At 30.8% G+C, this 72,089-nt stretch overlaps 2 protein-coding genes across 4 annotated transcripts in view; one reads left to right on the top strand and one right to left on the bottom strand.

Annotated features, from left to right (window-relative positions):
- Positions 1-2,313: 2,313 nt before the first annotated feature.
- LOC111037496 lies at positions 2,314-46,810 on the bottom strand. 3 transcript variants are annotated; one of them, XM_022320114.1, is made up of 7 exons: positions 46,418-46,810; positions 38,125-38,255; positions 18,135-18,425; positions 15,510-15,708; positions 12,058-12,207; positions 7,859-7,993; positions 2,314-3,325 (listed from the first exon to the last, which is right to left on the bottom strand). In XM_022320114.1, exons 3-7 carry the CDS (start codon positions 18,421-18,423, stop codon positions 3,136-3,138), a joined length of 963 nt encoding a protein of 320 aa, XP_022175806.1. In that variant the 5' UTR covers positions 18,424-18,425; positions 38,125-38,255; positions 46,418-46,810; the 3' UTR covers positions 2,314-3,135. The 3 variants fall into 3 exon arrangements, with proteins under 3 accessions (XP_022175806.1, XP_022175809.1, XP_022175807.1); XM_022320117.1 differs by lacking the exon at positions 46,418-46,810 and adding an exon at positions 38,816-38,833; XM_022320115.1 differs by lacking the exon at positions 46,418-46,810 and adding an exon at positions 38,616-38,786.
- Positions 46,811-64,162: 17,352 nt separating this feature from the next.
- LOC111037500 (atrial natriuretic peptide receptor 1) overlaps positions 64,163-72,089 on the top strand; it is a 68,988-nt gene continuing 61,061 nt past the window's right edge. The window contains exon 1 of the mRNA XM_022320121.1: positions 64,163-64,404. Within this exon, the coding sequence (XP_022175813.1) occupies positions 64,163-64,404 (242 nt within the window). The remainder of the gene's footprint in view (positions 64,405-72,089) is intronic.

Below are 72,089 nucleotides of genomic sequence, written 5' to 3' on the forward strand. Positions count from 1 at the left end.
TCTCCGATGAGATTATCTATATTTAAAAAAATGTCTAGTGGCATGCTTCCAGATATTTTTTCTCTGCAAGGAAATTTGAGGAATTATAGATACGAGATATTGGCCTAATATGACATACTAGGCCAATATGACACTGATTGTTTGATAAGAAATACTGATATTTTAGATCCAAGAACTCTTCAATCACATGACTTATACTACCGTAGTACCGTATATGATCTAAGATTCCATACCACGAACATATATTTTAGTTCGTGTTCCATGCTAATACCAAAAACCAAAATACATTACTTTTTTTTATTAATTTGAATATTTAATTTTTAGATATTAGATTTCGTAGTACTTAAGATTGAATATTTTAATTTTATACTAGTATTTTTGCTTTAAGAAACTTAAATAAAACTTGAAAATTACCTCGGGAAAATGACATAGGTATAGTGATAGTTTACTTTTATTAAGCTCTGTTATTAACTGTTAAATGTTATTAAACTATGTGACTATATTGGTGTTGAATTGTTATGAATAAAATATTACATAGATGAAATTATATAATGCATTAAAAAAAAAATATTTTTTTCTATATGGTTAGGCTTCTACAAACTCGTGTATGTTATTTTACCTGATCACCCGGGTAAAATGACATATTTCATATTTTTTTATAATATACCTACGTTAATTAATACAATTTTTTATATATGCCCATTTAAAAAAAATGGTGTGTCGTATTAAGGCAGTCTCCCCTATACCTATGTTTTTTTATTATTATTTTTTATTTACGTTTATATATAACAATTAATTTTACGTAAAATCAATTAAAAAAATAAAGTTGTATCAAGCCCGAAAATGTATCTATTTTAAAATAATCAAGAGTAAAATATACAAATAATCATTGTAATTTTCGTGTTACATAATTAGATTTTGTCTAAACAATGTATATATATAAGTTATAGGTATACCAAATAAATTTATAATTCCCAAACTAAAATATGAAGGATAGTTATGGCATAACCATCAGTTATCACATATAAAATGGTGTATAATATTATGCAATTATACTAATACTGAATTTCACCAAGCGAATGGGTACATTATAAATTATTATGAAACCTGCAGATGGTCCTGCATGGCGTAGCCCGTGACAAATAAAATGATAGGCATTTACTCTGTCTTCAATTCCGCGGTTGAATGTAAACTTTACAGTATAGTTTAAACAAATTCGTGAAATACATACTTGGCTGGTTTTGGCCGAGTATTAATTACAGGTGTAATTTATATCCAGTTGGTGATACGAACTATTTTATTTTTTGTAACCATATGGCCACCTTATGAGCCAAACAATTCTTGTGAGAGCCACTCTTTAAAATGAATGCAACATTTACAAATTTGCTCATCATCTGGTTTAGGATTCCCGCTGTGTATCACTTACACACAACACACACACACACACCAACATTTCCTTTTATAAATTATAACCCCACAACAGAAAAACAATATATATTATATAGGGATGTATATATTTACGTCAGACAAGATATATTATAAATTATAATCGCCATCATACGATATTAACACCTCACATGAGTGTAATGTCATAAATAACAGTACAATTTTATGATAATAATAATAATAATAATAATAATATAATTCGCGTAGGTTCATCATAATAATAAAAAGTCTACTTATCTACAACGGTTGGGTTAATATATAATATATAATATTATATAGGTAGGTAATATAATGATAGAATACAACGCAATATATGTATGTATAAATAAATAAATAAATAAATAAATATTAATAATAATCATAATAGGTTGATTATGAAATTAAACTAAATGGACGATGGCACAACCTATAAGCTACATATTTTGAGAATATAACATTAATACAATACTATAATGTATAATACTATGACATGTACGAGACCTACCTACACGTATACCCATGTTATACGCGTCTACTAAAATCACTATAAATTACTAGGTAGGTACGACTATACAATATATTATATAACTATGCTATTACGAATACTGATATTACTGCTATTACATTTTTCTAAGGCTACAACTATACATTTGTTTGTGTTTACGTATTTAAATACATATATATATATAAATAATATAATGATATATTATGTAGTATACTAGTATGTATATAATATATGATCCGAAACGAAACAAAAAGAGAAAAAATACATTTGAAACAGTCCTCTTTTTGTTACGTTTCGGTGCGAATAACGTATACGATAACTGTGTGTAAATATTAATAATAATAATAATTATGATATTTGAATGTTTATATAATAATAATGTAAATAAAATATAATGATACGCACTGGGCAGCGGCTTATCATCGGAAAAGACGCCTCCGACGTGAATTTCGAATGTCCCTACAGTGTATTGCGTATAATAATAATATTATGCGTGTTCCGGTGTAATATAAACAATGATGCGTTTTTAATAAATAATAGAAATACCTAATAAAAATAAATAAGCGGTTGTTGGACTTGGGGATCTGAATTTCCGGGCATCATTTTTTATCGTGATTATTTTGTGGCACTGTATTATATTGTACAGCCTTTCTTCGGGTGGTCGATTTTTTAACGGTATTTGCACGCCAGTCGAATAAAACGCCAAGTGTGCCAGTCGACGAGGGGATTGCGTTGCAGAAAACTCCTCGTAAATTGTACAGAGAACTCGCATCACGACGAGTCCGATGATAAAATAATATGATAATATAACAGACCGTATATTGGTACTCGATTGCACGGAACCCGCGCGGTCTTGAAGAAGAGACGTCTGTATATAAAATGTAAGTCCCTCTGGACTATTTACAATATACGGAGCTGTGGGGAGGAGTGGTGGTGAGACGGGGGTGGGGGGGTGCTGGGGGTTGTTTGTGAGACGGAGCGGGGTGGGCGTGGATGGGAAGCGGAGGAAAAAGAAAACGCGTGAGTAGATTTAACCCGACAGCGGGAAAGTGTCCGGACACGTACACACACGCACAGACACGCACAGACACGCACACACTTAAAATAATATATACAAACGAAATTCGTCCGGGAGACGATTATTCAACGATCATTGCACGCGGCGGAGAGTGATAAATTCACCCGGGTGATTGCGTTCAACCGGGTCACATGGCCAACGGTGCCGGATTCACCGTCACTTTTGATCCGCCGCTCGCCGACGATGACTTCCTACGGTCGTCGTCGACCTCGTTGCCGTCCCTGTAGTTATCGCCACCGCCTCCACCGTCTTCGTCGTCGTCGGCCGACACCGATTCGCCATCTTCGTCCTCGTCGTCGGGTGACAGATCGTTTTTCCTGGAAACCACAGCAAACCAAGCGTTAAAGTCCATGTGATTATATGATGGTATAATACTTAATATAATACATATATTATTATACAGGGATCAACGGTTAATGTTTTCGAAGGGTTATACCCTGGGAATTCGGCTCCAGTTTACGGGACCCATCAAAGCTGTATGTACATGGTGGCGACGCAGGAATCAAAAAATGCGATTAGAATTAATGAAAACTTCATATACCACCTAATGTATATAAAAAAATTAAATTAAAAAAAATGTCCTGTCTACGGGCCAGGTAAATTATAGTCCACGACAATAATGGCTTGTGGGAAGCTATTTGATGAGTTCTATAGAGTTATGTGGATAGAGCAATATTCTATTGAGCACATGTGGTTTAATATGCACTAGGGCTATCGAATTTTGTTTTTTTTTTAACGTTTTTTAAATTTGTTTTTCGAATTCAAAATAACCCTATCCCCGTTCTAGGGTCTAATCCACATATCAACCCTTTTAGGCTTACAACACAAACTATCCATGGAGCTCGTTTGGTTTCAGCATGTTATTATAATATTATGCCATACATTTTTGTTTTCTTTAAGATTTTACAACGACCACCAACCACTTAAAATCAAAGAACGGGTGGACTGACAGCGGTGCGGAATGATCGTCATCGGTTTTACCTCATTGTTGTACATTTATACGATGCATTATAAATTATTAAATTACATTATGTCTATTGTTCGTTTTCGGGCACACGTGTTAATAACCATCAGAACAGTAGTCCTATGAAAATTAGATACTTCTTTACAAACACGAGTGAAAGACACGATATTATATAGACACCGAACTAAACCTTTAATAGATGAGATAACGTCGATTACTCGATTACGCATTTATTATTATTATATTGACGATATGCTAGCTAGGTATCATTAGTGCGCGATGAAATCGTTTTGAAAGTGAACACGAAAAGTTATAGTTATTGTTATTTTTATGGATACAAAATAATCATAGCACGACAGTATTTTATTACCCGTACATAATTTATTAAATACATTTAACGACATTTTATCCTGGTTATATCTAATATAATAAGTACCTACGTTTGATTGTCTTAATGGAGTATATACAATTACAAGAATTTACAAAAACAATTAATTAATTGTGTTTTTTATTCATTAATTTTGATATTGTGTGCATGGTAGATAAATATGTTATCCGATTAAGCTATAAACCTATACCCATGATATCTATGGTAGGTATACAGTATCATCTATCATATAATCTCCCTTGACAACGAAGACTGATACATTATTTCCATATTTTATGGATTAAATAGTCATCTGTACGTTTTTGAACAGTTGCAAACTATTTTATTTTTCAATTAGATAATGTATCAAGTAAAGCAGACTGACTATTGAGTATTGACAATCGACTAAATAGCATAATAAATTAACAACGATATAATATTTTTTAATTTATAAAATACGAAACTTTAATTAATTTACAGTAAATATATTTAATAACTGAATAAATACTATTATGTTGCCAGTATGGTTTAAAACTGTTTCATGCAATCACGTGATTTGCAGACGTTGAGAATGAATATAATATAATATCAATATCACAAATAACTCATTTCAAAAAAAAAACTTTTCAATTAAATATTTGTATTTTTTTTATCGAATCAAAAGTTTTTAAAATATGCCATACTTTATACCATAATTATTTGTATTTTTTTTCAAATCAACAAAATAAATAAATACAATAACACACAATTAACTCGATTGTTTGATATTATTCTCACAATTTTTAATATATTATATATCCATTCAAAATGTAGAACATAAAAGAAATTATTCAATTGAAACGACGAAAAGCAAAATTATATCAATTGATTGATTTATTTAAGGATGGCAAGAAATAGCTGGTAAGAAGGCTATAACACCGATCATTATTTTAGTATTTTTTACAGATAAAATTACATCATTTAATATTATAGGTAGTAAATTCGATCTAGTTAAAATTGGTAATATATTACAGATAATGTGTAATATTGTGTACAAAATTGAATCGTATTATAACATTTATTTAACTCCCAAATTTAGGATTCAATTTTTTAAACGATGATTTGGTATTGTGTTAATAAACCTAATATTAACGATTTTTCACAAATTTCAATAAAATAAAAACGATAATATTCCTATAGTGGATAGTGAGAATCGCCTCCACTTGGTGTATTCTGGGTAATGCTAAAATTTATTCTCAAAATTGAATAATAAATTCATCCCTATGTATAATTTTCAATATAGGTCATGGCTGATCATGTCTATGAGCTTTTGTATTTTCATAATGTACTCGTACTTACGCTCTACTTTTTCAAAATTCTATACGGACAATTTATAGTGGGTACACATATAATACGAATACCATATCTATGTATGATATTGTATAGTGTATCTGCGTATATTGCAGCCAATATAATAGGTACCTCACACAAAACTCAATCAAATCTTTTGAACAATTTGCTGTTTGTAATTTTTTGTTTTAAAATGTGTCATTAGAATATAATGTTAATTAATTTTTATCGTTGAATAAGTCGAGCAACACAACTATTATGTGCAGCCATTTTATAACGTGCTGTTTTTCAGTGTAGTTTATTATACAAATAAAACCTCGTGTTACATAAATATAATATCGCTGAATAAAAAAAATATATAATTAAATTTATTTCCCGTGGTAATATTGTTGTCATTATAATTATTTATATTATACTCTACTGCACAGCCACTCGGCCTTTAACGGCGAGAAATTGGGTTACGATAATTTTTCGGAGCGCATTTTTATATTATAAGCACGCTGTTCAGTATTCGTCGATGAATTCGCTCGCTTTCCGATGTTAATATAATAATAATAATATAAATTGGTATACATTCCGATAAAAACGCGACCGAAGGACACACGTTATTATTATTATATTAAAGATAGGTAGTTGTCACTTTCTCGCGCATCATGTGTTGTCGGCCGGTGTGATTTTCATAGAAATGCCGCCTATGTGTGAAATTAGTGTATTTTTTTAATTTCGCCATTCAATAGGTGTCCCATTAAACGTGACTGTCAATACTGATTGATAAATGAGGAGACCTTGTTTTATTTTTTCATTTCGGGAATACGTTTTTTCGCTCTTTTGTTTGCCAATAACGCCCGCCCACGCTTCGTTGGAAACATATTGAACTTTCGATCCCTCCGTACAGTACGACATATAAAATATCCCAGAAACGAGTTAATGCAAGATCATAATATATTATTATTACTGGAAGGGTATACACAAGTGGCTAACCTAAGGTTTGATGCATTTTTTTACGTTTTTTTTTATCAAAAAAGGTATACAAAATAATTTACCGATTATTTAACTGTACAACCTCTTAAATGTTATATATTCTAATTTATTTTTTTGAAATTTGTTTTTAATTTTAAATAGTTAATGATCAGTATGAAAAAAAATTACAAATGGTGGCCAATTTATACACACTGGTCGGGTGAACTGCATGTCAGTCCTTATTAAGATATTATTTGGCCTAAAGTAGGTATTTGACTCGTATTACAATATGTAAAAATGTCATAATATACCCATTTGATTTGAAAAAATGGTTCAAATAACATTTTATTACTTACAGTGAAACGATCTTGATAATTATTTGCATACCTATATAATCAAAAGTAGGCGAATTCGCTTCCCTAAAACCAAAGAGGTGAAAAATCGAAAAAATAAAACTCTAACACATGTAACTAGTCAAAAATAATGCAACTGATAATAGTGATGAAATCTCAATTTCAATAATTAGAATTTAACTGATAAATTGACCGAGCTCATATCAGCAATATAGCGCATAATAGAAAGTGAATATTAATAATAACGTGACTCTTAATAATATGGATGATAATTGGACAATACATTTTAATATTCCTGATTATTTTTTACATATTTTGTTATAGTTTAACTGAAATATTTCTTTTTTATTTACAATGTATGATAAACTTATATACAATATTATTAGTATAGTATATATTATCAGCATACATCTTTTAATCTATTTTGTTAAATATTTAAATATTTTTCTTGAAACGCATCTACTAAGACTTAATAGATGAATAAAATATAAAATGATAAAACACATATGAATAAGTTGTTTCAAAAAAAAATTATTATAAATTATTTTAAAGTTGCATAAATTATAATTTTGATTAGGTGAAAAATGGCACAAATTAATATTTTGTGGGTACAAGGTTGCGTAGATTACACGATGCCCTTTTATCACGTTTTATGAGGCACAAATTAGTAATTAGCATACTTTATTTTTAAATCTGGCCCCAATTACATTTTTTCGGAGGTTTTTGGGACAAATTGCATAAGCAATTTCAGCGTTATGTTGTGAAGAAAACCCAAATGGCCATTTTATCCTTCTTACCAAAATTATTAAGTATTATTATAAATAAATATTGTTAAATCTTATATGTATAATATTTCTTCTACTGTAACAAAACTTACGAATAGTTGTGATTGTTGGTGAACAACGACTTTGGACATTCCTTAAAGTAAGGGTAACATTCTTTGCTGTGTTTGCCAACGGTTTCGGCAGTCACGTAGTCTTTCATTAAATCAGCGTACGTAGATCTACTAGCCCTGCAAAATAATTACAGAAATATTCATCGTTAATATTATTATTATGATTATAAGACATAATTATCTGCAGCATCAAAACTAAAACATCGTTCAGTTTTACTTGTTGTGCATTCCTATACTATATACACGGGGGACGACCTAGATTTTTAATAATTTGAACAGGCAAAAAAATTATTATAATAATATTATACACTCGGGATCATCTAAATGTTACGTTACGAAATAGGCGAAGACCACAGACGCGCATGTAATCGATCATAGCCCCCCCCCCCCCCGGACATATAAGTGCTTACCACTGGATACACCCATTGATTATAAATACTGTATTTATAATAATAATATATAACACTAAACAGTGAAATCACTAAACACCGGGCACTCACTGTCAATGAAATTTTGTCCGGTATTCCGAGGGTTCAGATATGCACAAAGTCTGTAGTTGAAGTTCAAAAAAACGTCTGCTGTTGCTAGGTATCCGTTAAGAGAGGTTAGATACAGTGGTACCTATATTGTATATTTTGCGTTGTTATAAAATTGTGCCCCCCCCCCTCGGACCTATGCTCTGGATCCATGACTGATCGTAACAGTATTTTATATATTATTTTATAGGTAAGCAACGCGTAATAGAAACAATAATAATTTTGATTGGATTTCGTCGAAAAGTACATACTATTATATACGTACAGTTGTTACAGCACGCGATTGCGCAATACTCGAAACCGCTTGCAGTATAAAACAATAATATAATAATAATTATACTGTAACCGGTCGGAAAAGCGATAAATGAAGATGAGGACCGTTGTACAGTTCACGACGGATGGTTTGACCGGGTCGAAACGCTATTAAGACGGTGTGCTCTGTGAATTCCGTCGACTAAATCGACGTCATTGATTTACATGCCTATGTGCTTAATACACACACATATTGATATAATATATACGTATTATATTATATTCGTGAATTAATCATTCTACCGCGATTAAAATTACTGCAATATAATAACGTTAAAGTTCTCTGCGGCGAAACCACCCTCAGTATACTTGAGGTCGTCGATCGGTTTGTGCGCATATTATACACATGAATGATATCAGAAATTTAATTTCGATATTATACCTTGGTACATAGCATTATTATTATAATACCTTGCTTGTCTCAAGGATATGGTCTGCGTACGATTTTCGTAGAAAAATATTAGTTTATAGCGTGTACAGCACACAAACACCATGACGGCAGCGAAGTAGTTATATAATATCATTAATATTATAAGACTTATCGTTAATATAATAATATTATGTGCTAATAAACACTCTGCAATTTTCCCAAGGAGGAAGGATCGCAGGATATTGAACTAATTTTACTATAAATATTAAGACTACAGAGTACCTGATTATTTTATATTATTATCTATCTGAAAAAAAGCTTTGGTCTACCTGTCCGAACTGTGGGAGGATCGACCCATTATCCCACAAATCACTTTTGGTGTGTACCTATGTCCCTGGATGGGTGCGTATTGGATATAGAACTATAATAAATATTAAATTATATACTTGTTATATACGGGGTGATCCATTTAACTTAAGAAAACAATAAAGTTTTTGAAAATATTTCTTTTACCTAATTTTAAAACGTTATTAAAGAACATTTTTGGGAGAAAATTATAATTTTATAATTTTTTATTGTTTTTATTTTAAAGTTTTTTTCTGTTTTGAATTATAACATATTATTATACTGGTGCACAGTTCCATTATTATGTATGGAAAATTCCAAAACTATTCTACTTTAGAATACGGAATGAAAAATGAGTATTTTCATTAACAAAGTTTAAAAAACTCAAAAAATAATGAGAAAAAATAATAAAAATACTTTATTTCAGAAATGATGTTATTTTTTAATAAATTAAAATTAAGTAAAAAACATTCTTAAATATTTTTATTAAAATGAGTGTCTTTTTTTTTTAAATGGTTTGCCTGGTATATGTATTATTTATTTAATAATATATTATATTGGTAGTTATGTCACAGACGTCTGTGGACCACTTGTATCGATTGGGTGTTTTTGAGATAAATATCTGGTTTTTTTTTCTAACTAGAGACGTTCATTGGGATGGCAATAAATTGTTTGGTTTTTAAATGTAGGTAAGTATCATCTTATTATTTCGAAAGAGCCTAACGCGGCAGGTGAACATATCTATCAACAAAACTTTTCTTTTTTTATTCCAACCGATTATACTGTTAAGTTGATATTTTGTTAATGATACGTGTCAAAAATATACTAACAAGAAATACCACATGACTTAGTGATTTCTAATCGTAGAAGAAAAACTGTTCGTTTCTACTATTTAAATTGTTTTTTATAATATATTTTAATACGCCTAGATGGTTTTTAATAAATTATGTTAATTTTTTAGGTCGATATTGACATGGGCGCCCCGTAAACCGATTTCAACATATCGAACCAAGAGTGCAACAGGATCGGACAAATCAAGTATAGTTATTCATAATGTATTTTATACTTACATTCCTATCTTAAAATATTTTCGATTTAAATATTCCACCGGACAAACATACGGTATTTTATATAATGTTTTATTTTTTAATATTAAAACATTGTGAGAATTAATAACATATATGCTATAATAGTATTGGCCTTTTGCTAGAAGTTAATAAAAATAGACACTAATTTGTATAATATAATATTTATTATATTATATTATGATTTTGTCCGGAGTGTCGTCAGTGGGCGGCTTCTCCACTCAAGTTCCTCTGTTGTATTTTGTCTTCTTTCTAACCATCTATCATGTTTTTTATACAAAATTAATATTGTATAGATTGAATTAGTCAAATAAAAAAAAAAAAATTATGATTTTGTATTTTTGTCTGGTCTATATATTGTTTTTTTTTACAAACGACATAAATCATTAAATTTCTCCAAATAAGAATTACCTATATTATTTTGATTATTATAAAATTATTATCATTATTTTAATGTTATTTTTTTTTATCCTACACACCTAGTAAATTTCAGTGGTTTGTTAGTATTTAAAATCTTTTTTTCTGTACATTATTTAAACACCATAGTTTTTTATATTTAAATTGTATGTTGCTTCACACATATAGCTTATATATAAATATATAATATATAATATATATGTACATCAAACAGCACTCTTAATGCATTATTATCGGCTACATATGTCGAATATCCTCGACTGTTTGATATATTAGGGATTTGGTATACTAATAGTTTTCTGTAATTTATTTGACATACTTCCACTACGGTAAGTTCATATTTATAAGTTATGTTTGTGATAAGCGACCTACCAATGTATTTATATTATTTTACCGGTAGTTTATTCCGCATGCCACGTGTGCATGGCATTTCCGGTTTGGCACATGGCGCTGAGTTTATATAGCGATTGCAAAAATGATTATTAAAAAAAAAAAATCCGGCTTACATTTTATGCAATGACCCGTTGCCTTCATTTATACAAAGTCGTATCTCCTGCAAGTCATTTAATAGCCGGTGTCATTTTTCTACTTTTCGTTGGAAAGTTGTTTTGCTCTAACCGCGACAACACCTTTGGTCATTGGAGTTTTTATACTTGCATGTATATGTTTTGGACGCGTGTTATAATATTATGAAATAAACGGTAAATAATTATGAATTTATGATACAGTATCATATATTTTATGGGATGGTAAATGTATTGTATGAAAATATGTGAGTTTCATTGTTTAATCTTGCATTTAATGGGCGAAAAATTGTGTTATTCATAAACATGACCGGAGAGAGCAAACCGTAAATAATATTCTATACATCTCTACATGGTGGTTTTCGTGTTCCTACGTATACATTTCTTAAACTATAATAGTTTTACCCTCAAGTGTCCGCCCTCAAATACGACCGAGTATAAATATATTATCGTCGCAAAGACTCGCAGAATTAATCGTATAGTTGTCTGTTTATAATATTACAAATGTCACTGTGCATAAATATATACATATCGTGAAATTATATTCAATTTTGTTAGCGTTCATATATCATTTCATATTTGATGCACTTACGTGAGGAACAGCTGAAGAAATTCACCGATGAAACCAAATTTGTGTATGGACTGGTGCCCGTGAACTTCGCATATGGCTCGGAGCAGACACGCTTTGCCGTCCATTCCGAAGTTTGTCAACAGGTCCTCGACGACGGTAAACAGCAGAGCTCTGCAAAGACATAATATATTTATAGTATTTTCAAAAATAATTGTCTTATGCCGGGTTGCATGAAAAAATTATTAATTTAATGGCCCAATAAAATTTAATGGACCAATCATGGGCCGCTAAACCATGTTTAAGGGATCATTGGATCACTATTGATTCGTTAAATGTTTAGTGATTGTTCATGCAACCCGTCATTAATCTGTTAACGTCAAGTTGATGTGTACTTATTAATATAAAACATGTGTGTGCGTTGTGGTAATAGTGATAATTATATAATACTTATTCGAATTAAACGAAATTCTCAAAGAAATCTCCAATACTTACATTCAGTTATTCGCTAAGAAAAGTTCTATTTTATAACTTGGACAAATTAGAATTGCTATAGCTATAACTGCGCAGCTTCTCTGTTAGTTGTTACACACACACACACACACACACACACACACACACATAAACCTACTTTGTTACGCACGTATGTGTGTGCGTGTGTGTGTGTCACTATATCATCGTAATAATAATATAATTTATCGCATACGGTCTGATGTATTATTATTTATTTTCGCCGAAGCGCCGAGGCTCATAGAGGTTTGGGTTATTCCATTTTCAATCGGCCGCTCCTCATTACCTGGCGTCGTCACGGGACTTTCCCAACGCCCTTTACCCATTTTAATTGGTCAACGGTCAGCTGTAAACGGGTCTTGTTGTTTTACTTTTAAAACGCAGTCATTGTTGCAGCAGGCTGCCAAAACCTGTCTGCTCGCGGTGCCCGTGAACTTGGACCAAGCTGGTTACTCCGCGTAACCGCCATCCACCACGGCGGCGGTTTCTGGTCGGAATATTAATACGGCAATTATTCATTATAACAGATACGATCTATAAATTATGTATACCTACATAGATATATAATAATAATTTATACATGCATATGATGCGTGTAATGTCGGTCAAATAAAACGTATTTAGCCGCGTAACATACGATCGTGAGAAATGCGGATGAGGTGCAGTGTGCATAATGTGTAGGTATACCGTATCTACCACATATTATCAGCTGTTATCGAAAAAATTACGTTTCATTAAGCGTATCATACAATGTAATGTTACATTAAAATGGTGCATATTTAAGTACCTACTCTTGTCCATTATAATAATATACGATGCGTCTTGACGTGTAGGTGTTGTGTACATATAAGGTGAAATGGGTTTTCGCACAATATGTGTGCGTATGGTGTACTTACATTGAAAACTGATATTGCTGTGAACAGAATAGGCATCATACCTACGATTGTCGTGGAAAACGATTATGGCTTTTTGCAATTTTTCTTAACGTTTGAAATAAAAATATAAAACACATTTTTCGAATTTCAACTATATACTTTGTGAGAGTAAATGCCACGGGAATACGCTGCGTGTCGCAACAAGAATCCTACGTTGAAATTTATAACACGGCAAATGGCACCTGTTCGTGATTTATGAAGAAAAAATACGAATAAAGCGTTCCACAGCAAAAAAAGTAAAAATTGTATTTCGAGTCATAGCAGTAATACTGGTAAAGATATATAATACAAAATCTCAGTATAGTGAAGTTTGAAACTTCCATTTTTCCAGATGTCAAAACTAGAAAAACCCCATCATTATTATTATTCACTTATGTAACAGTAGAAATTATAATAGTTTGATATCTTTATATAGTATCTTGTAACGTTAATACTCAAAACAGTTCTTACATTATTTATTCATGACGTTATTCAATTTAATCATCCTTTTAAAAGTTTGAGGTGTTTAATTTATTGTTTATTTAGAAGCGTTCAGTTATATCAGTTGTATGCATTTTTAATACATATGATATTTAATAAATGTACATAATTCAATAATTGTATCTTTCAATTATTTATGAAAAAGTTTCTATGTTTATTTAGGTTTTACTTTTAGTAAATACATTTTTATTTATTGATGCGCGAATGGAAAAAATTAATGTTACACTTAAAACTCATAAATAACTCGGTCGTATTTCTTTTTATAACTATGTAAGTTTCTCAATTTTAGTGGTTGCTACGCATATTCCTTGGCGATTAACTGATGCTATATTTGAATGTAAATTACAACAATTGATAAGACATTGTGTACTGGTGCAGATATCGCTGTTAACAGCTCTAACATATATCTATAAATCTTGTGTTTCAGGGTATAGTTGATAGTTGTGTTTGCAAGATACGATCAAGTTCCCGTTGTATATTCGCTACTTTTCGAGTTAAATTTACAAACCGTGCTTTAAGTTGAGATAACAACAAATATATCATGTGTAAAATTAAAATTTAGAATATTTGTTTGGTTTCAAGTTTAAATAAGCAAAACATATTTAAATTTATTGAAATCTACTACAGCGTATACTCGAAGTTACTCATAAACAGTAGGTAGAAAAAAAATAGTATAGACCTGACGATTTTTACTGTAGTATTGGAGAAAGAATATTAATTTTAACTCATTCATTTAAAATATGCCTATGAACTGTTTTAATTTTAATTTTTTGAATACAAAACCATAAGAGTATATTAAACTATACACTATATGATTTATATACTATTTACAATTAATTCGTGTGTATATGCTGTATGTACTAAAAGGATGCTTCAGCAAGCATGCTCACCACCTCCTTTTTTCTTCAATAATGCAGTTATTCAAAATCTGATTTTTTAAATTTTTAAGTATACTACAAGACTTAAAATTTTTGAGATGTTTTGTACTACGAAGTGTCCTGTGTAGACTATTATAATAATATAAATATTTTAAATACAGTTTTGTATATTTAATTTATTCGAAATTATAAAATAGCCATATATATTTAGTCATATTATAGAATATAAAAAGAACATGTGATATAAACGTTTTTAAAAATATTGCTCATTTTATTTGTTTTTTATTATTTTTATTATTTTTAATACATAATATTGTTTTAAAACTATTCTTGTCAACAGATATTTTTAGATTGATCAAAAGCAACATAATATAATATTGATGCGTGCTAAAATAATTCATATTATTATTCATAACTCGTTAAGAACGTTCTTTTCGCATTTAATATTGCTCGTAACCAATGGTTATATTTACTGAATATAGTTGGAGAATAATTTTAAAATCGTAATAATTTACGATTTATGAACACGCGATTAAAACAACAACATAAATGTGTCAACCTATTTTGATTAGTATTAGTATTTTATTTAGTATTTTTATTAGTATTCTATCGTGTGTTTTTCTGAATTATTCAAAGATTATTTACATGTTATTTTATGCATTTTATGGTTTACCTTTCACCTCCTTGGAAGTACGAGTGTATTGGTTTGGGTAACGTTGGAACAGATCTAGTCGATCTCCGGCCGTCCATGAGTTGAGACACATAGTCGGCGAGTACCGATCCCATCTGCCTGCCCATGCTTCTGGCCAATATCGGTGGGAAGGCGCCGAACGGATTCTGATTATCGGTCAGGCCCAAGCCATCGAAGTCGACTATATAAGTAACATTTAAAAACAAAACAATATAAATATAGAAAAATATTTTGCAAAGACATAAATCCGGTTTTGTACCTAAGGAATTCAAATATTTGTTATTTATTTTATTTTATGATAGGGCACTGCAAGGTGGCTTATAAAAAATACATTTAAATTTTTATGGATCGTAAATTTCACCACTCTAAATATATTATTACGATTGTTCCGATTTAGGAATTTTTACTAACTTTTAGAAGTGTATAACGTCTAAAACTGCAGCTGATGTCATAACCCATCTATGCAGTTGTAGGTTTATTATATTATATAGTTATTACGTGTATAGATTTAGACGACGACAACTCAATAAAAATACAATAAACAATATTGACCTACAAAATATAGCATATGATGTGCACTAAAGTATGCGTAAAAAGATTTTATTAGTCTTCTAATGTACCTATTTACTGCAGTAGGTATGTGATAGTTTCACCGGTCGGCCGAATCATGCAGCCGAAAAGTTAAGTATTAACTCGGAAGTTATTATTTTACTCGTTTAATTGCCATTACTTTTGTAGGCGATGATAAATCGAGACCTTAAAAAGTATAAAATCAATTTTTGATGTAAACGCGCACTAAACTTGTCCCAGATTCTTATCGTTTGTCTAAAAACGTATAAATTGTAAACTCGGTTCGGCTTAATAATTGGGCAGACCACATATTGAGTGAATATCGAATACCTATCATCAGTTGTGAGGTATAATGCAGTACAATAATAACTAACTGTAGGAGTGGTCACATGATATATATATATATATATAATGTTACATGTGTGGTGGGACAGTTCTGAGCCTAACAAGATTTTTATTTTTATTTTTATTTTTTTTTCAGTGTAGTTTTTTTTTTTTTGGATTGATTCAAAATATTTTAAGTGTAAATCTTAGTAATGTATATAACATAGGAGTGGCCACATGATATATGTATTATATGTAGAGAGCAGCACTGAACCTAACATAATTTTGATTTTATTTTTTTAATTTTTTTTCAGTGAAGTGGTTTTTTTTTTTGAATAATTCAAAATTTTTTAAATATAAATAACGAATTGATGTATATTATATATATATGTGTATGGTGTAATCAATATAAGTAACCTGATAGTTAGTTGAAGTGTATATCTTATAAAAAAAATCACACGACTATTCGACTGACTAACGTTCAAGCGAGCTCGTCATAATATTAATATATATATCATTTAAATAATACATTTCATATACTATTATATTTATATTTATATGACATTAGATCGATCTCGTGTTTTGTAAACAAATAAACGCTAAGTTTTCAAATTGTACTTGCCAAATGTTTTTAAAGAAATGTTGTAATCATCTCCTCAGAAGTTGTAATAATTACTATAGGATTAAATTATATATACTATCACTTATTAGTTATTTGTATGCGTCCAATTTTATCATAAAAACACACGAAATTCATATTAGGTACGTGCACTCATCTGTAGACAGTTTTCTAGTACGCCTATTATAATATTGTACATATTCATATCATTAGGCATAAATAATATTAGGTTATGAACATCGAATACACCGCGAGCTGTATATTTTGGTAGCATCGGTAGTCATTACAGCTATAACAACTATAATACATAGATATAGGTAAAAATCGAACTCAGTCGGACAAAAGTGATGAATTTCTGTTTTTTATTCCGCTGAAAAACGACTTATTTATTAGAATATTAGAATATTCTTTAAGTAGTTATGTATAACACCAACTCACGGTGGTCTTTGCAGTGGCATGTGGGAATGGTAAAGAAATTCTAGAAAACAAATGAATGATGGAATTGAAGAATAAAATTACTACTGATACAAAGAAAATATTGAAAACATTATCTGGGAAAAATGTTCATTAATTTCCGCACGCAAAAAGCGTAAAAATTCTACACACCATTAAATTGTTTACACATTTTTAAATACCTTTGTTTTTAATTGGACATTGTGCGTACTATAAACATGACTAACGATTTTTTTCTAGTTGTATCTAATGATTTATAATAATATATGCTCTTTATAATGAGAAAATAGAGTTATGACGTACGTTAGTAAAACCAAGTACCACCTATATGGACTGTACATTACAAATAATAATAATTCGTAAGTGCACATTTTTTTTAGACACACTAAGTTCATTGTAATTCACTGAAAAATTTAAAGTTATGTGAAAAAATAGCCAGACTTGGGAACATTATGCAAATTAAGCTCACCAATACTAAGGTTTTCAGTTCATTGATTTAATTGTGTAGACAATTATAAGGCGATATCGTCGGAGATGCAATGTACCAGTGAGACGTCTTAAAGTCTGAATTTTAACTCAAGTCATGGGGGGGGACTAATATATAGATAAATAAATAAATTGATAAAAATCATCACACTGACTCGTGAATGGCAAGCTGATGCTCATGTTGGACAGGAACCCGTCTGGTGGGTACCTGACAAATGGCAGGGACAGCGATGGCGTTATCGTTAGCCTGGTGCCGGGTGGCAGGGCCAGGCGGCCGTCCGTGGTGATCCACAGCAGACGTTTCTGCCTCGAGTGAGCTGTGTTTTTCTCCTCATGCACGCCATTATTATTGTTGTAGTTGTCGTCTGCGCCGGTGACATTGTTCTCGAACCACAACCACAGTAACAACGCGGTCCACAGAGACGATTTCCCAAAGTATATCATTCCTAAAACGAAAACAAAAAAAATATATAGTTACACTGCTGATAAAAATAATATATTTTAAAAGGAAAAATAAAATATTTTTCTAATACCTAATATAGACACACAAACGCAATAACATAATATATAAAATTGATAATATACCATTCCACCAATAACCTCATCTCAACAGTAGCGCAGTTGATTATTATTGGTCATATTTATTATGTTTATTGATATTTTGTTCACTAAAAATAATATATAAATTAAAGAATACTGACATCTTCTCCTACAAACGTTTTAATGGCCACCGGTAATGTGAGGCTTATATATTGATTTGGTTCAATGTGGTAATATTGATAGGTAAGTATTCAAATCAAGTTTAAATATAAAAAATAAATATTCAAAATGTATAATTTAAAATTGTATTTATAATTTTTATGTAACATAATATGTAAAATACTCTATAATTGTATTGCATATGTTATTTATAAATAGACTTTTTATACCGTAATAAAGATTATTATTATTATTGTAGCATTAATATTGTTGAGGAAAATAGTATTCTATTTAATATATTAAATTATTTAGTGATGTCGGAACAAAGTCGAAACATACAAAACATGTCGTACATTACACGACTAGCTATTACACGGATATTGATATACATTAAATCCAACTAGCATTATTATGACTGTTTCTATTATTGAACGTATCTTTTGCGATACTCCGGGGACTTCTTTTATGTGTGGCTATATAGACATGCAGGGCATATTATATTATTTATTATGGATATTGCTGGTCCATCCGAGACGGTCTAGACCGGGGGTCTTTACAGTCTAACGGCGTCGAGGCCCTCGAACAAATTTTAAGAATATAGCATGTACCTTTATTTGAAATCATTTTTTTCAATCATTATTAATACATCCATGTCTTTATTACAAACGTGGCCACGGGATTAAAAAATAATAAAAGGCGACCAGCATCTGCCTGAAAAGGTTGAAGACCCTTGCAAGTCTATAGACTACGCAATATTGATGTAAAAACAAATACGCATTACATACATTCGTATTTAACCAGCTTAAATGTATTTAAATGCACGGTTAATCGTGAAGTAATTAATTTCGAGATTCAGCCGTTGTGAATAATTGACAAAGATAAATTGGATCGGTGGGCGAGCCCGAGAAATCTAATAAGTTGAGAGTATAATATGTGCTGCTGCAGTAGTGAACGTCAATGACACACGCCCGTGATAAATAATTATATTATAATATAATAATAATAATATGTATATAATATTATGACTGGCACATGTAATCCCTGCGACACGTATAACGCAACGACGTGAAAACGAAAAACACAAATCTTTGTGACTCAGAATAATTCAAAATCTTAATCTATAATCGACCCCGGTCGTATACACCTACGCTGGTGGGTATTGTTCTATGTTTGCATTACCAGCCATCACCGAAGAGATTTTCATTATAATATTATGCCAAGTTTGGGTTATTCAAAATGATTCATCCGATGCTTCAAATACCTACTAATATATTTGTAGATTTTAGCTTCAGAGTAATATACTAATATTACAGTTTACAAATATGATATACATTAAATGAAATAATAATATACTTGAAATTTGTTGAAAGGTACCTATAACATAATATATTATATAACATATATGTTTTATGTGGCTTTCTTTGCAGATCAAGTGCGATCGACTCCTCTAATTTTTTTAGCTCATCTGCAGTGGTCGACGATAATCATGGTGCAGGTACGTGCACAGTATATTCAAAATATATCCCTAAAAAAGTAGTCACTTGGCGCAAGATCTGGTGACCTAGGAAGCCAGGTGCAAGGCGCAATCGGATGATTCATTTTAAATAACTCTGGGTACATTGTACGAGTTACGTGTAAGTGTATGTAGTACGCTATAATTCACCTAGTTCACTAAACGACTGTAATCCGCAGCACTGTTAGTCGTATATGGTTTCAAATATCATGAAAGTATTGAAATTTCAAAAAATTTAGGTCCGATTCGGATGATTTCACATGCTTTTAATTGGGTAACTGCTATTGTGTTATTACTCAACGGTTTATTGAGCATGGTGCACATACTATGTCGGTACTACAGCTAATATAGGCAATAGCTTTTTATTGTTTTGTTAAATAGGTATCGCGATTCAGTAATAAATAATATAATGATGGTGTTTGAACTGACTGCTGCTGAAGTGTTGTAGTTTGACTGATGTTTCCGTTTACGATTCATCTCAAACTTTTGGCAGTATACTTCGCGGAACACTTGATCGTGACGAATCACTAATTAATGCGATGCTGTGCTCTGACGTATAAAAAATATTTTTAACGGTAAATTCAAAAAATTGTATTCAATACATTATTATTATATTTGCTAATAATAAATTTAAATGTTATGATATTCATCCCTAGAATACTTGTGATTCACAGTTATTAATTAAAATAAATTACGTTTCATATATAATATTTAATTTGAGAAGAACATTGTGTTCTGTAGTTTTAAAATACCTCTGTAAAATTCATGGTTTTCTAAATAATTACCACGTATATTATGAAAACTATGTGTAGGTACTTACTTAAAATTTAATGACCAGCTGAATATCCATTAGTAGGTTAAATAAAATACTAATGACATATGGTTTGAAATTATTTTGTATATTCATTTAATTATATCGAGAGTTATATCTTATAAGATCGTAATAACTATTATGAGTATATATTATGAGTATTATGTTGTATAGGTAGATATACTAAGTCTGCATTTGCATATTTGTACATGCCACGCTTCGTTAACTGGTTTTGAAATAGTTCTAGTGATTTTCAAGAAATGCATTTTATATCCCTAATAAATAAGTTATGTATTTTAAATGTAATATGTTTTCATAATAAACATGCCTTCCAAAATAAATTTAAGCTGTATTACCGTTACAGCAGCCATATACTATATTAAACTCATCTCCGAAATACTCAAAAATCAAAATGGAGTTATACAACGTTGACATTTTTATAGATACAATATCTAGTTTATTATCCAGATCAGATTTTGTGTATTTTCTACGGTGACTTTATAACCGGGATTTGAAAAAAAAAAAATTACTTTAGGCGTAGGCTCTATATATTATATTGTACGATGCAGACATGTAGTATAACGTAAGTATGAGTATTTTTTTTATACCATAGTAAACTCAAAACTGGAAAAACATAAATCGTCTACTATTCTAATTTTCGTGTGTGATGTTTTTTTTTGGTTCTGCACTCGGAGAGAAAGTTAATAAATTAAAAATCTCGATCTACTCGAGTGGAAAAAAAACTACATTCTTTTGAAGATTTCATCGTGGAAACTAAACATTTTGTAAATTAAGCTGCGATGATGATATATAAATCTCCGTCGGCGACCGACGGCTATACGGTGAGGTGGTAGTCCTCCCGCAATGGGTCAAAAATTAAAATGTTAAACGTTAATTACGGGCCCGGGTTTAGGGTGTACGACGTATATGGGCGAGACACGCGTTTGTGATGTAAATCAAAATGTTTTTTTTTACTTGGATACAACACATTTGGGAACAATATAATACCCACGAATATAGGTACAAGCGTACCTCTATACAGACATCACGTTTGGCCGTTCGGGAGTCGCCGCGGTCACCACGTATAGAGGCTATCTGTGCACGGTAACCGTGGTTACGAACACATAATATTATAATACGTGACTATTTAATTGTATATTATTACCTATACCCACACGTGTGTAAACCATTATACACACGGTTTGGGTACAAGCATATTATAATAGGACCGACCTCCAAAGACATTACGCACCCCGTTTGTAATATATATTGTATGCACGAATAATCGTGAACACATCCCTCTTGGTTTAATGCGAGTATTTCGGTTATAAAACATCACGAGTTGCAGCGGAGTAGGTAGTCGTTTGGAATAATATATTGAGCGTAATGTGGCAATAATTTTTATTCTTCACAGTAATACAGACTACAGAGGAACAAAGAATAAAAACATTGAAACAATAAATTAAGATCGAAAAATGTGTGACGGTGATCGGTTTGTTATTGGATAGGTACCTATATGTCTTAGTACTCAGTACTTGGTATATGGTTTGATAATATCGCGGCGTGGAGTATATAACAGTCGTCTAGATAAAATCAAAATCGAGTGTACCGGTAAAACAGTCGTATTATAGTTAGGTATATACATAATTCCGTACACGAAAAACACATAATGTTTTTTTTATCTCGGCCAATTATCGGGGCTTATAGTTATATAGATATGTGAATTCGGGTGCGCCTTTATCGAGGAACGTTATAGCAAGGTTAAATAATAATAATATATTATTATTATTATTATCGTTTTTCAAATGGAATAGTTAAAAAAAAATTATATGTGTCACTTAAAAAACGACAAACGACGTAATACTATTGATAAGTACATATAATTAGGTATTACCTATACAGTGCTTGAATATTAAGGGATGACGCGGTAGGAGGACTAAGTCCCTCTAATTTAAAAGCAAATTATTTAAGAGTACCCATTTTAGTTATACTATCCTAAACAATAAGACATTTAAATATTGAGGTAAGCACGTCATTATTTTTTTACACTTTTAGATCCGCTTACTAATTTTGTTTTTCAAATTCAAGGGCTGATATTAACTATAGACTAGTTTCAAAGAGTTTCATAAACCGTATTAAATCAATTCCAGAAGAAAACAACCCTAAACTGAATAATATATACTCTCAAGCGAATCGCCGAGCAATGAGATTATCTAGTCGGCCTATCCGCCGGTACCACCAGGCTGTAATCTGTACGCATCACGACGGCTAACAGTTGTACACGCAGCACGGATATATTATATGGGACGAATTTCTGCGAAGGGAAAAGGTAAAGTTTTTTTTAAATTCTTGTCGTCGTCGGATTTTTTTTCCGAAATGTTTCTTGCAATGTACACATTATGTATATAACGACGTTATACGTAGGTACCTACTCGGGTATAATATCGTGTCTACATCGATTTTCAAGCACTGCGCGTCGTGACGCGTCTTTCATTCCCGAGGGACGCGATGATCGCTGTCGTACCGCCGTCGGTGTGTATAATATGTATAATAATAATAATAATAATAATATTGTGTATAGACGTCTGTGACTTCGACAGCATTTCGGCTCGACACTGAAATTAGCAGACCGTACACATTAAGGGCTGGTGCGCAGACGGGAAGGTTGAATATATAGTTTAGGTATATAGGAAATCGGAGCGAACGATTTTTTCCTAATGCTTTCGGACACTTATGTCTTTTCCAGTCAGTGAGCAGTTGAGCTCTTCGATCCCTAAACCTAACCGTTCCTCGGAAATATCATGATTGAGATTTTATATTATATTTATTGCATTATGCACGTTAATCTCGTAATTATACGTCGATGCCTTATTGTGAATATATAAAATAATATAATTTAACACTTTAATCACATTATTATTTCAATAGTACCTATGATGATAATAATAATAATATCGTTAAATCCGTGACAAACCGGTCGTGTAACCATTGTAAGCGCGTGCGGTAGGTATAAAAGACTATTCACTTTCCGCGAGCGTATTACCTACATTGTCCGACCGAATGTGTCAACGACATAAAGAGCAAAAATAAAATAAAACCTCCCGTAGGCATTAACCGTACGTCACAATAATGATAATAGTAATAATAGTATAATAATAGTTTGAGCGTGTACATCGCTAGACCAGGACGGACTCGGCTACATTATTGTCATTATGACGTGTTATAGTATAAGTATTATAGAGCAGGCGGCGGAAAATAATATTATTACCAATACAGTGCGATCCACCAAGCAACATTATCAACCTAATTTTTCAATAAAATAATAAATGTACTACTGTTTAGCAATCTTTTTTGAATTTTTAAATAGTTATACTTACTTAAATATCATATTTTCATATTATTGACATATTTTTTGTATTACTTAGAACACTCCTAGTGTTCTTTAGTGATACACAAACTTTTGTTTTTCAAATGATAAACTCCTCTTTTTTTACTGTCAATTATTTAGTGGATATTCTTTTTAAAAATGTCGAAGCTTCTAATTCAAAATTCGAACCAGTAGTTTTTCAACTATATTTAAGTGTTTACAACAAAGATGAAAGTCCTTGAAAAAAAATTTTACAAAAACAATGTTTATTGTACTTGGAACATTTTTTACAAATTATAAATCTTGACGGATTAATATTGATTATAAAAATTTTCGATTCACATACAAATAAAAGTACACTATAGCTCTCATATCTCCTAAACCTAATTTATTATAATGGGCATATATACACTACATAAAGTTGAATAACTTTAAACTGCTCGTTTGAGTTTTGATTTCGATACATCAACATTTTCTGAAAAAATGATCTACTAATGAGCTTACTGTAAAAAAGGAGAGATCTCATTTGAAAGATAGAAGTTAGTATTTAGGACACTCCTTAAGTTGTGCACAACATCTCAGGAATTTGAAAATACATGGACTTAAAGTGTATTATTTAAAAATTAAAAAAATCAGATTTTTCTATAACTGCAGAATTATTGAAGAAGAAAACATGGGGGTTGACATGTTTGATGAATCACCCTGTATATATTTTATCGGCGGTGGCGCACTTGCGGCCAGCCACGTGCTCGTTCAGAGAGGTCTCCCGGTATTATATGTACCTATAGGTGTGCGGCGGAGGACTTCTGGACGACCGAACCGGAGACTATTGCGACGTGATCGGTTCCAGTGAGCGTAATAATATTATTAATACTATCATCATCGTCATCGACATCATCTTCGTCGTCATCATTATTATTATTATCATTATCGTAGTTGTACTCGGCCCGTGCGTATGGCGCGCGTGTGCACGCCGAAATGTCGACGACGAAATAACCATTGTGGATGACACGCGGAACGGAATGCATTATTTTTTTTTTCCACCCACCCATCGTCGAACCTATACACTGTGATATTATATTATTATTATTATTATTATTATAAATCGTGTCAAGTCCTGACTGCGACGACGAAGACAACGATGACGCTGGGAGATCGTAATATTTTACACGTTATATTATTAGGTAGGTACCACGATAATAATAATATAATATTATGTGTTGTTGTTATTATTATTATTATTGGGTAGGTATTATACTTCCTCGGAGACGATGCGACAGATTAAGACTACCACTATAATAGTACCCGATGATGATAACAGTAAGTTGTATATGTAATGCGTACTGCAGCCAGTGTGTATATCGACGATAATATGATCCAGCCAACGAATATAATATATTGTAATCTGTTATATTATTATTGTGTAGCTACGCTCGATATTAATATTATTATACCCAGGGCTCAAAGTAGGTTGGGTTGGCTAGATGGCAAAGCAGGATGCTTACATCTGCGACCTCTATATTTTCAGCTTTTCGTGAGTGTAATGGTAAACACTAAACAGATTTTGCAACCGATAGCGGAAGAGTATACTATTGTTTTCTTCATTAGTACTCGTACTCCTAATCTCTAAATTAAGAACCTCATATTATTGTAAAGTTTAAATGTAAATGTCTCACTTAACCCACAATTTTTTTTAACCCAAATCTTAGCACCTATCATCTTTCTAGAATTTAAGCAGCGTGCAGCGTAGTGATTATATGACACAAACTTGAGTAAAAAAGTATATTTTTGATGCAAACCAATTCAATACATACAATAATAAACTTTACCTTATACTAGAGTATTAGGAATTTTTAATAGAAAAGAAACATTATTTATAATTTGTTTAGGACTTGCACATATTCATTTCCTTAGCTGAACACATATTATATAATAAAAACAAAATAAAATCAAAACGCATTCTTTATCGCTACGCTCAGAATCAAATAGTTACTAAAAAAAAAAATGCGAAATAGTGAGATGATTAAAGTAATTAGACTATGAATGTTCTACATATAATAACTATAAAACTGAAAAATATTTAAGACATTTAGAAAATAAATAAATCTTAACAGATGAAAGCTTTCGATTTAACTCAAACGCCCGAGTGTACCTTTCAAATAGAAATATAAAGGCGCAAGGGAACTTGCACCAGCTCATCAGTACTTTAACCTCTTGTATTGAATTCGTATGTTATTGTTTCAGGTAGTAAGTATACCACGTGGTCTTAAACATTATAGTAGCTGGTTATACTTGCTATAATATTATACACAATACACTTAGGTAACTTATTCGTCGTGTACTATTGTATTCTGCAGTGGTGCGTTTAAGGGGTGGAAGGGTGTGGGGTAGAGGTGTCCCACTCCAAAAATGTATTTCAAATACGCCATCGCATTGCTGCATGACTGCCACGACACAACCGTAATGTAACAATATTGTTTTTATATTTTATTCGTTTCGCTCGCCAAACTGTGTACGCAGGTACTTATTATATATATATAGCGTATATTTACGTACATATTACACGAGACGAGGAGAAAAATCGTTGGACAAAAAATAAATTGTATAATAAAATAGGAAAATCCGTCGGAGATGTCGGAAATCCGACAGCTGTCGGCGTTGCGGGGCACGGGATCGTCCAACATCCGTCGTGTCAAAGTCGTAGCCTTTTCTAAAGTGCGAAAAAATCAAAGCGCCCGATAAAAACGTCGACCGGCAGAATCGCGGCGTTGAAAATATGAACATAATAATCCACTAATATATATATAGGTAGCTGGTATAATATACCTATTTGAAACGTGGGGAGTTGGGACATAATATGCCTCGTTTCTCGGTAAAAAATGTATAAATGTAAAAATACTGGCAATATTATAAATTATAATACAAAATGTTATGATCATAATATAAGATAATATAATAATAATTTAATTTGTATTATGTACGTGCGAATGCTATTTAAATTCGAAAAATCAATATGTATTATCGAAACAGTAATAATATATCATTATAAAATTAGTGTACAAAGTTTTGAAGTTCCTCGAAGTAATATTATGATTGTCGTGGTTATGATGCAGCTAATACTTACCGAACTTGGACTATAAATAAAATCAATTTGGAAGCCTATTTATAGGTACAAGTAAATCACAGTTTACCTCCCTAGTAGGTAACGAAACCCTCAAATCAAAAAAAATGTAAAATATGATATAGCTATATAGGTACAACTATTTATTATAATCATTACAAATTTACTGTATTACTATACACTCTCACTCCGCAACCTTGAATTTTGAGCGTTTCGAAAAATCGGTTTCATCCCTTTGTTTAAAGTTGTATGAAATAGCGGCACAACAGAGATACATCGCACAATTTTGAACCAATATACTTTCTAAATATAATATCGATATTTAAATAGGTATAGGTACTATTATATTACAACTAATTTTATACCATTTGTAATATGATAATAAAAAACTCCTTCAAAATTCGATTTTCATATTATGCACAGGAATATAAAATTAAAAATGTACAATGTCATTTAAAAAATTAAAAATCTTAAAAACGATAAAATAAATTGAAAATATGTATAATTTTTGACAAAAGTACTGTTTTATAACGATTTTAAATTATGTAGAAAAAAATTCCAAAACCGCAAGTGTTTTTCGAGAAAACGCGTATTTATAGTGTATCTATTAAAAAATCAAGGAGGCGCCCGCCTGGCTGCTGCACGGTAGGTATGTGCTGTGCATGCGTATACGGCAATAATATGTGTATTTCTACGCCCTGCCTATAATCAAATATTTTTATCGTTTTTTCAATGTTTGGCAGTCGCAGTGTACACTATTTTATTCCAATATATTTGACCTATGCGACGATGACCGCGTGCTGTTTTGTTTGTCCATATACGTTGGTTCGGGGAACGAAGAAAAATAATATTATATTGAATAAATAATTAGATGTGTTTCGAGGTCTTCGGAGAGGCACGTCGCGCGTCTGGCTGGTCTCCACTTGTGAGAGCCACACACACACACACGCACACACACACACACAAATAATATAAACTATTGTACCGTTATGTGTTATATTTGCGCGCGGGAATTAATCGACCATTTTGTCCGTACAGAAGAATTATACCGACCCTTGTACGGCGGCGTTAGTGTACGTCATGAGATTCTGTACGCCGCCGCCGCTGCAGTCTCCGGTCCATATACCTGTACGCGGACGCGAGCACAATACACCGGGTAATTGGTAATCAACGAGTTTTCGCGCTGACCGATCTTCGAGTGTGGCGGCGGCGGCGGCGGCGGCGGCGACCGCGCGTGGTGGGCGACCTGATTCTTTTTATAGTTATATTTTTTGCGAGCTCGCGAACGGGTTAGCGACTATTATATACGCGAAGAGTACATATCATCATCATCATCATCATCATACCCATCGGCGAATGTGTACCCATTGGTAAATTTTTTTAAATACCATCATATAGGTCGTCAAAACATAGCAGTAATTGACAGACGAATGATGTTTTTAATATTATTATTATTATTATTATATACCTACCCACGGGCCACGACGATTGTAGGAAATAGTAATATTATTTAATATTATATTTTTATTATTTTACCCACCTGACAATAATATGATAACATAATAATATTATATTGCGAAAACGAGTAATAACTTTACATACGTTCGCATACGGTTAAACCACACAAATTAAAACAATGTCTACAATATAGATAAGCGTTTTTCAATATCATATTACAATAGTTTATAATTAATTTCCTGCAAATCGAATATGAAAATAACAGCTTAATAATGTGTTATGCTGTAAGCACTAATTAATTTTAACTATCTATATGTAAGCCAGGTAAATGCGTGCCATCGACGAATGTACAATTTGATATATTATCTATATTGCGTTAATTCTTAAATAGGTACAACAGTTGTTATAGGTTTTTGGAGTTAACAATAAGTACCTGAACATAATTTAATCACCCGAAACAGCTTCAAAAACCAAGGAATTGAATTATTAATATTTTTGGAAAAAAAAACGAAATGTGCAGATATTATTGTCTTAAAATCATTAGAAGACTTATTCTAATTGTTGGAGTAGGTACTGAGTTGAGATTTTTGGTCATAGGACAAAAATCTATAGGTATTGTATTTCTATATATTTTAATTTATACTGTTAGTTTGTAAGTGTAGTATGATTTTTCTATAAACACATTAATGTATTGTTTTATTTTTTTCCTAATACCTATTACATATAATATTATAGAATAACGAATCGCAGTAATTCATTAATATACAAAGGAATTTACTAAAGATAAAAAAATACCCCAAACACGATATTACTGAGTAAAAATAACTCAATCCGCAGTAATATCCAAATGTATAATATTATATTTTCGATTTTCACCTTCTTCAAAAAGGTAGTTACAATACGTTGTTTTAAAACGGAAAAATAATAATTAGTTTTAAACGCCTCTCCATTTCACGTTCCCCATTCGACTGTGTAAATTAAAGCCAATTACTATTACCTTAGGCCCGGCTACTATTATATTATTATTCTCGTTCCGCTCAACGTTGTGAGTCAAAGACAATTATCATAACCAGAGGTTAGGTTACTATATAATATTAGTGTATTATTATTGCCTTACTGTAAAATAATGTATAATATTCAATTACCCATGCCTAGATGAAAAAATATGTTATTTCATGTCACCGAAACTCCTCAGTATACAAAATAATCATTCGACAGGTAACCTATACAGTATACATACAGCATATATTTTGATAGTACATAACTACACCCGCGCGATCGGTTTGTACACGACGTGTGCGTATAGGTATAGGTATTCAATTTGAGTTGTATTTATTTTTCGAAATTAATTTGCTTTCCTCGGCAAACGAACCTACTACACATATAATATATACTTATGTAATTACGTCCTTTGTGGTCTCTTCGTCGGTTGCTATACACACAGACACGCACACACACGCACACACACACACACACAACAATACTCACTCACATACAAATAACACAAATACTAACACATACTTGACAGGCACACTTACAAACTGCCAAGCGCATCTAACTGCAGTGCACGTACAGTAGGTATGTACCCTTAATGACGATTGCGGCGCTTCTGCTACTGCAGAGATGGAAGTTAGTAGGCAGTGCCAAATCGGCCCGAGTGATATATCCGGATGTCGTGGACCGGAATTTCGTGCGAGTACCGATTCATCGTATGATATATAATCTTATTATTATTGTATTATTATACATTATTATTATTATTATTATATTATAACACGAAATTATATGTACTGTCGGCAGCCGTGACACGTTGCCCTTATGACACGATTACCGGACCGGTTTTTCGTCTGCATTACCACTTTTACACAAACCCATTACACACTGTCTACTATAATGTAGTATATTATATTATTATTATATTATAGCCGTGTATTACACTGTCGACGACTGCAGCGAAAACGAACTATACACACTGCGGCCGGATGTTTTTTTTTATTATTACCCACTAAATTTCGTTGGTCAACTGCAGTAGCAGCCGCGAACTGCGCGTAATACTCAAAACTCGAAGGTGTATGCACAGCTTACCTTTAAAATAAAAAAAAATACGCGAACCGGATTTGTACGGAATCATAATATCGGAATGAAAAAAATTTTCGAGTCACAAATACGGGATCGCTGACCGTCGTCGTCGTCATCGCGGTGTAAAGTAGTACACGCCATGCGACTTGTTTTGCCGGGTTAATCTTACACCGCGGGTAACATAATATAATAATATAAAAAGATTTTATAGGCATAATACTATGTGATTGTAAGATGTATAATATTATTATTATTTCATAGGATGCGGAAACCGCTTAGAAGTCGAACGGGTTCGAAGAAATATTGCAAAGTAATCGCGCCGGTAAAATATTAACAACGGCGAGTGTAGTTGTTATTTGTGGGTATATTGAATTATTTTTTTATACTTTTTATCGACGCCTGGAACGAGAATATATAATATTCTGCGTCGGTTTCGTATAATATTATTTTAGATGTCAACGCGAGTGGCGGCAAAACACTTTGAATCAAACGGAATATATCGTTATGATAATATATGCGCAGGTATATTGAAGTTTTGCTTGTAAACTGTAAACAGAATGAAAAAATAACTGTCCCGTGTGGTCAAGTATAGATGATGGTCGGAAATATGTGCAGGTGATCGATGATCGAGGAGGACCATTCTAAAGAACATTTATATTTTGAACTGTCCATAAATAATACTAATAAGTGGCTGACATTAACTATCATCGTATATATCTAAGTCTGAACTTAAATCATTACCATATTATGCAGGACGCGTTAATGGGGAAATCGCGGCTTTCGAGAACGGAAATCTTCAATAATTGAAAAAATATGTTCATTTGTAAAACGGAATGTTGGTCCTGCACAATATGTGCATAAACCTATAGATTATGACCATTCCCTGCGTCCTGGCATCAGCAGTTAATTTATTAAAGAAAATAATATAATTGTATTTCAGGGTTCTATAATATATTCACTCTAAACACAGTTAAATATTAAATTCAGAAATAATAAAAATACTATATTATGTCAGTATATCTGATGAAATCAAATTTACATCAGCTAGTCGTTCACACAACGTTTCGGGTTGAAAAAAAAACAGTATGAAAATTACCAAATTTTCATCGAAATATAAAGTACCTAGTAGTATGTGATGCAAAACACGCCTCGAAAGTATTTTCTAAATGTGTGAAAATACGTCTTGATTACCCTAAATATTATATAATATTATGTAATAATCTCAAACAATAATATATGATTAAAAGCAAAGCAAACTTCTGCAATAATTAAGTTAAAGTAAATATTGTATCAGCAATCTAAACGCCTGCAACGTGCTGCGTATCCGTGGAGATAATTAGTATTTCGTTAAGTAAAATTAATCGTAGGTATTCGCACATAATAATTTATAGGTTCCCCGGTGGATGTTGTAGTTTTGAGCTTGATTTTTCTAGACAATTGTAATCTGCAAAACGATCGTAAATCATGTATGCACGTGTTGTGTTAATTTTAACAGGCATAATATAATGATTTTATTTATACGATCTGTGAGTATAAGATAAACACGTAAATGAATATTATGTAAAATATATTATGTAATATCTGTCAAGTTTTTATGTATAAGTATCTCTTATCATACTTAAATAAAAATAAAATTTGGTAGTCAAAAAATATATAATAATAACTATAGGCACATACAATATTTTATTACTTTATTAATTTAAGTAACTCATTATAAAGACACAGTACCCACGACTACTGGATTTACAACGATTTACGATTTAATGACGATTAATGAGTATTCCTTGTATACGACGGTCAGCTTTCGTATACTACATGTACTCCGACGAAGATTTCGGTGGGAAATTGCATTCATAGTTCGTATCGTTTTCGCGTTATGAGGTGATAAAAAATTAAGTATAGGTACTTTTTAATAGCAAGTGTACAATAATAATAGTACTCAGAACTGGAACAACTATTATAAAAATCATAAAAATGATTATAGCCAATCGCAGTATACTCGAGGTAGATTGGTAGGCGCAGTGTGATCGTAAAATATACTTTCTGGGGTGCGCGTGGCATACAAATTACAATCATTTAATCACATGAATTAAATATCTCGACTTGTTTTCTTAAAAATCATACTTGGAGGAGACTTGGACAAATTAAACTGCAGTTAAATAAACCATTCAATTTCGTAAGGCAACGTGAAATGGCTTACCACAGCGGGCTAGTCATTGGATTATATACCTATAACTTTTATTATTAAGGTCCATAATAAAAGATAGTGTGTGTATACTGTATATATATCGGACACTTATTACATTTTTAATTTATTAGAAGAAGAAACTTATATTTTTTTTTCATAATACGGCAACACAACTTAAAAACCTTTTTCGAAAACAAAATAAAAAAACTCCCATTAAAATATTTTAGATTACGTTTATTACGATAACGACTATCGTTTATTTTCTTAAGTTATTGAATAATACCAATTGTAGAGTGGTTTTTAGGATTAATTTTCAAAAAAAAAAAAAAATAAGAAAATATATAGTTATATACATTTAAGTAAGCATAATATATTTGTTTGAAATCTGGTTTTGTAAACTAGCACGGTTTTTTGTCGTTTGCGTGTTTGTAAACGCACAAGTATTTTCTAATTTGAATTTTGATGGGATCTACTCAAACAAGTTTTATTCAATATAGGAACTTGCTTTACAAAAAGTTAGCCTCATTTAAAAATATACTATTCCCTGTACAATATGTAATACTTGCTTGTGTGTTCAATTTTTTTAGGAAATATTGATTATTAATCATACATAATATGATGATAATTTGAACTAAGAAATGTACGTTTATTGTTTAGTTCCGAAAATTGAATTTAAATCAACAATCAATATAACTGTTCAAAAAAATGAATTCGTACTACTTTGTGTCTTATGAATATAAACGTTTTTAAAATAAGCATATAATATAGGTACTATTAGCTGAAGCATCAGGTAGAGCTGGTACTAATGAAATGAAAATTTAATTTTAAATTCAGTGTTTAAATTTTATATTTGAAAAAATTCATCATCTACTATGAGGTTATAGCATATGTTCACAAATCAAAAATAGTCTACTATTACAGGGGTCCATTAAAATCATAACAAAAATACTTATAACTGCTGACACATTTTTAGGCTGCAGGTATAATAAATCCCATTGGTTCTCCACACACTTAATTTCCGTTCGAAAGTTTCTCTGAAATAAAAACCGATAATATCTCGGGGATTGTATTATACTTGCAAGCTTTAGAACGAAAAGGAAAAATATATTTTATGACCGAGAGGGTTTCGTAGAAATCACATTTATCAATTGTCTAATCTGATGTATGAAAAAACTTTTACAGTGATCGTAATTGAAGATTTTTGTGAATGTGCCCGAAGATGTCCTAATCCAGTTCAACGGTGTAAAGAAATATCACGCTGAGATATGATATTATAGTTTTGTATTGATCTAACGAAATATTACGCTCGTAGCATCCCAAGTCACAACTATATTAAAACAAAAGTGTAAAAAGTAATTTCTCCAATTGTGTAGTTTATATTTATTTTCATAAGTTGATATGGTTTTGTATTGCTCTAACGAAATATCGCTGATAGCATCCCAAGTCAAAACTATAATAAAACAAAAATGTAAAAAGTAATTTCACCTTGTAATCACTTGAGTTTTTACTTTTTCATCGTTTCCTGTTTAAAAAAAAAATAGAACCCAAGCCGTTGGCATTTAATTATATTATTTAGTCTGATTAGCTTCATAATATAGTCATTATTAGCCGATAAGGAACGTCGAAATGTGTCAATATTTACGTTTATATACATATATTTCAAACAATTTCATAAGTTTTATTTTCCCCGCAAATAGGTAGTATGGTTTTTGAAACATAACTTTCTACTTTATTTGGCGTGTACATTTTAATTAAAAATAAACACAGAGACTATGCTCCACTTATAACGTAATAATTTAAAATACCGGAGCAAATGTTTATGTTTTTTTTTTACAAACAATATTTTGTTTTCATACAAAAGTAATATAATATAGTTGTATACTGTATACATTTCACTAACGATTGTTAGTTAATTAATAACAGAGAGCAAAGCATATACCTACATTTTTTTTGTTTTTAAGATTTTTGTTATTGGAATTAGTTTGGAAATAAGTTAAGCCTACCACATAACGACGCACGACAGATTGTATGGGAAGAGAATGTCTTGTTTTTAATATTATGTTAAAAACCCAACGCATATTGTACAAAAGGTATTTTTCTAAAAAAAAGTGGTTATGAGAATAAAACTTGAATAATGGTGGTACAACACATGTGCACTAACTTTTGTGACCTTACACTTTAAACGGATCATCAATTTATTAATTTGTGTTTTGTGAGAAGAGGATGTATAATATGGACGTGTAGACTGTAGATATAAAAAAATTACTTTTATAGAGAATTTTTAACAATATTATAAAAAAAAACTTTTCATCATAGATATTTTTTTTTGTAACAATGTTTTATTTATAATTCGACAGTTTTTGTTATAAATTATTAAATTTAATTCTTCAGAAAATCTATAATATAAGTACTTATAATTGGTATACAAGTTGGAAATAATAAAACATCAAAATTATATTAATTATGTAGGTGTTAAGTGCATACACTATACTTAAATTAAAAATTTTTTTTTAAAGTTTTAAAATCAAATATAAAATTTAATTTAATTACATACGTATGTCATACATACACTAAAAAGTGTTTCAAATGTCACCGAAAAAAAATATACATTTACAAATCTAAAACCTATTCATATTTTAACCTAGATTATGATATGTTTAGAAATCAAAGATAACCATTTCATTATTAACTATACCACTAAACCTATTGAACGTTTGTTGTTACTCTATGCAACAGGTAGGTTTGTATTATATTCATATACTATATGATTGTTGTACCCGAAACGTGTAGCGAATATGCAATATAAAAATAATTACCTATAACAGTTTGAATTATAATTCGTTTTAATTTTTTCCTCGAATCTAACTGTTTTTAAACCGAATTAAATATACCCAAGTAGAAGTGTGGTAAAAAAAATATTAATATTTATTATAGACTATTATATTTTATTACATTAATTATTACAGCCGGCCATGTCTTAAAAGGGATTTACGTGGGAGTTAAACATTATAATTTATTTGGGAACAGAAAATGCCCAAAAGCGACTACAGTGCCGTTGGATACACAGTTACGTCGATCACTGGGAAAACGAATTGTTTCAAAAATTGTCCGTTTGAATTTATTACCGCGGTCGTGTGTAAAATGTAAATACCAAATTACGTATACCATACATTATAGAACCGGTTCCGGCACGGGGTCAAGTATCGACCGAGTGCTAACTCGCTTAAGTTATACAATGGGCCGTATCGCGGGCATAATATTAATATTATAATCTGCTGGTGTATAACATGTAACAACATTATGGTAGGCCGCAGTAAGGTACCACCGGAAGAATTGTTAATTAATGTGAGCATAACGACGAAGAAACACCCATTTTGAGCGACCGAAACTCGACGTAGAAGTCTTTTAATAATGATAATAATATTAATAATTGCGTTTAATATACATAACATTATCGCCTCATCAGACACTTCTTTTCTCTTTCTATCGCCGCCGATATCGATTTCTAGTCGTATGGTCCGTGTGTTAGTGGACATGCAATCGCAGTTATTAACTTGTCAAATACCGCTCTTATCGTACCACTTTGGGACGACACGGCGGCGGTGGAATGCGTGTGGGAAGGAGTTCGCAGCCTGCAGTGGAGGCGGGTGGTGGCGATGGCGGAAGACCCCTACTTTTCACGACCAGTGGACCAAGACCTGATCGCTGACATACGACGCATCTCTGGACATCGCTATTTTATATTTAATTTATTTCGTATGATATTTAAAATCGTCCACTCGAGTAAACTATTACACCGATGGCTCCCCATCCTGCTGCAGTGGTATGGCTTGCCTAATTAGCGGAAGTATAAAAAGAAATGTAGCCCATACCTAGCTATTACCTAGGTAGGTATATGGACATATGGTGTAACGATTTACTTTCTTGACATTAAACCTCTGTAGGTATATAGCATACATGACTTATAGTTGGCGGCGGTCTATGCGTGATCAATACGGCATACACAAAAACTATTTCGCTTTTCTTGTAGCATGTATTTATAAGTAGGTACAGGCAGAACGTAAAAGTGTCGAAATAAAATTTATCAGAAAAATATTCGAAATTTTAATAGGTTAGGTTGAATAAATTATTTTACTCGTAAGAATGATGGACCTCAATTGAGGAAGAAAAAAACGAAAGCTATATAGTATATTAATTAGGTTAAAATATTATTTTTTCAATAATTAATTGAAATCAAAATCGAGACTTTCAATATGTGGCAGTGAGGAGCAGCGTCCTAGTAAAATCTATTTAATTTGTTATTGTTAATTATGTTTGGCTATAATAATAATTACTAATTAGTATATAGAACATATTTGTTATTCTGCTGTTGAAGCCTTTCGGGCGTTACAAAACATCACGATCTCTCTGATAATTAAATAATATGGCTCACCAATGTCACGTACTACATATATAAATTACCCGCGAATAACTTGCAGTGTTTAAGCTCCCTATCGGCGTATCTATCTCATCGTTTCTGACGCCCCCAAAAACGGTCACCGGTACGTTCATCACATCAATAATAATCAAATCCCGGTTCAAGAGCACATTAATTTCGGACAGAAATATAATATGAACTCGACAACGAAAGTGATGTCCGAAATAATATAATACCTTTAATGACCGCCGCAGTAATAATAATTGTTATATACTATAAGGTATATAAAATAATTGTTTTCGCACGAGTGTACGTCGTAAATAATATAATTTTTTCCGGGAATCGCATTACTGGAGGATACACCCAATTGATTAAACGCGTTTCGTTAAAAACTGGCGACAACCGTTAAGCAGCGATAAAAAATAAATTAAATAATTCGAAAATTCGAACGACCAGTAGCAGAAAAAAAAATCAAATCCATTTACTCCTTACCTGTTGTATTGATGGTATTTATCTGTTACAATACGATTTAGACTTTTTTGCAGCTCTCATCGTTGTTGGACAGTTACCCGTACTCAATATACAGCCGTTGGTGTGGTATGCAGACGAAGAAATCGAACAATCTGAAAACAACAAGATATTATTATATCAGCAATCAGTACAACTACCGCACCAAAAATAATCATATTATGCACTTAAAGAAGTAAATCGATATGAATAAAATACATTTTAGAAAGAAAAAACCACTCAAACAAACAACACTAGATCCATATAATTTAGGTACCTACAACACGTCTTAACCATTCAAACATTTTATTTTTTTTTTAATGTTATAGGCATTGTTCGCGTTACGGATTATTATTTTAATATCAGAAATGAGCCGCACAATATTTTGTCATTTTCCCCCCTAACTTCAGTAAATATATAACAACTTTTTTTAGAAAACGTAAAATATATTCGGTACACACACCGGATATACCTACCAAATAGTTCCTATATTATACAAAATATAGTTTTAACAAATTAACGCGATTCCGTGAAAATATGTAAGACATAAATTAATAAACCAACTCAATGCCCGAATGAGAATTCCACTGTACGCAAGTTACGGTAGGATCAATAGTATAATAACATCATCATCTAAAATTCTAAAATATAATGTGTGCCGTGAGGGGCTTATTACCTTACGGCGAGACCGGTACTGACATACTATGGCGTCCAAAAAAGTGTGCTGTGCCCGAGCCTGTGCCTGCGAGTTTGTTAAACATTTTTGTGGGATTAATATCTTTACACCCATATTTTATTTATGGCGTTTTTTTTTTCATCCGATGACTTAGAGTGTGGGTACAGTATACCATTGAGCCAACACCTGTTTCTTTTTTTTTTAATATACTTAATATGATACTGTTATATAATACAGGTAAGTATAAAACCCCAAATGGGTTGTGTTTTGGCCACGTGTAGCCAGTTTTAACACGAAGGACGGGTATTCATACGGATATGCGTAGAGCCCGGTAGAGGTACGCAATGGTGGGCATTAATTTTAGTTAAAAATGTTGAGTTAAGTTAATATAATATGTTTATTTATTTTTAACATTTTAAATAACTTAAGACTTTAACTAGTTTAATTGATTGTTGAAATAACTAAGATTCTTTTCAGATGATTCAAAAATAATCTATAAGTTTAAAATAAAACATTTTTAAAATTTTTGGTTTTAATGGTTTTATATACATTAATATTACTGCGTATACGGGTTTTAAATAAAAATAATCTAATAGCGAAATGAAATAATAGTAATTACTAGGTAAAATTCAACAATCATTAGCAATAACCACAGATCACAGAAAATCAAAAGTAATTCATAATAATGAAATTTTTTTTTAACAAATAAATAATTATATAACGTTCTCCTCTATAATATGAAGTTAAATTCATTATTTTACATAGTTTTATAACACTCATTTACAATCTAAAAATCTTAATATAGGTACATATTACATGTACAGGATGTCCTGTGAGGATATAACCTAGAGGGGACTCGCCACACGGAAAAAACGGTTTTTTGCATGCAGTTTTACCTATAAACTAAAAAAAATTGACTAACTTTATATAAGCCGCGAGTTTAGTTAACAATTTTTTTTTTCAATTTACTTGAAACTTGGAGAGTTAAATATATTATTTGTTAACTATTAAATTCTAAATTCTAACTCAACAATTTTGTGTTCACTTAACCCAACTCGAGTTAATTATTTCCATTTAATTATCCATTTGGGTACCCCGCAGGCTGCCACACAACTGTAGATATTTTTTAACACGACGCGGGTACAACAACAAAGTGAATTTCGGGTTTTAATTTTCTTTAAATCGCAGAGACCAATTTTCGTGGTAGTTTATGAAATGCCAAAAATAATATTGATATATTTTTCTACGCACACCTTTGTGTTATTATAATCCAGTAGCGAAACGTGTTCGTAAGGAACCCAATAATTATTGTAATACACGCAGTTGTACTACACACACACATATACACCAAACTAACGTGTTATTATTGTTTCACGGAATTATTATAATAATGTTCACGTATAGTTAAGTTCTACGTTCATCGCAAATTTGTACGCTTAATTATTATTCATATACATTATATTATTATTCACTGTACAACAGGTGTCCGATATCGAAACAGAATAACCGAAGACCTCCTTAAAGTTGTTTGTTTTTTTACCTGTACTATAGGCAACATATCTCGTAGTAATTATTATAATTATAATGATAACCATCTTGATTTACGAAAATATCGAATGCGCGAACTATTATAGGTATACTAGCTATGTAATAGAAGTAGTGATTTGAATGCCTAATAAATAATTTATTATTTAATTAATTTTCTTCAGTGAATAATGAATATTGTTAATTATTATAATTTATGTTACCTACACGGTAAACGTTTTAAAAATATCTGAGTCAGATTGGTTCAACTCAAATAAGTTGTCTTTTCATCTATTGCCGAAACACATATAGGTGTTGCATTTTTCGTAACTATAGTACTACAATGATTTCCGCTTACAATATGTAATTCCAGCCGGTTTATATAGAACCATCTATTTGTTGGGAAATTAAAAGCTAAAAACTAAACCAAATAATATATCATTAGAATATATCTGTTATGTTAGGCTAACCTTTTATCGTAAGATTCTAGTGGTTACTGCGTATAAACCGGATAGTTAAATAATTAAAATCCAAGCTGATCGTAATCATAAATTCATAACACGCCATGACACACTGACATTTTCAGCTGTGGAATTGTAGCCTAATAACATAATTGATTATAAATACAATAGTATTGGGGGGTCATCCATCCTTGAACTAATGACGACGGTCAATGCTTGATCTCAGCACAAGTTAAAGAGTGCGGCCAACCACCGTGTCACACCAGGCTCCATCCAATGAATTATAATATGCCTCAAGAAATTTACTCTGATATGGAAAAAAATTATCAGAACGAACGTGTTTAGGTGTTTAGGATGTATTATACAATGTACATAATCGTAAATCAAAGCTCAGTGTGCAAAATACGATGTGAATAAAATTGTTACTAAAAAAAAGTACACGGGGATTTAAATAATATTTGTAAATAGTAAAATGTGTAAGACAATATATTTGACTGTGTAGTAAAAAGCTTTATTGAAATTATAAAATAACATTAATGTCCGTTTATACATCTGGTGTATTGAAAAAATTCTTATACCGTAAATTACCTGTGTAATAATATATACCTATCATCAGCTAAAATCAATGGAAGTAGTAAGTATATAGGCGTCTACTGTCTGGCATGTTCTAGGCGTACCTACCTACATTTGTACACTGATTTCGATCTTGTTTCTCGTACAGTCGCACCTAATGAAATCGCGATAATAATAAAAAGACATACGTCCAAGGTTAGGACGCGCTGCGCAGCAAAATCGAAGATGTCATCAGCTACAGTCTCGTGAGCACACTCACATAATATAATATCATTATCATATCGGCCTCCGCCGCCGCGCCGCCTTGGCAGTGTTGAAGAATGGAGACTTTTTGTTGAACGATTTACGCGACGCAAGTTTTGGCGCCGACCGAAGAAAATTGGAATTTCTGCGGATGCGCGAGTTATAACAATAATAATAATACACGGCTGCGATGTAGGAAAACAATGGGATGTAAACACCATTATGGCTGCAGGTCGATCACGACAGGTCTCCAACATCACTGGTTGCGCACGCCGTATGTGGCCACGGAGTGTCTTGCACGGTATATTAAATAAAATAAAAAACATTCATCGAGTTTATCGCATACGAATAGACGGCAGCCTCCTATTCTGCTGCAGTGGGCTTCAAATGTGCTGCAACCCGAGGGTCTAGAGCCACGAAAACGCTTATAGAGATCCGGTGATAAGAAACGGATCGAGATATTCTATTATGTGGCCGTTTAATAACACCAATAGACGTAAGTAATAATAATATGGTATGGGTATACGACGGTGTATATAGTATATTATAACTACGATATTATACGTGTATACGTGTATACGTGTATACATAGATATATATATATTTTTTCCTTGAGGTACTTAAAAGTATATTCTAATCGTAGCACTTTAGTTCAGAAATAATAATTGTACACGTCGTGTAGGTGGATTATATAGGTGTACTGTATATATAGTACGGGGTGATCTATTTGACGTAATACGCACTTATTATTGTTTCGGAAAACACGAAAGTTTTTGAAAATGTTTCTGCTAAGTGTATAATATTAAATGTCTTTCGGTTATATTTTCACTAGGTACTTCATTATTTTCTAAGTTCTGTACAATTTTTGGTGGGAATATACAGTTTTAATTTAAAAACGTTATTCGGAATATTTTGATCTATAAAAATCAAATTTCGAACAATAGTGGTTCGTTAGTTATGAGTATTTAAGCTTTGGTTGAGAAGAGGAGTAGTGGACCAACATTTTGAAGGGTACCCCTGTGCCACTCTACTCTGCTCATCTATACTTATAAGCTTCTAAGCTACCTACTCGTGGAAAATTCAATTTTTTTACATCAAAGTACTCCGAATAATATTCTGCGAAATCGTTAATAGTTGTTTTTGAAATAACTAGTGTCTTGCGTAAAATCGATCACCCGGTACATAGTTTAATAGTATCTATAGTGTATAATTATATTATTAATATATCGTAGATAAGTATAATTTTATTTTCACGGACGATCTTATTTACAAACGAGGTCAGCCGAAGTTGATCATGCGGAGTTCGACCAAGCGAAAGATTTTTCGGTTTTATTAATTATTCGTTTGTTGTTTATAGCGAAATATAATATTATGTATCTATACTAATAACTGCTGTGGAATCTGTACTCTGCAGTATAACGATAGACAACTTGTGCATTCTTCTTTCCTCTCAAATGCGCGCACAGTTAGCTATAATTATAGAACCTTTTATAATCGTAGACTCCGGTTACGAATTGAGTGTATAGCATTATAATGAAATTCATAATAATATATTATATTTGCAGTGTATATCGCGATTCTATAATATTCGATTGTCCCGGGAAAATAATTAAAAAATATGTTTCTATATTATGCCAATAATTATGTAGGTACGCTCCTACGATATGCCAGTCAGTCGTCGCTCACTATAATACGGCAAGGTCGTTTGTTTTCTACCATTTTTACATCGAACAGCACACAAAATACGCGCATATATTGGGGACAATGAACTTGAATTTGTTTCAAACAAATCTTGATGATGAACACACGGTCGGAGTGAATATTATTATTATTATTATTATTATTATTATTATTTTAGATATATCGCCATTGAAGTGATCCCTGATTGGAATACTGAGAGCGGACGTGCGTTATAACGGTCTCGACGTGTCAATGAATATTAATATAATATATTGTACATTGACTAGCCCTCAAAAACAATGCAAGTCTAACAAGTTTCGCTATGGTTTCGGTTTGCAGCCGCGCACATGTATATTTGTGTCATTTCCATATAATAATGTATTAAAAAGGTGTTTTTGACAACTTATTTTTCACAATACCGTGGTCCATGACAGAAATGCATAGGTTTACAGCAGACATTGCGTACACGGATAATAGTCGTATTAATCGTATTATAAAGATTTTAAATATTTTATTCATCAACAGCTAGCTAATAACATACATTTATAGGCACCAACTATTTTAGCACAGGCACCTACTTTAGTTTAAAATTTATAAAATCTGTTGAAAACTCATGTGTTGAACTCATTGTATACGCGTATAATTGGACATTGCAGTTATCGTCTTAATGACGGCATACAAAATTTGCAATTTCTCATTGATCAGACAATACTATAAGAATATTATGCTTAATAACGATTGTATATTAATGCATATTATTCGATTCAAGAAAGTCCCCGTATGAGGTCACAATTATTATAAAGAAATTATAATTGTGATCGATTTCATATTTCATATCTGCCTTGGATATTTTGTTGTTAATCTAATAGGCAATAGTCATGCGCAAAATCATTCAAGCTTTTATAATATTATTATCTTTTATTGTTATTATTATTATTAAAAGATCCGACAAACCTATTAAATAATTTTTTGTCAAATTTGATGAATTTTCAAGTTTTAAAACATTATATAGTTGTTTCCAAGAAACTAATAAAAAAATACAATTGTCATATCGAATTTAGTAACGTCTGGAAAAAAAATCGTTATAAAAGATCGAAGATCCGTTTCATTTTCTTTTCGCGTTATATTTGTCATCATGTCCGTGCTCATATGTTATAACGGGAATCACTAAACGAGACGTCACGGCATTTCAGTTATTATATTTAACTTTTTTTTAAAAATAATACAATTATTATATATGCACCAATATAATATAAGTTATTAATAGATTTATATTTTATACATTAACGTGAGCACATATTAATTTTTGAAATATTTTTATAAACTGGATACAAGTTTAATGATTTCACCAGAATTTTAATTGAAAAAAGACTCCAGGACAACAACTCGGAACGTATCTAATCAGTATAACAATTTATATTAACGTACCTACCAACTTCGTGATTTGGAATAGTACCAACGATTTTTTTTTTGCAATGTCTATGTTTAATAGATGGATTATATCTACATTAGAGCTATAAGTTTTAAGTTTTAACTAAGCATAATATTAATTACCGTAATCTAAATAATAATGTTATGTCTGTGGGAAACACGCATTTTATAATTTTATATCGTAATAATGTGTTAATGACCTCTAATTTTGTAACAATATACAATGAAAAATGTAAGAGGATAAGCAATGTTTCAGTTCCTCTCCATAATCCAAAATATATATTATTTTCCAGGTTATGAAAAAATTCTTAACTAGGCTAAATATTACGCAAATAAATGTATGAATAAAACTGAAGGTATGGGAAGAAAACATAATTTTAACAAACAGTTATTGTTAAAGAAAAATTCAATTAAAAGCCATAGTAATGTATTTTGACATTTAAAAAATATCGATAAAACGTCGCCTTTATAATACTTTCGTTTGTACATTTTTTATGCTTTTAATAATCGTTTTTTTTTATTTTAAGAACTCAGAATGTAAAGGCTAAGATCAAAGTACGATAATATTGGAAACTATTAATTTTTCTTAAACATATTTAATACAATTTTTCGCCTCACATTTTAGTCTACAAAATTGGAATAAAATTATACACCAATTCGGTTGACGAATATTTATTGAAAATACAAACTATCCTAACGAAAACTGGCGTCGAATTAAACTGTGTAGTACAGGAAAAAAAATTGTACTTTTGCATTTTAGGTAAATTTATACTGTCGAATTAAATATTGTTTGCAGTGTATGTTTCATTCGATAAATTGCATTTAAGTCTTTACATAATCAAAACTGCATACAAATCACACTTTCAGACTATTTTACACGCATCGGTTAATGCTTTGGTACCAGCTGTTTAATGTATATGATAATCTTTGATGCGGATCATGACACGTAATTTTCTTATTTTGTCATCTCATCGTTGCATCGCAATCTTTAATTGTGATACGTTAGACGTATTGACTTAATACTTTTTAAAAAAAACTCGTTTTTAGAATCCGTATCCACGATGTAATTTAATCAATTTAATCGGTACTGTTATAGTGTTATGTCTTACTAGAACGTGATAGTTCTAGAGTCTTATAATATATCATATATTATTTAATACAATTCAGAACTTCTCCTTAGATCATACAATATACGCTGCAGTTATGAAAGAAATATTTTAATTAAACGTATAGTAATGATGATAACATAAATGGACATAAAACACAAGAAACAAGTAAGACGAGAATAATAAAAAAAAAAATAGGTAATCCGTAATAATTAAACAGCAGACTCAAAGTACCGAAAAGACCCTAGCTAAACCCGGATACCGGATTTCACGGTATTTAGATGTATTCTTCATACTATAAAAAATATAAAAAACAAAAATTGTAACAAATACCTATGATTTATGGCAGTTTTCCACATACCTATCGAATAGTTATTAGTAACTGACGACTAATTCGTAAAACGACGACGACGATACACGAACGAGGGAACGATCATACATTTAATATTAAATGTCTTGGACAACGCCTCCACCTGCAATTACCTTGGTTGCAAAGCGAATGACGGATACAAAAAGTCATAATATTATACCTATAATAATAATGATGAAAAAATATTCTCTAAAAAACAATATTATATACTTACGACGCGTATATCGGCGGCGGAGTCGGCCGGTTGGAAAACTCGGCAGACAAATAATATAATATACAGGAGTCTTACGCGAACGGCACGCGCAGCACTTATAGAGCGTCTTCGAGTTTTCAATTGGCAAATATCGCGGTGTGTCGGCGGCGCAGTTGTACCGGTTGCGGAATGGACACTGACTGAACGAGTCGGAGAGCGCGCGCGCGAGCGTGTGCGGGCAAGGCGAATTCGATCGAACGGGCGGAGAAATGGAAAGAAAGGAATAGAAAGAGAATACGAAAAAAAAAATTCATATACACATACACACTCGCGTATACAACACTCGCTTATACGCGTTTGTGTGTGTGTGTGTGTGTGTGTGTGTACGCGATAAAGGGGACGCGGAAACTGCTGCAGCTATATAGCAGTAGGTCACCGGGTTCCCCCGTGGTGTGTCTGCGCGCAGTCGATATATAATATAGGTAGGTAGGTAGGTATATACCACGATGGTCTTGATGAGTTTCGTTTGGTCTGCACATGATATCCTATTGCGGTAGTCAATCCACCTCCACCTCCTCCGCTACCGGTCCTATATGCACATCCACGTGACGCGCAATATACATATTGGGTGGGTATCCATTATAGGTTCGGGCACCTCCCTCTATCCTCGCGGCTGCGGCAGGTCTAACACGCAAAGGGCTCCCGCTTGTTGTAGTATAGCCAGTATAGGTGCAATGTGTTACAGTACTATACGTTTAGGTATGGACTCCCATTTTCTTTTCGGTTTTACCCATTTAATAAAAAAAAAATAAAAAAAAAAAAAAAATTTTTTTTTTGAAAACAGAGATTCTTACAGAAACTGATAGTATAAGTATGATATTTGAAACATTATATATTATTATTAGAATGCTGCACTCGTACCTTAACGAGTAAAAATTAAACATTTTAACTTGTGGCCAATAACTACTGCAAAGTCTGTAAGTGAATAATGATTATTGATATTATAATATGATGTTAGAGGCGTGAAATACAGCTGTTGGTCGAGTTTTGTTTAGTAATATTATAAATAAAACAAATTCAACTATAGATAGGTATTTTTTTTTGAATAAAAATAAAAATTTATAAATCTGTATATTATACTCGTACTACATTACATGAAGCGAGTAGTATTTAATAAAAGAAATTACTAATGTAGAAACTATTTCTTTTATTTTTATTATATTAAGACATTCTTAGCCTTTGTGGGCTATCTAAATATGCAGACAACAGATATTTACGGAATCAGTAATTTTTGACAATTTTAACATGATAATATTAATTAATAATGTGACAATACTACAATAGTAATAATACTTAAGGTTGATTAAACATTCAATTATAAATAAAGTGATAATGTATAAATATAATATAATAGGAATTATAACAATTACAATTTGTAAATTTAGTATTACACTATTACGGTAATAATTATTTTAAAGGTTGTATCATAATATTTTTTTATATATGTTAAATATATAAGTATATTTAATGTTATATAAATACAAATTAAACAGTTAATTTTCGTTTTTAGTAATATAATCATAATTTTTTATAAGTTTTCACGATCATTATTATAAAGAGTCATGATAGAGTATATTAGATAGTTTTTCAGTGGGTACTCAAATTATTATTTTTGAATATGTATTATAATATTATACCTCTATAGATACTGTTAAACATCTATGGTTGATATCAAAGATTTAATATATCGGTATCTGCTGTTTAATTTCTAAAGCACAATAAGTTAAGACAATCAATATTTAAATATCTTAAGTTTAGATTGTTATTAAAAATCTGTTATATTTCAGGATGCGCTCACAGTTTTATCAAGTATAATAGAGATATCCTCAGGTGTCATCGATTTCGCTTTTAATTTGTATTATTAATGAATAATGATGTTTTCGTTTTTCACCATTATGCATATTAACTATTCATTCATGACTAGAAATTATATTTTACTATTATTCCATTCAAAAATTGTCCATGAGGTGACTATAATATACTATTCTATAGATTTGCACTTGATACTAAAATAGGAAATGTTATAATCAAGTATTCGCGAGTATAATTCTGTAGATACAATGAATAGTGAACACCCATGTCGTTTGGACATGCAATTTTTTCCTTTAGGTATTAAAGTGTTATCAGTGGATCAACAATTAAAATATTTTAATTAGTTGAAATAGCAAAAGTTTTACTTTGCACATTTCCATGTAAGTCATACTTGCTTAATTTTAGTACTGCAAATGTAATTTTATGTTTCTTAAATATTTTTACAACAAATTATTTTGAACTAAAGTATTAGTTAATCCGCAGTCGAATAGTCGATAGTTAATTACTTGTACTCATGAACTTATAATATTATAGGGTTCTAAAATGTTTATTAAACATCCAACCAGAATCTACTTCAAGAAAATAAACTGACTATTATAACAATTGGTTACTGATCACTACACGAAGTATATATATATATATATATATATATATATTTTATTTTAAGGTTTCAATATCTGTGATCATTAGCCTAAATGTTCTTGAGCACTTAGGTTTTTACCTGTGGAGAAGGATACTGTCGGTTAGACCACATGTATAAGTGGCTAGGATTTGTCACTAAAACCCGGATGGTCACCCATCCGGGAACTATGGACACCAACTGGTGCTTGACCTCAGAACACGTTTTATGACTTACTATCGTCAACTATCGCTCCACATCAGGCAACACGAAGCATATTATAATACAGCAATATTGTACAATTTCATACTGTGTTGCAAAATATGTAGTACGATAGATCATTATAAAACGAGTCATTAATCTGCAGATTTTTATTTCTCATTAAATGTTTAGTCGTTCGACTGTAATAATTACATATTGTATTTAATAGGTTACACTTATTAGAGGCACGTAATATTGTGATTGGTCTGTGTATGGAAGCCGTTTTCAACTTAATAAGTTGATTGACACAAGTAGCGCTTAGCCGTCGTAATTTATTTATTTTTACTTTTTTCCCGAACCAGGAGAAAGCTCTGAAACAATACGTACCGAAAATACAGATAAACATTATAATATACAATATTAATATATATTATTATTATGTGAGAGTATTTCTACAATATCGATGACGAAAACAAACGAAATCGTACGCACACTCCCGCGTGTCACAATGGACGGCGTTTACGGTTTGTTAGGGACTTACCTATGACGGTCGTTTTTGTTTTATTTTTCACACACGCGAGACTGTTTCACTCTGTCTCTGTCTCTTTCTCTTTCTCTCCGTCTGTCACTTTCTGCCTCTATCTCTCTTTCGGCTGCGCCGCGTCCGGCAACGAGACTGTCGTCCGACCGACGACCGAAAGTTCCAATCTCATTCGATATTTGACAGACAATAATAGGGCCCTATTCAAGCGAAACACACTGAAAAAATTAGCCCCGTTATTGTGTGCGCCAACTCCCACATACGTTTGGGGCGTTGAGAATTTTTAATTTTGCGGCCAACGGGTCAAGTCTTACGTGAGTTGAAATACATTTTGGATATTAGTCAAATATGCATTATAGGTAGTACACTACTACGCGGTGTAGGATAATATTATAGCAATAACACACACACATTTATATATATATTTACGAGCACGTGGCACATGGCGCTGACACGGAGAACAATGCTTCGATAATAACAACTAAAATAATAATAATATTCTTATTACATTAATTATTATTATCATCATCGGAATATTATACAATACACGTGTAATTGTATTACCATTATTCCGGAGGTTTGTGTAGTTTTTACGCGTATGTATATTATTGTATTGGTAGGTACATTGTATTTATGTGCCTATATATATTATTGTTCTACGGAATTTTCCGATTTTTAATTTTTCGTTCACATGAGCTACCGCAATTATAACGTGTCGTATAACTACTTATACCTATTGACCATTCCGTTGGTTGCATTTAAAAACCTCACGCTTATGATTTGGACTTCAAAATAGCCGAAGGAAAAAATCGCACTCTTCGTCGGCTCATTGGAAAGCAAAATATCGCAAACTATTTTGAATCTACAGACCACGCTACAGATGTATTCCGAATGACAAACACTTTTACTAAGTTTACCAAAGGATTGATAGAAGCCCTACATTTCCTTTTAAAATTGTGACATTCTTACTACCCTGCAAAATGAAAATAAATTACTTATGTTTAAAATTAAAAGTATAAAATTGAAAATTGGAAAAAAAATACAGAATTCTAATGTAATTATTGCGATTAGCTGCAGCTTATGGCAATTTTTTTAAATTTTGTTATTTAAATGAATATAAAATAGTTGGTTTTAAATATTTTAAGTATCCATACATTTTTAAGCTATTAAAAAATTTTCACAGTTCTTGGTAAAATAGCCTTCAAAAAGTGAGCAGTTTCAACCTACTAAAATGTTGCTAAAGTTTTTTGTTGTGTTTTATCTATAAAGTTTGTGGTTTTGCTATATCCTGCATGTGCTTTAGGGTACGTCATTCATAGGAAATATCATCTGTCTTTTAGATCTCTCATCTTTGTAATATATACAGCGTACAAATATATTTGATTATAATAAAAGATAATTGGTTTTAATGATTTTTTTATGGCTTCACATATGTTTTTACAACTTTTGGATTGAAATGTTTTATAAAGAATCGTATAGATACATTGTTTAAGTTTTCACGGACAAATGTCGTCATCGTTTTATTTTTAGGTAACTATTGATAAGTACAAAGTAATATGTTCAGAATATTATTGTTTATTATATTTGAAAAGAGGATTATGCCGTGAAACGTTTAATCTAAAAAATATTGCCAAAAAAAAAAAATTGTAAAATAGTATCCTTGAAAAATATTTAATGAAAAATCTGTAAATTTACCTTTACTAGTTTTTACCGATATTATTAAGAAAAATATTGAGAATTTCCTTTATTTTTACTGCAAGTACTGTTGTTTCGTGATGTATCTACTTCACACCTAAATATCAAGTTTGTTAGAGGAAACCACTCTCAATGAGCTTAACTAATATTCTGTTCCAAAATGAGATGACTGAGTGACTGACACATTATGTGTATGAATAAAAAAAATATGAAAAAACACACATCGCTGTAATATTAAATATAAACTTCGATCTACTTAGAGTCAAAAATAAATATTACCTAAGTTCACTGAAAGTGACGACTTTCAATAGTTTCGTTTCATGGTGATGGTTCAGCAAGACCAAGAAACATTAAAAAAAAAAAAACCAATATTGATAATGATTAAAGCTGATGTATCTTTCAAGACACGAATATCACGCATTAAACATAAAATTAATTTATCCATAAAATTCAGTTAGGTACAAAAACAAACTGGGTATATGATTGGATGCGATCGTCAATTTAATTTTAGATTTTCCACATAATAATATTGCGCCTTAAAAATGAAAATTGATTTATGACAGGTACTATTAGCATTAAAAAAGTCAAATTAACATTTATATTTTGGTCATTGGACGATTGACGAATACATAAGATTATTATATGTATAATAATATCTTATATTGTAATTAAGTGAAGATGATCTTCATTCAAACTTCAATAAAGACTTTAAAAAAATTTCGATAACACGACTGATATAATTTTTGTATTTGTATTACTTAAGAAATTCTTTAACGAGCATTAACTATTAAATAATATAGGTATTCAAACCGTTGCAAAAAACGAAGATCACTTACGTTTCATCTTTTAAATACACATAATAGATAATATAATAGAGTTTAAATTTCTCCACGTTATTCCTTTTGTCTTTTAATTAGTTTATCTTTAAATATTGTCAAACAGGTACTTAGATTATTGTTTTACATTTTTTTTTTTTTTTAGTTTATTTAATTTATTCTTTTGGTAGGTAGAGGTACATATTTTTTTATGCAAAATATTTGTCATTTTTTTTTAATATGTCATTTAAATTTAAAATGTTTAAATACTAAGTACACAAGACACAAGAACCTAGGTATTCATGAAGTGTGATATTTAATAGCTTGTATTCATTTGTAAATACAGAAGGTAGGTAGGTATACATAATATTACGATTTTCCAAACACACTATTTTTGGCAACAACAATGACACGTTTGGACATATATTTGTATGTCGTTCTACAAACATAGGTGTGCCAGCTCGTCGTATTTAAGCAGCAATTATTTATGTGTGAATAAAAATATCACAGCCAACTCGGTGTATTATCGTGGTATTGTTCTTGTTGTGTTAAAAATAAGCTTCTTCCAAAATTACGTACCACCGTTTATAGACATGTACTTTACTTTGAGTTGATTCCGCAGTGAGTACTGTAATAAATAATAATTAAAGACGATTTTGAATTAAAATATATTTTGCTGGATACGGTACTTTACCACGGCAAAGCACATCTTACCGACGCGCGTTTAGATCACACGAATAAAATATAATCATAATTACACGTCATTACACCGGAACAGTTTTTGTTACACATAATATAATGCGTACCTATCTGTAGGTACCTATGTAGCTTAATTCATTCATGGTGATTAATGATAATGAATAGGTATTCCGGTATTTATTTATTTTTCACTTAGTCATTATTTCATAGTGCGCAGTCTAATAACTAGTGATCTTTGACTCGCATATAAGTATGTAGCACTGCAATAATATCGGAGACTTGAAAAATGGTTATTTTAATGTAAAGAACTTGAGGGTAATTGCGTGGATGTAATATGCATAAGACATTTAAATCCGGTTAGTTATTATCTTAATTCTTAATAGATTATTCCGTTATCATTTATTTTCTATACATACAATTGGAAGTAACACATTAGGGTACTTAACGATATTATTACCTGTGAATTGGGAAGACGATTGGGAACACGCCAAAAATGAATAGAAATTTTGGGGACATTAAATTTATTTTAAAAAATACCAAGTTTAGGTAAAGTTTTAAAATTTTTTACTCTTTATTACTCTTTAGAGTCTAGTGAACTGCATCAGGCACCACGAGGAGGTTCTCTCTGATAGTTAATTATCTCTCAAAAACTATTTTTCTCAACTTTAATCAAAAAATATGTTGATAATTGTGTACCATATTTAATTTATAAAAATAAATAAATAAAAAAATATTTTGATCATTATACATTTCATTAACTAACTAAAAAAAAATCTTTGTGTTCGTCTATATTTTTGCAACTTAGTCTATAAGAGTAGGTGTTATAGTGTGAATTACATATAATGCATGTTATCATTAATTTTATTGTGCCCAATTGTGTCATATAAAATTTGTGTACACAAATATTTTTTGAATTTCTTTAAAATTTTAAATAAAATAATGGTTATGTATCCAAATACATTTTATTCGGTGTCCAAACGTTGTGTAGTCGGTTTGTACCCAAACGTACTAGATTATGGGTCAATGTGTCTAAACATTCATCGCCCATAAAATTGACGATAAATTTATAGATCTACACTACACAAGATAAGTACTTTGGTGCATTGGAAAAAACATCGTGCAAATTTAATAGCAATTAGTTTTTAAATTAATAAATTATGTAGTAGGATTATATTTTTAAGCCTTTCATTCGATGGGGTATAATGTACGAACTACGTAGTATTATAAGTGTCTACATTAAAAAAAACTATTAAAACACACGACCACGGTTTATAAGAACCGTGCAAATATTTGAATTCTAAAATTGACACTATTAACCCATAATAATATTTCCGGAACATCAATATTATAATATGCTGACATTATCCCATATTATTTTGATTGTGGCCTAGATGTAGTAAATTCGTAGACAGGTTTACAGAGCAACTAATTCGACCAGGGAATCCGAAGTTCAAACTGATTAATGTTACGATACAATACATTCAGCGAATTGTAATTATAATGGGTTACTGTCTAAGTTTAATCAAGTGAACTATGTAGTACATATATTTTGAAATCAATTTCTAATGTATAGAACTATTAATAGAGAAATGACAAAACAATACGTTGCAGAAAAATAATGACCAACTCTATTGGGTGAAACTGTGAAAGAGATTTAATGATTAAAATAAACAATAATTTATTGTTATTGAATAAAATCACTGGAGAGATATTTTAAGTGTGTATATTATTATACTTTTCACAAATTAGTAATCGTTACCTTAAATTTATGGCGATAATGAATATCAATTTTTCACTTGTGCAGGGAAATAAAATATTGATAAACATAAAACGAAAATTACCTCATTGTTATTACTTATAAATAGTATTTTGTTTATTAATTATCACCTGTTTGTTTCTTTATTAGTCTCAAGCATCATCATCAATATTCAAGTTCCACAGAAAATTATAAGAATAATTTTTTTGAAATTAATTTTACTTATTAAGTTATAATACGTTTGAGGCAGGTGAATTTATCATCAACAAGTTGTAAATTATTTTTATAATATATTCTTATATTTTTTAATTTTATTATTAGTTTTTCTCGACTTCATCGATAATATTTTTATTAGTAATGTAAAGTGGCAAGATTATAACTGATTTTAATGACAATGAAGAAGACAAAAACATTTATTTTTTTAAAAATGAGTACACAAAATATTATAATACATTTTGCAGATAATATTATGTTTGAAAACCACACATAATTGTAAAATAATTAATAAATATTGGTCCTCTCAGTATAAAGAAATGTGATTTATACCTATATAGAGAGTGATTCACTAAGCATGATCATCTTTCATTTTAAATGACGCTATTACTTAAAATCTGATTTTTGGGATTTTAAAATATACTTAAAGACTGTATTTTCAAAGTCTTGAGATTTTTTTGTACTACTTAAGGAGTGACCAGCGAAGATTGAGATTCTTTATTTTTAATGACAACCTCTCTTTTATTCTGTAAATTATTTAATGGAGACTTTTTCTGAAAATGTCGACTACAAAATATTCTAGTTTTTGAGTTATTTAACCTTTGTATTATAAAGATATTATATCGAAGATAATGGGTTTTGAAAATACGGAGCTATGGTCATTTGGAAAATTTATTGATTAATCTATCAAAATAATGTGTAAAAATGGTCCAAGTATAATAAATACTATATCCAATATTACATATATTTTTTATTTTTTGTTAAACCATTTTTAAGGATTATTATCCTTAGAAAAAACAGTTTTACAACTGAAAAACTACGAATTAAAATATTGAATTTGGTACATCAACATTTTCTAAAAAAGCATCCCCTAAATATTTTGCAATAAAAATGGTGGTTCTGATATTTTGGAAAAAACTAGAACAAACCTCAAGAATTGAAAAATATGATGTTTAGGTATCTTTAAAAATTTCAAGAATTAAAATAAATCAATGAAAAAATGAAAAAATGAAAAAACGATCATGCTCGGGGAATCACCCTGTATTTAGTTAATTCATAATATTCGTATAAAACCCCGAAGAAAAGTATAATAATTGTCGCCGTCATATTGTGCATTAAAGTAAGAAAAGTCGTTTAAGTATTTAAATGGTATTTTGGCAGGCGATGATATACATCCTCCTATAACAATAATTATGAAACGATAATCTAGACGATACTATTCTCAATGTGCTTATAAATATTCGATAATATTATATAATATGTGTCCGTACTTCATCCATCCGTCGAATCGATTACAACTAGTAACTACGTCAAAACTTCAACGATTCGTTAATGTGCAGGCAGCTAAACAATATAATATTATAATGATACGATATCACAGTTAATTATGAAGAAAATTGTTCAAGACATTAAGTAACATAGTAATATGTTACCTAACCCTATCTATGGGGCAAGGGGTCCATATATTTTCGAACAAGTTGTAGCACTTTTTTTTTAATGAACACCTATGGGTTTAACAAAAAGGTTATGGTTTCAATTTTTGTTAGGTTTCAATTTTTGTTAGGTTTCAATTTTTTTGAATAAATAAATAGGTACGAAAAAAAAATATTTAATGTTTAATAATATAATAATATGTTACCAGAAACTCTATGGCGCAGTGGCATAATTGTGGGCGAGGGGAGCAAAGAAGGTATTTTGTTTGATTAATTTATATCATATTTTTTTAAGTTCTCTTGTATACTAAATGTATCTACTCTTATTTTCACGATATGCTGGTACCTACGATATTTGTATCCAAACCATAAAATTAATTTTAATATTTATGTGTAAAAAAAAACAATTATGGTTCTGATTTTGGTGGATAAATTATTTCCTCCTCCTCTCCTGAAGGTTGGGATGTGTACCACTGGACCGGAGAAACACCCCAAACTCGGAACAGGCAAAAAACTCGCACTATTGTGACGATGTCGGTCTACACTACAAAATAATATACTTAAGCGACGCATCCAGTCTGAGGCCAAAAAACTCGGGTACGCGACGCCTTCAGTTCGAGCACAAAAAACTTAATGTTTTGCATTTACTATATATTCCATCGTATATATTATGCTCTAAGCGAAGAAAAAAATATGTCCTGAAATCGAAACGGTCCCGACCAATCGTGGTAGACTAACGCGGAAGTGAGGAATTGATTGCAGAAAGAAAGTCGAGTTTGTCGATACGTTTGCATTAGGGTTCAAACACATTAGACGTTGGCTGTTTGATCACCTGTAGATCTAGAGCCTCCATAACGTGCACCGCATACAATATTATGAATTATGTTATCGGAAAAGTGTTGAATATTGACAGCATTCTATGTATGTACTATTCATGGCAATCAGTTGTGTTTTCGTTAAAAAAAACTTTGGGTCAGTAGCATAGAATTTAATTTTAGGGGAAAACAATAAGAGTTGGGATACCCGATATTATAATTGATAATAATAATTTTACACACACAGTTTTATTTTCTGGTTAAGCCCCCCCCCTCCCCACTCTCATTTGTGAATTTAAGACAATGTTGCAAATATATGCAATGAATATTGTGATTTTATATTAGAGCAAAAATAATCAGATTTAACCATTCAAAAAGCCATTGCCTTAGCTTGCGAACAATTATTTTGTAAAGCTCTTGCGGAATACATTGACAAGTTGACGAACTTTACAAAAATATATTTTTTGTTACTAATAGTTTTGTACGTTTTAATTTTTGTACCCATGTGTCGACAACTATTTCACTGGTCATATAACATTTAACATAAAATAATCATCTTGGCAACTCAGTGACGGTGGCAACTCGAACGTTCTATAAAAAAAAAAAACTGCAATAATCATGGTTAGGAACTATATCATTACGTTGTATACAATTATGAGTTACTCAGTAATGACAAATCTTACGGTTCCAACTTATAGATGATCAATAAGACACTAAATGTCATATGGCAATAAATAATAATAACACAAAATTTGGATTGCTCAATTATTAAAAACTATATGGTATACGATCGTATACGTGCATATTTGTATTATTTTCACAGGGTATGCGCTATCTCACCAATTAATGGTAAATGGTTAATACACCCTCATATCCTAAAAATCAGTACTGATTTTTAAATGTCATTTTATTATACCCTGACATTCTAAACAAGTCCTAGGATTTCTATTTAGAATGCCAATGCAATGTTAGGTTAGATGTGAAGTTTTTAATAGTATTCGATCAAATAATACGTTTATTATTTTAATTAATTTTAAAATTGTATAAATTACCTGTGTATATATACCTATTTATTTGCATACAGCAGTTCATGCGTGACATTTTGAACTGCATAAAATATAGTTTTTGGTATGATATTTTGACTCGCAAGTTTATTAGAACAAACCTAGTCCAATATCGGTGAATTGTTGCAGGATTGCTTTTAGCTCTAAAACAAATGTATTTTTCATTAGAACTTTGTCAATCGTTACTAAATTTGTTTGGAATATTGTGAATTGAGTCCTCGATGCTGGAGTGTAAAGTTTTAAAAGCTTTTCCCTAGTTTTTTAACGGTTTATTTATACCCATCAATACTGTTATCTGAAATAATATTAAAATACAATTATAATATAATAATCAAGTATGAATAACTTCATAATAATGAGTTGTAAATAATTTATTTTATGTTCACCTATATAACAACAGCTAAACCATTTCGACCTTTGCTACATCGGGATATTGACTTGAACCGTAGCACCAAAGTGTTTATAATTCTTTGACAATAGTATGCACTTTCGACTTGAAGTTCGGCATTCCATAGAATATAGTAGTATCATTACATACATTTAATACTTTTCCAACTAAATTTTGGTTTTCTACAGAATGCAGGGATTTAACACTTTGATAGTAACATATAAACATTACAGTGCTGTTACAGTAATTAAACACAAAGGTGTAATCATAATAATATACCATCACTTTATCAAGCGTAGATGTGTTGGTACCATGAACTAATTACTTTACCTACACTCACCTATTAAAATACAATATTATATTGTAGGAACTTACTGGTTTTATTATTTCTTCAGAAATGTTGTAAATTATAAACTTCATATGCATTTTTTTATTCAAAAATTATATAAGTTGGTACTTAACAAATAAAATGTCCTTAATTTGTAATTTTTAACTGCTCAGGTTTGAATTTTTAATTTAAAAATATCTATAAGTACCATACAACTACTCTAGTGTAATGTATAGGAACCTACATTTAGAATTAACAATCGCTTAAAAACATTAATTCATTTCAAATTTCAAATTTCAAATTTAAGATTTTTCTTTACAAATAGTTGAACAAAATTATATTGAACTTTTTTTTGCAATGTTTGACAGTGGACAATTATTGTAACTAGTACAATCGTTTTGTACAATACATCGAAAAACAGTACTCAATATTTATACATTTCGGACTTTGTACAAAATACTCTTTAATCATGACGAAATGCACTATTCCAAACTCTATAAATAACTAAAATAATATGAAATGATGTTTTTCAGAAATTTTTAATTACAAAAAATAAAAATCAATAGTCTGTATAAAAAATGACATTTTTTATTTCCTTTTTAGTCGAAAATATAATATTTTAATATAGTTCCATTAGTTCCAAGAAGATTAATATGATGTTTTAACTTTTAATGATAACTGATGAAACGTGTAATAATTGTAATTACTTTGTTCTAATTTAAATTGTATAACATAGTGTTTGATTTACTCAGATCTTGGTGATTTAAAATCAATAATACGATGTTTTCATACACATTTGAAAAAATATGTTTCTAAAAATAAATCGCATACTAATAATTACTAGAAAAGTGATTAAATAGTTCATAATATTTAATTTAAACAGTTATTCAAATCTATAAGACAGCACTGTCGGGTTATTTTAATTTTTTCTTTAGCTTTAATTAATTTCATCCACATAGATATATTACAACAAATTGATACAATTAATATGACTGTGCTCTAGTATAATATTATTATTTTATTTGATTACAAAAAAAATATTTAAATTAAATATACGGAATGAATAATAAACCGATCGTTATAACTATATAAAATTTTTTTATGCATTCCTATTAGTTATTTTGTAATCAGGGGAGAAAAAAAAATAACGAAAAAAACGGGAAAAGAAAAAAATATGATAGGACGATATTACGTATTCGACAATGTCATTAGTATTTAAAAAAAACAAGATAAGACTAGAAAGTATGTGACGTTTGTAATATACACGTGAACATAAATAAACCAGTTTTTTCGGTTAAAATGTCAAATTGGTAGAGTCCCGTGGACCTCAAGCGAACAACTACCTTATAAGTTACAAGTCACATCGGTAAATGTTATAGGTCACTAAAAGCAGTCCCTTCCTATCTTATCTTTCCTACTATGCATATTACATATTATACGATGTATATATAATATAGGATTACGCGTATATGGGGTGTCTTAGACGTTCGGATTTTTTTTTTTTTGGAGACTACCAACATGAATATTATTATAAAGTTACCTACTTACTTTCAAAAAATTCCAACACTCCCGTGGTTCTTGAAACCGTGAAAGTAAAAAAAAAAAATCGTGTGTTTACCGTTTAGGAACAGCCTATATATATATATAGGACATCCTCGTATGCGACGGTGTAGATTATAAGCTAAACACATAAAATATGGAGATGTGTTCGATACTCGTTTTTGATATTACCCTACTTAGGAATACATATATATATATTATACATGTTACAACCTCGTAGCATTCTTAATTGTTTTTTCCCCGTAAAATGGGAATTCAGTTCATGAAAAACGATCGTATCGCGGTTTCGAATACTGCCCGTGATACTTATGGATATCTAACTCTTATCCTTTACATGGAATTAAAATAACATTCCTTTGCGACGAGTAATTATAATTGAAAAATCGAATACCGTGTAGGTAATAGTTGATGATAATATTGAATAAGAACATTATCTTGTCTGATTATTTTGGAATTCGTATTATATTTTGTGTGTACAATAATATAGGTGAGTACCTATATATAATATCGAACATCGATTCGAGGCTGTGATTGGTGACATACCTAAGTATTAATTTTTATCTGTGCTGTAAACTAAAAAGTCGAAAAATATATTTAATGTTACAGTTTAGTACAGTTTGTACAATATAACAAATTATATTCAAATGTTTTATTGTCCAAACACTATAAAGACAATCGTCTGTTGTCCTTGCTTTTCACAGCCCACGCTTTGTCAGTCGCACGCCACTATAACGTAATTTAGACGCACAACAGTATATGATTTCGTACCCGAAACTTAAAAAGTAATAATATACAGTACAAATACTACATACACTAGCATTTTAGGGATATTAATTTTATTATCAGCAAAATTCAAATTCACTAAAAAAAGACATTAAAAATCTGAAGTATACATCGTGCACTACATATCTGTGTATTTATCGTATATTGATCGATGTTATCGATAATTATTACGTTTTAGTTTATAAAATATAGCTACAAAAATAGATTAGCTTTTTACATTTTTATTTCTAAATTATTAACTTTTATTTTTGATATTATTTTATTAAATAAAATACGTAGTTACTCAAAGTAATAATTAAAATTAAAATTAAACTGATGGAAATGTATTCTCGTTTATCGTGGTGGAATTTTTATTTTAATCCAACTATCTAAGTTTAACTAATGATTATTATCTGTCACCTACTAAATTAAGCTAAAAAGAACCTGCAGGTACAGCTCATATTGAAAAAAAAAATTTAATCAACGAAGAATAATGTTGTAGCGAAAAAAGTCTTTGTAGAATAACCACTGTCCACGATTATAATAATATATTTTATTTTATCAGTATAGGTAATAAATAGGTATAAATTGCTGGATTAAGGTTAACTCATTATTTTAATTGTCTATTAATTAATAACAGAAGAATATGTTACATGGAATTTATACATTTTAATTGATTCGATAAATAAACACCCATATGATATAATTAATTACGAAATGTTATATTTATTATATCAATTTTGTATAATGTGGAGTTGTAATCAGGTGGAGTCATTTTTATAATTCAATAAATACTAATCAATGAATTAATAGTTGCCACAAACCAATATTTTCGATTTTATAAAGTCCACGTTCGTTGAAATAAAAAATAATTTTCAACCTCGTAAGCTTGTAATATTTTTGAGGATAACCATCATAATAATATACTAAAGTAACTAAATAAAACAAAGTTAAATGTTTACTGAAATTCCGTAAATATACAGTATAATATATTGTATACAAATCTGAAAAGTAAAAATAGCAGTAATCAATTAAAAAATTTAATTTTTTTAATGTATTTTTTATTTCGTTTAGTTATTATTATAATAATCGTCCTTAAAATATTAATATTAAGAGTATTTTTATGATCGTTCAATCGTTTGTCGGTACCTATATATAAATGCATTTATTCTCACCACACATGATAATAATATCAAAGTAGTTCAGTGAATCACGAAGGCCACATATAGCGATTTCGTCAGTTATTATAATATAGAAATGCAAAACTACTATTTTTCGTACTACGGATTTACATTTGCTGAGATAACTTATGTCTAGATAAAAAAAAAGAGTGAAAAAAGTTCTCGTCATTTGACGGCTGTATAACTTTGAATTCGCATTACATGATATACATACCTATATGTACACTAGCGTGCAACTACATAGCTCGACATAAATAAGGTGGTTTACAATAAATATTCAAGTCTGGTACTACATCGTCATTATATCAAATATATATATATATAAATATTATAATATATACTTTGGAAAAAAAACTATATACACGTCCCTCATATACATACGGTACAATGTTATATACGATATAAAGTCACTGCAACAGCAGCCTCGTGCAACAAATGGCGGCGCCGTAAAGTTTTCTGGAAACCGAAAACCGTACCAAATCGAACACCTGCGTGTTATTATTATTATTATTATTATTATTATTATTCGCCAAGCGTGCACTTATACGTGGAATTTTTTTTTGTTTTTCCCTCCAGTATAGGTACCTACCGTTTTATATATGCAAACACGCTTCAAGCTCATTATTACATGATTAGGTCGATTTTATATTTACGAAACGACGGGCAAATATTAGGACGCTGAGGCGATAACTACGGTACCGCGAGGTAGTAAAAAACAGAAAAACTGAAAAATAAACATAATATTTTTTATGTGCCAAATGCCCGAGTGTAATATAATATGTAAATTATAATATATTATAATATTGTGTATTCACCGTGATCGACACGAGATCGATTCTGAGAAAACGCGTGGTTTATAATTCAGCCTTGGATCGTAGAGGTTATCCGCAGGCTCATATCATTATATACAGGGTGACTTTTGTACTACTTAAGGATTTGTACTACTCGGTGGAGTGCCCCACTACAGATTTGTGTATGAATTTTTAATGAAAACCCACCTTTTCGACTCCTTATTATTCAGCGGATATTTTTCTGGACATTTTTGCGTATCAAAATAAAAATATAAATTAGTCATTCTTGAGTTACTTAATTTTATGAGCAAATTTATAGGTCAATGATATAAAAGGTTTGGAAGATGTGGGATCTACTTGAACAACTTAGTGAATAATATTAATCTATACAAATTAAGAATTTGTAAAAATGATCCAAGGATAGTAAATACTAGATTCATATTTTTTATTTTTGTAAAACCATTTTTAAGGATTATTATCCTTAGTATACCTACTATCTACATATGAACATTTTAATAACTGAGAAACTATATAAGTTCAAATTTTGAAGTAGGTGTATAGAAATTTTCAAAAACTGATCCACTAAATAATTTACACTTTACAGTACTTAATAAAGGATTAGCATGCTTGATGATTATACCCTGTACATATTTATATACAATATCATACACTTGTTGACACGAGTGCAGCGGCGGCCGTGGCTTGCGTAATAACACTGTCTATACATCTGAACCGGCACCATAGTCGCGGCAGCGGTGGCGGAGGGGTGTGAAAAATCAGCCCTCGGGAAATTCAACAAGTGCGCGGGGCGACGCAACGGTCATGCGCGCGGGCGGGTGCGTGTCTCGTGGATGAACGCGGCGGCGGTGGCGGTCGGTGCGATCCTTTCACGGTGTCCACGTCGTCGCGGACCTTAGTCGCAGTCGTCGTCGTCATCGTCACCGCCTCCGTCGTCGTCGTCGCCACCATCGCCGTCGCCGCCACTTCCGCTACAGCAATCGCATCGCCGTCGCAAGCGATTATACGCCGTCGAATGATGTTGACGACGGGGTGGGCGGTGTCCGCGTGGCTGTTGCTGCAGCTGTTGCAGCCACCACTCGCCGTGCAGGCCGCCGCGGGATTCGTCGAGTACAAGGTGGGCGTGCTGATGACCACCAAACTGGACTCGCCGTTCGACCTGGAACGATGCGGACCGGCCGTCGACCTAGCTCTGGACATGGTCAACAAGAAGTTCCTGGCCCACCACAGGGTACGTCTGAAGAAAGTCGAGAACAGGTAAAACAGTCGTAGTCGGAATATATGTGTATAGTATTATTATAAGATTTATACAATCTATGCCCAACGGCGTAATGAGAATACGTGATACAAGTAATTAATACATGATAAAGGAAGAGGAGAGAAGGCATCCGGTGATCTCACTTCATTTTTCTTACAGTCGCAGTGCATATAAATTAAATATGTACCTATGTATATTAGGCGTAAATGTTGTACGTAATAAAATATAGCTGGTGTAGGTGTACTCGGGGATTATACATAAAGTCACGTTCGGGTCGGGAAGTATATGTTTTACCGATATTATATCCCGTAGGGTCAACTCTTGTGCACCGCTATCCTTTGCCGAAAACAAACTCTGCAGGAGGACGATTCACCCACACCGTTATGTGGACGTTCTATTAGTATTCTGACGAATGTCGTTTACTATAAGTTTATATATACCGTATATATATTATACAATATACACACATACCTATTTATCACAAACGCGTCTGTCGATGACGATGTTCGTATGAAATGTGTCCGCGTGTACGCGATAAACCCGCGGTATAATAGAAATAAAATGCTAGACAGACAGTTATAAATACGCTTTGCGTCGGAATGGAGTTTTTTTAGTTTTCGTATTATTGTTTACAACAGCTCGCCGGTGAGACAGCCGAAAGCCCATCTTGGAACCTAAAACAAAAAAATTGGCTCGTTTATGATACGTAATAGTAGTATACGTATAGTATAGTACCTTTGTTGAAAAACTGCAGAAATTACTCCCTTGTATGTAGGTATAGGTTTCTTGTTCCTACATTTATGTACTACCGTGTCATAGATATACCGGTACAATAATGATGTACCACTGTCGATTTTCATTTGAAATATCGTGTCTTATCATTGTACCGTTGGGGTCGTATAATACGATGCGTATAATACGAAGAGAAAACCGAGGTCGTGACTTTGACCTTTTTTCGTTTCATATACCTTCGTTGCTTGCACAGCAATCGAGCAAATTTCCAAGTGAAAACTCTAGGCCACCGACTCACTTTAAAAAATCATTGCACTTGACATAGGTAGGTAGGTAGGTACCTGAAACGCAATAGTGGTAGTAGGTACGCTGTTTTCAGTGTTATTTATATTGCTCAAGACACCGTCAAACGGTTTTCATGAGTATGTGTAATATGTTATAATAATAAATGGGTACTATCACGTCCTGCTACAGATGTGTAGTACATGATAAATATGTATAACAAAAACATATCGTTTAAACGGTTTAAAGAAAGATTTATGATTAATTTTTTGTTTGAAATCCATACGACTAGTAGGGCCGTAATGTGAACACAAGGAGGTAACCACATATAGTACAATATCACAGTAGGTAGTGCGTGAGGCGATATTTATAAAATATATTATTTTACTAAATTTTGCATTATTTTATTATACATTTTACACTTTACTAATTATTTGGAATCAATCATGCGTTCAGAAAACTTGGAACTCCATAATTGTTTTTATATTCTTAAACATTAAATAATATGTATAAATAATACATACAATATTATGTACATACATAGAAAGAAACATAATTAGTTTTTATTGTTTAAAAAATATTTGAATACATTCTTGTAACACAGTTTAGTCTTAATAGAAATATGTGTAGGAAGTTCAATTTTGTTATAACACCCATTATAAATTAATGTTTCGAATAACCCGAGAAAAAACAACAATTGATGCAGAATTATAATAACTTCGAACTTTTTAGCAAGACAACAAATTTATTTTGTTATATTTATATCAATGTATATCGGCAATTGAAAACTTTTTTTTAAATATATTTCTAGTTACAAATTAAAAACAAACAATTAAAACCGAAAACAAAACTCAAGTAAATATTAAACAATTAATGGAATTTCGTAAAATAATGATCTTGTATTATTTATTGTAATCTTATAAATATTTTGGTTTTTATAATAAAATATTATAATATGGAGTAGGAGTAGGTATTTAATATTATAATATTATGTATAAATAACATTTTTATTTTGTTACTTTACATTTTATGAATACAAACTATCTTTAGATTTGGCATACAATACTTATTATTACACTTCATGCATTGTGTTAGATATATGAAAAATATCGAAGAAAATATATAATGGTATTAAGAACAATTTAAATTGTTGACAACAATACCCATATAATAATATTATATGTCAAGAATATCGTGGCATTCGTTTTTCACATAATCACTTTTCATTTCTTAGTAAAATTGGCTTCGTTCAGAATCTTTATTCAGGTAGAAATGAATAATTTGTTTTTTAAATGCAAAAACGCCTGTCTAAATTCAGTATATTTCGATGAATGTATTGGTTTTATAATGATGTGTGTTTTTAAAAGAAAGTTATGACAGGCACAAACAAAATCTTCTTAAACGGTAAACATTTTACACATTTATGTGTAAAGGCCGGGAGCGTACAGTAGTAATACGTGCGTTCGCACATCAACTTATTTTTATATTACACTAACCGACTAACCCCTATAGATCTAAAAAAATATGGAGGACTAGCTGGTTGTGTGGTGGTGTAATAGCTCAAATAGTAATTTTCGGAATCGCGCAAGACAAATATACAGTGGAGATATGTAGCGTGTGTTGTGTAATGGAATGTGTATTTATGTATAAGAATGTATGGATGTGAGTATGTTTACAATTAAAAAAATAAGCACGTTTAAGCACAATAGACAATTTGAATAATTACTAATAAAAATAAATCACAGCATCACACAGGTATAAAAAATAATAATTATAAATGCACGGTCCTCATAGCCAAACAAAATACAACTATGTAGTAGTAACTATTATAACTGTAGGCGTGTATATACTTGATATTAATATAAAGATAATTTGCGGCCCTTCTAGTTCACCAATATATAAAAATAATAATTAAAGAACTCACAATTTGTGAGGCTCAGACACGCCAGCTGGTCTTGTAGCTATAATAATAATACACTTTACAATCACCACTTATCAGTAATGAACAAATAATAATTAATATTGATGATATTAGTGGTGATTCTAGCCCACAATTTAATAATATAAGTGACGATTCATGCCAACAATCTATTAAAGATGATAAAATACGTGGCGATTATCGCCAAAAAAACTATAATACAATATAAAATATTTGGCGATGTGCCCCTAAAATTTAACAATTTTTGTGGCGATTAGCAAACTCGTTAAAGAAAATATAATAACTGGCCCTTATAATATGGCTCACAATTATAGGAATATAAATAAGTAAAAAAAAAAAACATTAAAAATAAAAAAAAAAAAAAAAAAAAAAAAATTTGTCACATGCCGGTACTGACACGACACCGTACGGTACGAGACAAAAATCACGGCGGCTGTGTTAAAATAATATTCGCGCAGCCGACTCGGCGGCTCGCGATAACGCAGTGTTTAATCTACATATTATATAACTCACAAGACAGTTAGACACATTCAATAATAATTATAACTAAAATAAATAAAACAATACAAAAAAAGTGATTATTGTGTGTGTGAGACCAGCTGTTCTTCCGTGACCGATAATACATATACTTTTATAGTTATGTAATACTATGTTACGACTGCACTAAAATGTGCTCGCCCAGCGCCAAATGCGTCTTCAAAAAAATGTCTTGATATTTCAATAATAATCACTATGTGTGCAAATAAAAAGTATATATTTGTATATAATCATAATTTATTAACTCATAATATTATAGCATATTTTGTGATTTACATTATGTGCAGAAATACAATATTGATTATTCTGGAAACAATTTCTATCGTAGGAGATGTCCAATAAATAATAATATATCTATTATTCATAACTTCCACGGAAAGGCCCGAGACCAAAAACTACTAGTTTTTAGAACACGTAAAATTCTCAGAATCTCAAAAAACAACAATACCAAAATAGATACACATGGACGTTCCGTTAATATTACTAAAAAACAATGTAAATTATTCTGTCCATGTGCTAATGCAATTTATTTTTAATATGAATTCCTATAACTGGGTTTTTTAGATTGTTTTTGGTAAACCTGTAGTACGGAGACTTTCATAATAATACAGGTAATAATTATAAAATATAAACCCATCGGTTTAGCCCACCGTATATTGCTCCAAAAGGACCAATTTCAAACGAGCCGCAAACAAAAAAATAAATAAATATTATACCTAACTTAACTCCGGGGAATTGGCTACGGTGCGAGGGGTGTGTTGTTATGATGAACTCGAGCTTACACAATATTATTATCAAAATAAAATTTCGTGTACTGTATAGACGCATCACGTCCGACCTAGGATGTTGTCAGGATACGCATAAGATAAACACTATAGTGTCTATAGGCACTGCAATGTTAAGCCAATATTCACAAGTATAGTATATAAGAGAAGAAACTAAATATAAATACAATAAACTCGCAACTGATCTTCAATATATTTTTATATTTTTAGTTGTAGTCACAAGGCGATGGCGAAAACAGGGAGTGGGAGGTTTTTCCTGTTTTTAGTCTTTCTCTATAAAGTAACGAAAATGCATTCGAAATTCGAATCGAGGTTTACCCATAATGTAATATTTAATTGTAGTATTTGTTATAATGTGTTGATCCAAAATATATTCAAAGGTATGTGACGTGTTTATAACGATGGCTGAAAAATGATTTGTTATTATTATATAAGATAATTGGAATCAAAATAATATATATGCTATAATTGTATTATAATATATCAGTATCGTTTACACTGTTGTGATTGAGGTTACTCAGATGGTTTTCAATATAATTCAGTTATTCGGTTTCTTTTATTTTTATCTAAATAAGAAGTGTACATAAAGCACAGAGAAGCGATTAAAAATAAATACATCAATCCGCAACTGTTCTTCACTATATTTTTAGTTAACTATCAAATTTACTCATTGTACTAGGTAATTGTATTGTATAGAATCTATATACTATAGATAGTAAATAACTTGCCCGATGACGTAGAAAAACAGTGGGGTGTAACTGAGGATCTCTCTCTCAGATAGCGTAATAACATTTAAGTTTAATGCGTTCGAAATTATAATCAAAGTATACCATTTACAATTTAATGTTTTTTTTAACAATTGTATAATGTGTTGATCCAAAATATAATATGTACCATGTCGGATGATGGTTGAGAAAAGATGATTTTAATTATAATTCATTAATATGATTAAATTAAAAATATGTATATTAATTACAACAGATCAGTATCGTTTGCGCTATGGTAATGAGGTTACTCAGATAATTTTCAATATTATTAAATGTTTTTATTTTTTGTTTATATCTATGTGAGTTTAAGTTAGGTTAGATTAGGTTATTGATTTTCTTCATATTAAAATAGTATTTACTTATTTAACCTTTTTCAATCTAAATATGGCAAGATTTTAATAATCATAGCGACATAATGTAATCCACCCTATGTAAACAATTCGTGAATGCAACAATAAGTTTTGAAGTACGCGTAGTTGTTTACATCATAATTTATTTATATAATTTAAATCATACTCTTTCAAACCTACATTTTTTTGATTCCAATATCTATTTATATATATGTATTTTAATATAAAAGATGTATTGAATTTTGAAAATAGGAAGACCAGTTAGATAAGAGTGTAATAGATGTTATATGTCATTTGCAGTATAGTAAATTAAAATTAAAGCCTGGGTTTTTGAATAATTTACATAAATATTTTAAGAGAACAAAACGTGATATCTAATCAATTCAAATAATTTAAATTTTAGCTTAATTTTTACGAAAGCAATTGTATATAAAATAAAAAGATAGATGTGTGACGAATATTAACACACACACACACACACACATTTATTATCAGTTTGTCGGCTATGCGACCAATATTAACAACCTTCAATGACGGATATGTCATAACGAAACGTATATTCTTGCAAAAAAAAGTTTCTTTCGAACGAGATTATATAATTATAAAATCAACATTTCCTCCGGTTCGTTTTGAGTTTATTTGACGACCATAAAAATATATTTCATTAATTTATAAGAATTTATGTCTTTTTGAAACTGGTGTAGCGAAATGAATTTGTCATCATACCTACATGACTGATTTTCAGGAAACCGAATTGATCATGGCGAATATTAGGTTTAAACTTTAAATCTTGCAGATAATATTAAATTGAAAAGGTGAAATCACTACGTAGTATAGTCATCTCATCTCAGTAATAATAAGTAATAATCTGATTGTATTGAATATAGATGTCCGGAATAGTTATATTATCCTCCTGTTGGCGTATCCGATTTGATTGCCATTAATTTTATATTTCATTTCGTTTTAGGATAATATTAACTATGGTTAATTAAAACCAAACAAATACTCCCATCATTTTCAGTGGATTTGTTCCAAGTTGTTTTTGTGAAAAATCTTTATCTGCAGGCATTATTGTCCATGAAATATACTATTGTGTTTTGGACATCTTTTTTGGTCGTAGTTACAATTTAACAATTTACCGCCTCGTATCGTGATTGTAATAAATTATTTTATACCAACTTAAAACAAGACGTATCTTACTAGTGCAATAGCCTATTATGGTGGTATGTAGAGGTGTAATGTGTGCATATTATATTTAAGTTCGAGTGGTGCATTTCAGTATTTGTATAAATATGTTAGACGGGCAACACATGGAGATAGGCATCCGTTACACGGCGTTTCAATTATGCAATTTAACAGCACCGCCGAGCGTGGTATTTCGCCTAACCTAACCTACCCGACCAACCTATAATATTACTATGATAATATTATAACATCACAAAATAATAATAAATACTACCCTCCCCCTTCAATTATCTGCAATCAATATATAACAATAATTTCATACCTTATATTAATATACCGACGAGAACAACATCCAACTCGTCTTTAGGTCATATTATTTTCATAACAGACATCTCTGATCATCGCAGCAATAATCACAGACCACTATCCTCTATTTCTTCAATTTAAAATAGTAATATGATAGTCATTAATAAATTCTTCAAACGATATACTGCTAAAATTCTAAACTGATAGATAATCATAATAATAACTAATAATAATAATTTATTCTGTTCACTTTTGTGTGGACAAAATATAATAATTTATTATACGTACTCAGGTGATTTAAAACTAGGTAAATATAATTATTATTGAGGGGTTGATGTTTGATATAGAGTGGTTTTATAATAATACAATTATCAGATGAATTTGAGTTTATAATTATTAATGAAATCTGATGCACTACAAAATATATGTATATTTGCAATTATTTTATTGTAATTAACAATTAGTTTTTCACATACTGTAATATTACACACTTCATTTAAAAAAAATACAATCATGACATAGATGTAATGTTATAAGCTATAATTCTTAATAAAACCTGTGTACATTAAATCAAAAATATACATTTTTACATAAATCTTGTACAATATGTTAAGTATTGTTTTGTATTGTGTAATACATTTTTTAACTACTCGTATTTAATTTTTGAAATTGCAATCTTATTATTTTAACTTTGTTTTAAAAAATACATTAAAACTTGATGGATCTTAAACAAAACTTAAAAACTATATAGATATTTAATCCTTATAAACATAAAGACATTTCCGCCTAAAGACAATGTAT

This window comes from Myzus persicae, unplaced genomic scaffold (genome assembly GCF_001856785.1).
Source record: "Myzus persicae strain clone G006 unplaced genomic scaffold, MPER_G0061.0, whole genome shotgun sequence".
Taxonomy (NCBI): domain Eukaryota; kingdom Metazoa; phylum Arthropoda; class Insecta; order Hemiptera; family Aphididae; genus Myzus; species Myzus persicae.

Bases quoted from the DNA above. Each gene is read 5' to 3' on its own strand.
- LOC111037496 (XM_022320114.1), bottom strand. From the start codon at position 18,423: ATGATATACTTTGGGAAATCGTCTCTGTGGACCGCGTTGTTACTGTGG. The intron at 15,709-18,134 runs GTCAGTGTGATG...TTACTTATATAG, and splicing joins CATCAGCTTGCCATTCACGA to TCGACTTCGATGGCTTGGGC. The intron at 7,994-12,057 runs GTAAGTGCATCA...ATTATTTTGCAG, and splicing joins TTTCTTCAGCTGTTCCTCAC to GGCTAGTAGATCTACGTACG.